At 47.1% G+C, this 67702-nt stretch overlaps 2 protein-coding genes and 1 pseudogene across 7 annotated transcripts; all 3 read left to right on the top strand.

Moving 5' to 3' along the window:
• The first annotated feature begins 11196 nt into the window (after positions 1-11196).
• LOC121677189 lies at positions 11197-11667 on the top strand (annotated as a pseudogene).
• A 13918-nt stretch (positions 11668-25585) lies between these two features.
• On the top strand, positions 25586-29172 carry Srsf6 (serine and arginine rich splicing factor 6). The gene is made up of 6 exons (XM_038331726.2): positions 25586-25844; positions 26046-26194; positions 27457-27581; positions 27687-27895; positions 28040-28123; positions 28224-29172. Exons 1-6 carry the CDS (start codon positions 25738-25740, stop codon positions 28567-28569), a joined length of 1020 nt encoding a protein of 339 aa, XP_038187654.1. The 5' UTR covers positions 25586-25737; the 3' UTR covers positions 28570-29172.
• A 9608-nt stretch (positions 29173-38780) lies between these two features.
• Positions 38781-67237, top strand: L3mbtl1 (L3MBTL histone methyl-lysine binding protein 1). 6 transcript variants are annotated; one of them, XM_038330762.1, is made up of 24 exons: positions 38781-38822; positions 39667-39816; positions 40824-41054; positions 42343-42488; positions 42844-43058; positions 43335-43467; positions 43673-43820; positions 44020-44137; positions 45012-45093; positions 50810-50898; positions 51378-51482; positions 52211-52346; positions 52659-52750; positions 55165-55316; positions 55745-55821; positions 56530-56615; positions 56780-56890; positions 57358-57472; positions 57834-57933; positions 58104-58301; positions 58409-58458; positions 60774-60931; positions 61360-61422; positions 64548-67237. In XM_038330762.1, exons 3-24 carry the CDS (start codon positions 40933-40935, stop codon positions 64644-64646), a joined length of 2595 nt encoding a protein of 864 aa, XP_038186690.1. In that variant the 5' UTR covers positions 38781-38822; positions 39667-39816; positions 40824-40932; the 3' UTR covers positions 64647-67237. The 6 variants fall into 6 exon arrangements, with proteins under 6 accessions (XP_038186690.1, XP_038186693.1, XP_038186691.1 ...); XM_038330763.1 differs by having other exon boundaries at positions 38785-38822; positions 39679-39816; XM_038330765.1 differs by lacking the exon at positions 40824-41054.
• Positions 67238-67702: the final 465 nt, after the last annotated feature.

The following is a 67702-nucleotide window of genomic DNA, read 5'->3' as shown; positions in this document are numbered from 1 at the left end:
TATGGAACTAAATTGAAAATCAATAGTGAATATTCACGAAAGAGGATAGTTGAATAATGTGTTAATTAACTGTTTCCCCTTGGGCTCTAGCATTGAACCAGCTTCCCCAGTTGGTGGTAATAACTTGAAAGGTTACTGGAGATTTTGGAAGTTTGGGCTTTAGCAGGAGGATGTAGGTCACTGGATGTGTGTCTTTCCAGCTGAATCTTCCCAGTCACTCCTGTATCCTCTCTCCCCTCTTGCTGGTGGCCATGATGTGAGCATGCTCAGTTCTCCACAGTACTGCTCCGCTCTCAGTGGCTCAGAAACAACAGCAAACGGAACCTGAACTGACCCTTCTGAAACCATGAGCCCAAACAAGCTTTTGAGTCGTTTATTCTCAGGTATTGACATATCCACAAAACATCTGAGCACAGATATTAAAAGACAAGCATAAAGAATCATTGGATCAATGAACATAAATCTCAAGGAAGAATTTAAGACAGTTTGTATGAACAGTAAAGACATAATGTATCAAGAGTCTATGGGACACAGCTAAAGCAGTGTTTAGAGACAACTTTAGTTTCAAGTGTTCAGACTAGGAAGTAAATAGGCATAAAATAAACTAGCTAATGTCCCACTATAAAAGAGTAAAGCAAATCTAAAGTCCAAGAGCTGAAACAAAATAGAACATGAGGCATACAGAAATGTTAAGAAAGGCAAAGTTGGGTTCTTTGAAGAGATGAATAAAACCAGTAGCTAGCCCTGGTGGTACAAACCTCCCCAGCTACTTTGGAGGCTGAGGCATGAGGATTTCAAGTTCAAGGCCTTGCTGGGCAACAGAGGGTAAGTGTAAAACTAACCTGTGAATCATAGTGAAACCCCACACACACCAGCTCAAAACAGAAGGCTGGGGTTGTTGCTTAGGGGTAGAGATCTTACAGCATGGAAGAGACCCTAGGTTCAATTCCCACTACTGTAATAAACCACCCTTATCTCAACTGACCAAAAGAAGAAAAGAACACAGATTACCAACATCAGGAAAGACAGAGAGGAGAGCCTATGTTGAGTGGAATGAGTTTTTGTGTGTCCTCCTTCTCCAAGATTCATGTGATTGAAATTCTGGTATGCAGGCACTGCTGGGAGCCCGAGAAACCTCTAAGAAGTAAGGCATACAACCGGAGAGCCTGCAAGGGACTGACCTAGGCCCTCTGCAACATATGTTACAGTGTGTAGCTTGGTCTTCTTGTGAGACTCATAACAGTGGAAGCAGGGGCCGTCTCTGACTCTGTTGCCTGCTTTTAGGTCCCTTTCTCATACTGGGTTGCCTCTTCCAGTCTTAATAGGAGAGGAAGGTTGTCTGGTCTTGCTGATCTTATTAGATCATGTCTGGCTTATATCCATGGGAAACCTGCCTTTTTCTAAAGAGAAAGGGAAGAAGAGTAGATGGGGGAGGGGTGGGAGAGGAACTGGGAAAAGAGGAGAAGGGGAAGCAGGAGTCAGGCAGAAAAAGAAAGAAAAAAAGAAAGAAGAAAGAAAGAAGGAAGGAAGGAAGGAAGGAAGGAAGGAAGGAAGGAAAGGAGAGAGGAAGGGAGGGAGGGAATATAGAGAGAGGTAGGTAGGTAGATAGACAGACAGACAGGTAGATGATAGATGGGTAGACAGATAGAGAGGTGAGGCATAGATTTTTTTTTTACAAAGCATAAGCCCAGGTATACCCAGGTCTCTCTGATTGCTGTATAGAAATCAGATCTGCTTTTGGTTCCTACCTTCGTTATCTGCCACAACACCATGCAGCCAAGGGCAACCTTCTCTGAGCCTGCAACTATGCCCTTTGATCTCCAAACTGTGAGCTAAGGAAACCTCTCTTCTGCAAAAGCAGCTTCTCTCAGGTGTTTTACTATAGCGATGGCAACGTGCCATCTACACAGCCTTACAAACAGCAGCGCTCTTAAAAGAGCAATGACAATAATGGAAAAACTTTACACACGCACAGCAAACCTCTCCCAAGGAGAACTCTATGTGGTTTCGACAGTGAGTTTCAACACAAGCTCACAAATGCAAAGAACATATCCCAACCCATCTCATGAGACGCAATGTGGTCTTAATGACAAGCCCAACGGTAAAGGTTTAAAAACAAATCTCTAAACCAATATTGTTTATAAACATCAGTGACAAAAAAAAATCCTACAGAATTTGTCAAATAGAAATCATTAATATAGCTGGGCGGCAGGGGCACACGCCTTTAAACCTAGCACTTGGGAGGTAGAGGCAGGCAGGTCTCTGTGAGTTCAAGGCCAGCCTGGTCTACAAAGCGAGTTTTAGGACAGGCAGAGCTACACAGAGAAACCTCGTCTTGAAAAAAACAATCCATAATATATAAAGCCAAAATGTGTCATGACCAAGTTGAATATATCGTGGGATCTAAGGTGGATTTAACTTATAAATAAGTCAAAGTGATGTCATTAGCCATACTAACAAATTGAAGATCAACTCAGTGACAGGGTCTGCCTACCACATGCAAGGACCTAACTTCAATCCCTAGCACCAGAGGAGAAAAGAAACCCTATATTAGCAGATATTCTTAAAATCATACACTCACTGGCATAGAACTAGGAAAATCGGGGGCTGGAGAGATGGCTCAGTGTCTAAGAGTTGGTGCTGCTTTTGCAGAGACCCAAGTTCCATTCCCAGCACCCATGTCAAGTGGCTCACCCATCACTCCAGCTCCAGGGGGTCTGATGCCCTCTTCTGGCTCCATAGGCACTCACATTTCACACACAGACTCATAATTTTACATTTCTTAAAATCTTTTTTTTTAAAGAAGGAAAATAATTTAGAAAGGAAATCAATAGTTATTCATTCATAAACCAAAGCTGGAAGAAGAAAAAAGATGTCTAGATGAAGTGACTGAGGTAACGCCATCTTGTCCTGATCTTTCCCTTGCACTACTTTCTGTCCGCTTGGGAGCTTTTCAGGCCCTAAGCACCCTGAACAGTCACATCTTAATTAATGCTTTTGGGACTTTCCATGACCCTCACCATACCACAGATGTATAACCAAAACAACAGCCAAATGTAAAACCAGAACACATGTTCCAAGGTTCCCCCGATGGACACCTGGCAGTGATGTCATTGAGGGTGCTGCACTTATAAAAACCGTACCCGAGATTCAGTACTGAGAGTTCTTTATGGCAGGAGCCTATTCTTAGTCACCACCTTAAATAATGGACTCTTGTTTGGCCTCATGTTTGTGGTGCCTGTAACTGTTTCTCACGGATTAGTTTACAGCAACCATTTTCCCAGCTAATGAGAAGGCTGCAGCAGGAGGGTGGCTAGAGCCCAGGAATTTGAAGCCAGCCTGAATATGATGATAAGGCCCTATTTCAAAAAGGAAAAACTTCTATCACGTCGAAATGAAAGGAGAACATGCTTGGTTTGATTAATGACATCATCAAAAGACAACACTTAACATTATACCTAGAAGTTAAATACCACATCTTCCTGCAAAGATTTAAAATGAAGCAAGGCTATCCATTTTCCCCAGTTCTGTCGGATGTTGCCTTGAGATCTTAGCCAGTGATGCAAGGGAAGTAAATGGCATGTGAATTAGAAGTCAAACGGTCTTTCTGCAGAGATGAAATGGTTGTTTATACAGAAAATCTTAAGGCGCCCATAAAACATCTTTGAAAACTCGTAAGTAAAAAAGAAAACTTATAACTACAATAACAATATACCAAAATCAATCATATTTTACATTCTAATGGTGAAAAAATTGGAAAGTGAAATAAGAAAAGCAATTTCATTTACTGTATTGTCAAAAGCCATGAGATACTTAGAAATAAATAAAACAAATGGCATCCCTCTATTGAAAATAAAAACCACATTAAAACCCACAAGATAATGCAGAGAATTAAAGATTTTCTAAATAAATAGAGAAATGTACCAAGCTCACTGACGGGAATATTCGGTGCTCTTGACGTCAACCACCGGCAGGTTTAAAGCCTTCCAGCCATACTTAGCCCAACCATTTCGTAGGATTTGTCAAATTGGTGCTAAAATGTATAAAGAAATGCAAATGTACAAAACGATCCTGGGAAAGGACACAGTTGTGGGCTATCCCAATCTGACAAATTCTCCGGGTTCCAAGCAGTGGAGTAAGGACAGAAGGCTCAACGGAGGACTAGAACAGAGGACCCTCGATGACAGCACCTGCTGCCTCATAGAGAGACTGGAATTTTAACAAAGCATTCAAAAAAAAGAAGGGGCTGATTCCAACAAACTGTTCTAGAACAACTAGAGGTTGATATGAAAAAAAAAAAAAAAAAAGAAGTGCTCCTCAACCCTCTCCCCCTCCTCACAACACTAAAACGTTTAATTAAGGGGCTGGTGGCATGGCTCAGCAGCTAAAGGTGCTTGTTACACAGGCCTAACAATACGAGTTCAACCCCCAGAGCGGACATGAAGGCGAAAGGAAAGAGAAAATCCCAGAAAAAGCTGACCTTCCACACACATGCTGTACGACATGCACTGATCCTTGAAAAACACACAGATACACACACACACACACACACACAAATGCACACATGCACATGTGCACACACATGGGGTGGGGTAGGTCTCTCAGCTTCCTGCTTCTGCTATCATACCTCTGGAACCATAAGCCAAAATATACTCTTTCTTCCTTAAGTGACCTTAAGTCATGTGTTTTATGAAAACAACCAAACAGTAGCTAATACAAGAACAAAACTCACTGAAGTTTAAACAAAAGGAACCTGTCTTCTGTCACCCTGAACCTGCTAGAAACTTCAGGAAGAAGAAAGGAAAATGAAGCTATGGCTTGTGCTAAGGGCTCCATCCTCTTGAGATGTCCCACAAAATGATCAAGGACAGGCATGGGGTCACCTATGGGTCCTGCACATTATTCATTGTGCTACCTCGGGCATCAGACTCTGTGATGGCTAATATTGTCAACTTGACAGGCCTAGAATGACCTAGGACACAAGCCTCCTGCACATCCATGAGGGACTATCTAGATGAGGTTAGCCCAGGGCATGCCTGTGAGGGATCATCCAGATGAGGTTAGCCCAGGGCATGCCTGTGAGGGATCATCCAGATGAGGTTAGCCCAGGGCATGCCTGTGAGGGATCATCCAGATGAGGTTAGCCCAGGGCATGACTGTAAGGGATCATCTAGATGAGGTTAGCCCAGGGCATGCCTGTGAGGGAATCATCCAGATGAGGTTAGCCCAGGGCATTCCTGTGAGGGATCGTCTAGATTAGGTTTAATTAAGGTAAAAAAACTCACCTTAACCACAAAGGAGTATTCTAGGGCTGGGGTCCTGGACTGAATAACAAGAAAGTGAGAGGACCAGCTGCATCCATCTCTCTGTTGCCTGACTGAGGAGACACAGACACCAGTTGCCTCAAACTCCTGCCAACATGCCCCCAATAGCTACCCCCAACTCCCGCCCATCCCTCCCCTACTCCTGCTATGACGGATGGCACATTGGAACTGTGAGGCAAAATTAATCCTTAAGTCCTTCTCACAGGATATTTAACAGCAATAACTAGAAGGCAGATGCAGTCTCCTTTCGAGTGAAGTCAAGGAGATACACCCTGAAGTTGGCTGAGGGGTCCCGCGATTTCCGGAGCCCCTGTATGAGCTGAAGACGCTGACTCGAACCTTCCAGAGGTCCCAGTTTGACTGTTTGCTAAAGAACAAGAGCCAAATCTTTCTTTGGCAACTTGCACATTTACATATAAATTGCTACCTAATGGCTCTGCCCTCCTTTATCTTAGCTCCTGATTCTAATGAGCTGGAAAAATGTCCTGTGCCAGGGAATAATGGCGCTTCCAGGCTAAGGAAGAGACAGAATGCGGTTCCTCACTTGCTGTGCCGTGGGGAAGGAAAGGGGAGGAGGACACAATGTCCCGTGCCCACTGGGACCCATGGCCTACTGTCTTGGAGGGAGGGAAAAAAACACAGATTTTGTCAGTTGAAAACAGGGTGGAAAATCAGGCACGGGAGCATATGGAATGCTTGACAGAATTTGTGGGAAATGAGTCATAACTCTATTTGTTCTGCCCCGTGTATGCATTACAAATATTTCCATCCAGACGAACTGAAAGCGAAGATGAGCCGGGGTGCCACCTGGTATCTGATCTGTCGCCAACCTTCAAAGATGATCTCTGCAGTCATTGAGAGACGCTGTAAGTAAAACAACCTTCACCCCCGAAGCATGTGCAAAAGTGGGGTGCCAAGCAGGTCTCACAGCTCTTTAAGCAATCCTTTGGGGTTTGCAGGAGAGGGGTAGTTCTTCAGTAGAGTGCAGTTCTGGAGTACACAAACAAGGCCCTGGGAATGATCGCCAGCACCTCGATAAATCAATACACCCTTTGTTTTCTTCCCACCACAATGGGTGAGAGTTTTAAGAGTTGAGAAAACTGCTGCTTGTCACTTACAACTTGCCACCCAAGCGGTGGCTGTCTTTACCACATCAAATGTGTCCACCAGCCCTGGGCCAAGCTCGGCAAGCTCTCTACCACTGAACTAGAGCACCCAGCCTCTTTTTTCTTTCCTCTCTCTCTCTCTCTCTCTCTCTCCTCTCTCCTCTCTCTCCTCTCTCTCTCTCTCTCTCTCTCTCTCTCTCTCTTAAATCAGGTCTTACTCTGTAGCCCTGGCTGGACTTGAACTTGCTCTGTAACCCAAGCAGTCTTTAAATTTACTATCCTCCTACCTTGTGACCTGCCAAGTTCTTGGAATTACAGGCCTTCATCACCAGGACCAGTTCAGAGAAGTTTTCTTCCTCCTCCTCCTCCTCCTCCTCCTCCTCCTCCTCCTTTTTTTACTTTCTTTTTTACTTTTTTGGGGGGGGGGGGGTTCAAGACAGGGTTTTTCTGTGTAACAGCCCCTAGTTGTCCTGGAACTAGCTTTTGTAGACCAGGCTTGCCTCAAACTCACAGAGATCCGCCTGCCTCTGCCTCCCGAGTGCTAGAATTAAAGGCATGTGCCACCATCACCTGGCTTCTTTTTTCCATAAGCTTACACTTATTTGTTTGTTTGTTTATTGGAGGGGGGCATAGGAGCACGTGTGTGCAACAGGGTATGTGTGGAGTCAGAGGACAACCTTTGGGATTTGGTTCTCTCTTTCCATCATGGAGATCCCAAGAATCAAATCTTTACCAACCGAACCATCTTGCTGATCCTCAGAAGAGGCCATCTTACCTGAGGTCTGTCGATAGAATTGGGAGGAGGGGGAGATCCATAAATTTTTTAAAATGTTTTTTGTTTCTTCAAAATGAAATTCAGCATTTCCATCAAATCTGAATGTGGGAAACAAACCAATCCTGTGATGTGTCTCCCAGTATAACTCACAGGTTTTGATACTATACCTCAGTTTGTTCTCTCTGGAGAGGACCTATGATAGCCACACTTGGGGATTTGAGTGAGCGAGTTTATTAATCATGTATCAAGCCAAAGTAAAAGAACAAAGAGCAAGCAGCCAAAAGACAGCAGACACCAAAACAGTCAGCATCTAGCAGACCCTGCTCGGGAGCCCTGCAGAAGCAGCCATGCTGGAGTCCCCAGTGGGGACATTGCCAGGCGGTGTGTTTCTCCCACAGATGAGCTTCCAGCTTCTCTTCCCCACTCTAGACACTTTTATATCATGGGATAAACAACAGTAACCTCTGTTGTAAATGGTCTGTCTTCTGACTGTTCTCAGGGGTGCAATGCTTTTACTACCCCGGGCTGTTTGCTGTTCTCCTTCCTCCCTGTCACAAGGTCAGAGGGCCAGCCTGCCCCAGGAAAAGGACTCTCTGAGGACACTTGAGGTGAATGTGCTTGAGTCTGAGATGAGGAGACCCCATCTTTGTCCTCAGCGTCAGCTCTCAACAAATGCAAGCCGCACCTAACAATTTACAGTTCCTATCGTATTTATCATTCTTTCCAGATGCCAACAGTCAAGAGACCAACTACTGCGGTTTCTCATTCCGTGCACATCAGTCCGGCATGGTGGTGCACATCTGTAATCCCAGGACTCAGGAGGCTGAGGCAGGAGGATCAGGAGCTCGCGATCAGTCTGAGTCTCATGAGACTCTGTCTCACAAAAGAAAAGGAAAGAGAAAGAGCACCGCACTAGCCAGGCAGCTTCTAAAGATACAGCTCTGCTCTGCAGCCTTCGCCAGCTCTCATAGTGTGACTACTCCTGCATTGCTATTGCCAAGTTCAAGGACAGCTGCGTTTAACCACCTGTTTGCGTATTTCCTGAAAACGGAACCATCGGTGCCATCTAGAATTGTGGGCAAGGTAACTGCTGCACATCGGTGGCACCACAGTGGCTTCTCCGGGACTCTCCTGCGTCTCTGTGGGAACCCCCACCACCCGATCCCTGCAGCCTTCAGTGTGATAATCCTAATAACAGTAACACATTTTACCCATGCATCGCAAATCCTTACTCTATCCCAGCTGTACTCATAAGCATTTTACATGGCCTGTCTCACACCACCAACAACGGTATAAGGCGGATATTATTGGAGTTCTTTCCCTGGAAGGGTGAGGGAAGATGTGGTTTTGCTACCTGGAAACATTTGGTGAAGTCTAAAGACCTTATGGTTGTTATAGCTGGGTTTGCTACTGGCATCTAGTGGGTAGATGTTGTTAAGCACCCTAGAGCACATAGGCCATTCACACTACCCAATGCAGAATTATCCAGCCCCAAACACCCAAAGCACAAGAGCGGAAAAACCCTGTGTTGCTGCTATTTCCACTACAGGTGAGAAAGCGTAACAAATGCAACTGCAGGGTTGACTCTACACCTGTTCGCTGGCCTTATTGAGGACACAGAATGACGTCCTTGATTACAGAGCCCTCCCCTTTCATATCAAGGGCAGAGCATGGAGGTGTGAACCGAAAGTTTCTTGTAAGCAGCCATAAGATGGAATTTAGCGAGATCAGGAATGTATCAAACCCACAATGAGATGGTGGAGCAAAGGAAAAAGGTAGTAAGAAAATGTGGCCAGGAAAAAAAGGCATTTGGTAACACCTTTGTCAGGCCTGGTGCCAATATAGAAAGGTAAGAAAATAGAAATACCACTACAGAAGGAATAAAGAAAGATCAGAGGGCACTTTACATGGCCGAAGCTCTAAGATTGTGTCACGGGGTGCCCCAAGATACCATGCAGAGAAATGGCTACAATGCAGAGTTTAATAAAAAATAATTGTCTGGTCTACAAGAGCTAGTTCCAGGACAGGCTCTAAAAAAGCTTCAGAGAAACCCTGTCTCGAAAAACCAAAAAAAAAAAATTGTCTTTCTACAAACACAATGAGATTGAACACTTCTGTGTTGATACAAGAATATATACAGGTGTCGGAGGACTTGGACACATGGAGGAAAGAGGGTCCCAAAGTAGCCACTGATAGCTCCTGGGAGCCCTAGTGTAAGTGGACACATCTGAGCTTGTGGAGAGAGGCAAAAGAATACTTATGACTGCCTAAGAGAAACCACAGGTACTAGAGACAAGTGGGCTAGTCACCACAAGAATCCATCAGAAGCTCCTGTTTAGCTGTCTCCAATGAGCTCCTTCGCCTTATGACGCCCTGTGCCACCTCATGACTCTGCAGGCAGTCACTGGCATGAAGGAAGACTCTTGCCAGAAAGGGGTACTCTGCCCTTGAACTCAACCTCCAGACCGATCAGCTAAATAATCCTCCAGTCTCTGCGATTTACCCTGTCTGTGGGATTCCTTTACAGAAGTAGAAAACAGAAAAAGACATGAGGGTGTGGGGGAAAGGTTAGTGATCAAGACTATGCTTTAATGCAATAACTTTTTAAACATTCGACCGAGTACAAAACAATCCATAGGGAACACAATCAGTAGCACTGATTTTTCCTTTTGCCTTAGGCTCCAATGTGGTTCAGCTCAGCAAGGTTACCGATCCTGTTGATTAAAAGTTCTAATAGTTTGTTCATCATGGATTTTTTTGTATCATTTCTCTTCTTTTTTCATATTGCATTAAAAACTGTTTGATTGCTAGGTTGTTGGTGGGGCTCATGGATTTGTTTGGATGCCCCGTAAATTTTGCCCTACGGTAAAATAATGAGTTAACCTACCCAACCTCATCGCTGAAGAATAGGTCTAGGGAGAGAGGAGCAACCAAGATTCGATCTTGGATACACATGTAAATAAAATAAGATCGCAGGGGCTCAGTGCCCAGACAAGGGTCGACCTTCAAACTATGGTACGACAGACTCTCCTGGCTCATCTCCCAGGCCTTGCTGTTCCCTGAATCCCCAGGTGAGATTTCAGTTGCCCGCAGTTTAAGTGGGTTGATAATACACCAGCATGCTGGGTCCCTTCCCCACCTTACTTTCCTACCTTCCTATGGGTTTCTTGGGATACCTCCCAGATCTTTGAATACACTTGGATTCTTGTCTCGGGACCTACTTCTAGAACAATCCAACCTGAAACATACACCTGACTTTACTTTCCTGACCCTCTTTTCTATGGGGAGGGGGAGAAAAGGAATATTCTGCTTCTTGCCAGGCATCCTAATTAACCTGATGTCATCTTTAACCCCTGCTTGGCAATCCCTAACACGTCATCATGACTTCCATGCAGGATTTATCAATGATGGGGGCAGGATTGGAGGCTGGACATACAACTACTTCCTTAAGATCATGGAGCTTGTGGATGATTACCCAAAATGCTTCGCTGCTGGGACAGACAGTGTGGGCTACTGACAGGTGCAGCAGATCTGAATGTCCCTGCAGGGAAAGATATGGTGCTCATGGAGCAAGAACATGGTTGGGCTAGTTATGTTTCTGCTGCTGTGATAAAATAATACAACAGGGAAAAGCAGCTCCAGGGAGAAGGGGTAACTTCCAGGCCAGCATGATGGGGAAGGCACAGCAGCAGGAACTCGAGGGAGCTGGACACATTGCATCTTAGCCAAAAGGCAGAGGGGAACAAATGGATGGATGTGCTCAGAGGCTCCAGTTCTCTTTTTTATACATTGCAGAACCCAAGCGGAGGGAATGGTTCCACCCACAGTGGGCATGTTTTCCCACATTAATCAATGTGATCAAGAATATCCTCACAGATATTCTCAGAAGCTAGCCTTAATTTAGATAACCAACAAGTGGTATGGCCAGAGAATTTGCTCATGGGGGATTCTGGATCCTGTCACGTTGGCAGTGGAGATTAGCCAGCACAGCATGGTGTGCAATGCCTGCACAGGGCATCTGGAGAACAATTCAGCTCTGGAGAAACTGTTGCCTTGTATCTGGGAGCAGGTGAACTTCTTGTCCACCAAGGAGGGCCTCACTGAAATCAGGGACATGCTGCTGACCAATACGGTGCCAACTGTTGCCCACACTAGTGTCATTGCCCCTTATGTACTCATTGTGCCAGCCCAAACATTGGTGTGGCGCCCCAGAAGACCTCCTTCCTCCAGCTTCTCAGCCTCGCCACTAACATCTCCATAGGCAACATTAAAATTCTGAGTGATACGCTGCTGATAAAGATAGAGACAGCGGGAACCAGTGAAGCCGAGCTGGTGAGGACCCCTTCTCCTCTGAGCTGATCATCCAGCAAGGTAGATCTTTGCCAGTGGCAATGTCTACAACAGGAAAATGCTTGCCGTCACAGAGGAAACTGGATGCTCACCTCCTGGAGGCTGCCCATGATGCTGACTGACAGTGCTTGCACATTGGCCGCCTGGCTACTCTCTCAGTGTCACAAGCCTGGCTTCTCACTCAGTGTCTCATGCTATCAGCGTACACCAGAGGGCTCTGGGAAGCCCGAGTACATCTTCCAAGCCGGTGGAAAAATCAAAGCCTTCTTAGCTGACCCATCTGCGTTGGTGACAGCCGTCCTGTAACCTCATTGCTGCTACTGATGCTCTTACTGCATTGCTCTGCAGCCCCGAATGATGCCGAAGCCAGGGAAGCCCCTGGAGGAGTCAGACAGAGCCTGAGGATCTGCTCTCTTTGACTGTCCACCAAAGAGCAACCAACTCAGCCAGCTTTATGTGAGAAACATGGAGGCCTGTACACACATGGGGTCTAAGCATCTCCTAACAGGTGAGACCCTGACTCCCAGCGCTCTCCAGAGATGAATGTCTTCCGGGTGATTGCCAGCCTGCACTGGGAGCCAGCCTGGATCTGAGATGGGCTCTACTGAGTGTAATCTCTGCATCTTGAATGTAAAAATAACTGGGGACCACCTTTTCTGGTCATTCATTCTTTACGGCCAACTCGGAGCCCTTGGAGCAATGGCTGATTGTGGTTACTGCCAGCCTGGCCCTGGATTTAGAACAGGGATCTTGGCTCTCCCCTTGCCTTCATTACACTTCTTCTCCTAGTGCGCTCCCCTACCTCTTCCCAGAGCCCCAGAGAGGCCAGAAAAAGCTGCTTGTGCAGAATGGAAGAGGTAAGAAATGGCCTTCTGTGGAGAAAAGCTAAGGTTTAAAGGCCATAGGTTAAATAATCACAGAAGAGAGTTGACTCGTGCTTCTCTTTAGAAAACATTTCTCAGCGTGCGTACTCTTTAACTGTGATTCCATCAATGCCTGCACCGCCTTACACAGTCTTATTATTAAGCCCAGAGGGCACACTGAGGACATAGTAAGTGGATTTGAACTCCAGAGCTATCCTCTTCCAATGTCATATGTTGCTATCTGTATCAGGGTTCTTCTTTTGGGCCACCAACCAGCTCCCAAGTCATGATACAGAAACTTACTGTTAGTAATGAATGCTTGGCCTTAGCTTATGCTTGTTTCTGAGTAACTTTTTTTCTTTAGCTTAAATTAACTGTTTCTTTTCATCCACATTGTGCCTTGAAGCTTTTTGCCTTTTCTTTCTATATGTTCTACTTTTCCTGTTTCTTCCATGTCTGTCTGGAGGCTTACTGGCTGGCTGGCCCCAGGCATCTCCCTCTCTCTCCACCTTGTTCTCCTAGATTTCACCTCCTATTTATTCTCTCTGCCCGCCAGCCCCTCTTATGCTTTCTGGTCTAGCTATTGGTTGACCAGCTCTTTATTAGACCAAATCAGGCATCTTAGGCAGGCACGGTAAAACAAATGCAGCACATGTTTACGTAAATGAAACAAATGCAACACATCCTTACATCATTAAACAAATGCAGCAGGAACAAATGCAGCACACCTTTACACAGTTAAAATAATATTCTTCAGTAAATATTTCCTACTGTTATCTCTATGCTGGCCCCAGAAGAGAATAAAAAGCAAGGGACATTTCCTCCCTACCACACCCCAACAAAGAACGAAACAAAACCGTCCCCAGCCCATCCATTCTTACTAAGCCGTCAGCACATGCTTTCACGATGTTGACTCATCACCTGCCATTGTGTGGTGTCTCGTGGGGAGACATTAACAAAGGTCCATTCCCCTAAATAGAGCACCAGAGGCCAGTCAACAAGACTAGTCCACCCAAATCTAGGTGAGTTTACTTGCACCAGCATGGGTGAAGGGTTATTTACAGGAATGTGTGTGACTCAATGGCAGCTCCATTACCCCACCCCCCAAATAAAAGACTGAACCCAAGATGGGAAACAATTCAAGAAAGTTTCATTCCTGGAGCTCCCTGCCAGACTTGTAGTTTCCTGGGACCAGCAATCGTTTACTGCTTATGTAACCTTGGGAAAGGCCTGTGGAAGAGAGTGCTAGGAAGACAGAACGGCGCAGACAGTCAGATGCAGCAACCACTGCCTCCTCTCCCAGTCAGCTTTAACTGTCAGCCTAGAGTCATCTGAGAAGGGATTCTCAGTTGAGGGATTGCGCAGCTCTGATTGGCCTGTGGATGACTGTCTTAATGGCTAATTGATGAAGACGGGCCCAGCCCACTGTGGGTAACACCATTCCCTAGGCAGGTGGTCCTGGACTGCATAAGAAGCTAGCCAGACATGACCCTGTAAGCCAGCTAGCATGCAGCATCCTCCATATTTCCCGCTGTCTTAGTCAGGGTTTCTATTGCTGCGAAGAGACACCATGAGCATGGCAACTCTTGTAAAGGAAAACAATTGGAGTGGCTCACTTACAGTTCAGATTTAGTCCATTATCATCATGGTGGGAAGCAAGGCAGCCGCATACAGCTAGACATGGTTCTGGGGAAGTAGCTAAGAGTGCTACATCTGACTCACCGGGTATGACTTGAGCGTAGATGAGACCTCAAAGCCTGGTTCTACAGGGACACACTTCCTCCAACAAGATCACACCTACTCCAACAAGGGCACACCTCCTAATAGTTCCGCTCCCTTTTGGGGACCATTTTCTTTCAAACCATCACACCTGCTGTACTTCCTGACTGTGAAGTGGGTTCCTTGATCAGACATACGCTGTACGGGAAGGCAAGCAAGCCTGCCTTTGAGCTTCTACCTTGATTTCCCTCAACGATGGAGTGTAATCTGTAAGGTGAAATTAACCCTTTCCTCCTCTAAGTCACTTGAGGTTAGAGTGTACTCATTTTTTCCTGCACCTACATGCTCCTCCCTGGATACGTGTCCAAGATTTTCTCCTTCAGCCTCTCTGTCAAACTACTCCCCCTGAACCTAAACAACGATCTGGAGCCTTCTACCCATTAACACCGGCTTCTAATCCTGCCACCTAACCAGCTACCACTCTAAAATAAAGCTTCTGGGCTACAGTCTACTACTCTGGAGGCATCTTGTTCGGGTCACTGAACAACTGTTTGGCCAAGTGAAGAGTCTGACACCAGCCACCACCTATGCCAGTTAGTGCCTCGGAGTAGTGGACAGGACAGCGACAGCAGCAACACCCACGTAAGTGTAGGAGAGTTGAAGACTGAGGGTCACATCAGAGATGCCATACATACGTGGTGACAGCAGCCAAGCTGACAAACAGACTTGAAAAACGATCAAAGGAGAAATAATTGGATGACAGTGGGCAACAAGAAAGGACATTTAAAAGAGGGTGCTGACCCCAAAACTTGGAAGGTTTATGTGTGGGAAACAGATGTGGTATTCCATTTGTACAGCTTTGGGCACACTGGGACCCACAGAGGTAACAACTGGAGACAGTGGGTTATTTATATAAAAAATAATTTATGCCGGGCAGTGGTGGCACACACCTTTAAATCCAGCACTTGGGAGGCAGGGAGATCTCTGTGAATTCAAGGCCAGCCTGGTCTACAGAGTGAGTTCCAGGAAAGCCAGGATTACAGAGAGAAACCCTGTCTCAACATAAAAAAAAATAAAGTAAAATAAATAAAAAAAAATTTAAAAAGGAGGAGGAGATACAGACAATAAAAGATGCCCAGAAATATCCTTTCAAGCAATTGGTATGAAATCCTCAAAGGAATAAGAGATCGGACAACTAGATTCCAATTTCTGAACTTCTAAACTTTTCTGAAATCTGAGTTTCACTGAAACCCACTAATACCTCTGTCATTGCAATCACGACTGCAGCCACTTGGTGGCAACAAAAGCACATTTTTCAGAGCCAGTCTTCACTTTTAACTGGAATACAAAAACAAAACAAATGATTGGTTCCAATAAATTGACATTAGTGGTCAGACACTATAAACAAAGCCCCTAGTAAGATCTAGTACCCAGAACAAGCCAAAGGGCTCCATTACAAGTAATGGTATTTTTTGTTATTTTTGGTTGGTTGGTTTGTGGTTTGTTAGGTTATTTGTTTGTTTTCTTGAAATCGTCTTCCTCTGTGTCCAAGCTGCCTGAAACTCACCGTGAGTCTAGTCTGCTCTCAAACTCCTGGGGACCCTGACTCAGCATCTCAAGATCTATGATCCTAAGCGTGAGATACCACACCCAGACTGCAATTCTTCTTGAGATTATATTTTTCCAAGTTTTCCATTAAAACACACATACACTCATGCAAAATACCCAAATCATAAGTAACCACGTCACAGATGCCCATGAGCAGAAGTTACGTGTGCAATCAACACCTAGCTCACTCTGCCAGGACCAGGACCCCAGGAGCCTCTTCTGGCCACACCCCCACCAGCAGCACCCTCAGTCCGTCTCGTGTGTGCACAGGTCGAATAGCAATGGGGGGGTTAACGCTGTTTACTCCCTGCCTTACTTGTAAGATCTGCATCGTTGTGGCTCAGTCTCACTGTTGTGTGGTGGCACGTAGTGTGACTACTCCACAGTTCAGCCATATGCATACATGTGGGAACTTACACAGAATGAATATTTCTGTGGGAATTTATTAGAATGACTTACAAGCTGCAACCCAACAATGGCTAGTTATGAATGGAAGGTCCACGAATCTAGTAGCTGCTCAGTCCCATGAGGCTGGGTGTCTCAGCTGGTCTGCTGGGCTCCCGAAGAAGGAATGGATGTGCTGATGAGGCAGTATTATTAGTCAGGGTTCGCTAGCAGGTAAAGAACAAACCCTTCCTTCTTACATGTGCTTCCAGCAGAAGGTGTGGCCCAGATTAAAGGTGTGCCTTCCAGCCTCAAGATCTGGATTAAAAGTGTGTTGGCTTCTTGCCTCAAGATCTGGATCACAACTGTGCCCTCCATTTCTGAAGCATAGTTCATTCCAGTTGTACTCAAGTTGACGACCAAGAACAGCCATCACAAGGGGTTTGCCCATAATGCTGTTCTGGATTTCCAGTACTTTCCCTGGCAAGCTGGGGAACTCATTTCTGTAGAGTGTGAGATGGCTCAGCCATGGAGTGGCCACTTTCAGATTTTAGTAGCAGAAGACTTTTGGTGCACTTTTTTCCAAAGCGACTGTAAAAACTTTAAACTCTCAGAAATGATGTCTGACTGCTCCATGGCTTGCTCACCAAACCTGAATTTTCTGTTCAGATGTGTTTCGGTGGAAAGGTGGAGAAAGGTCATTCCTGCAGATCCTTATCCCTCCCTCCTTGGATTCTAGTAGCACTAGCAGGCAACCACAAACAGAAGTTGGAAAATCTCCTCCCACTTGCATATCCCAATGAATCCTTGGACACGTGAAACGCTCCCACAGATTTCCACGTCCAGGGTTCTGAACAAGCCCAGAATGGCACCCCACTTGCTGAGACTTCACAGGCGGCCTCTGAGACTCTTCTAGGTGCTGGGAACAGAGAAAGAAACAGGACGGACGACACTGATGCTCCGACTGAGCTGCCGTAAATGTGACAAGGGGTGAAAAGCCATGCAAGGGAAAAAAAGCACAGAGAAGAAAATGTGAGTGCAGTGGGGGTGAGGAGCGAGGCTGGAAGAGAAGAAAGGAAAAAAGCAAACCATAAGAAAGTGTGTTGCAGAAATAGAGAGCTGTTTGATGAAAAGGGGCTGCAGTGGGTGAACATTTGACACATTCAAGAGAGAAGCTGGAGGAATAAGGGCAGGAGAGGCTGTGAGACTTGATGGGGCATGGTTGTTTACAGAACCTGCCCAGCTGCTGCTAAAAAGTAGCCAAGGACCAAAGTAGAGCATGTCTAACATGCTCAAAACCCTGGGGAGTTCCATGCCCAGAATTCACATGCAGTGCACAATACAGGAATTGAAGACAGTAGCATACTCATGCTAGGCACTCTCCTGTGAGAAGCTAGTGATACTGTATGCAGTCTTTGTGCTGGAGGTGTGGCTAACTTAGCAGTATACTCTCCTAGCATGTTCAAGGGAGATGGCTTGTGGTTAGGAGGGCTTACTGCTCTTCCAGAGGACCTGAGTTTGGTTTCCAGCACCCACAACAGACTGTTCATAACTACCTGTAACTCCAGCTCCAGAGGATATGATGCCCTCTTCTGGCCTCCATGGGCATCTACACACATGGCATGCATGTACACACATGCACATACACAATTAAAAGAGAGAAATTAAAAAAAAAAATAAACGAGACTTGGTGGTGCACACACCTTTATTCCCTGCAACTAGGAAGCAGAAGAAGGTAGATCTCTGTGAGTTTTAAGCCTGCCTGATGTGGGATTCCCCTCTGTATGCTGTGAATACAATTGATTAATTAATAAAAAAAAACTGGCTTAGGGGCTGGAGAGATGGCTCGGTGGTTAAGAGCACTGCCTGCTCTTCCAAAGGTCCTGAGTTCAAGTCCCTGGAGAGATGGCTCGGTGGTTAAGAGCACTGCTTGCTCTTCCAAAGGTCCTGAGTTCAAGTCCCAGCAACCACATGGTGGCTCACAACCATCTGTAATGAGATCTGGTGCCCTCTTCTGGCCTGCAGGCATACATTCAGACAGAATACTGTATACTTAATAAATTTAAAAAAAAATCTAAAAAAAAAAGAAAGAAAGAAACTGGCTTAGCCTAATAGGGTAGAGTAGCACTAGGCAGAGAAACTAAACTGAATGCTGGGAGAAGGGAGGCAGGGTCAGGGAGAAGCCATGGAGCTACCACTGGAGAGAGACATGCTGGAACCTTGCCAGTAGGCCACAAACCTTGTGGTAAAATATAAAATAATGGAAATGGGCTAAATTACAATACAAAAGCTAGCCAATAAGAAGTTAGAGCTAATAGGCTAAACAGTGATTTAATTAGTACAGTTTCTGTGTGGTTATTTCAGGAGTCTGGGTGGCCAGGAAATGAACAAGCAGCCTCCCTACAACAAATTGGCATTCCAACATGGTCGATTAAATCCACATAAAACCTGAGAAAGCTTAAAAAGGAATCGTCGTAGACACAAAAGAACAGAGTTAAGCATGGTTTGGTAGCGGCATTTTCTTGGGTGGGCTCTGTTTGCTAGAAGCAAGAAGAGGCATGGCTCCTTTAAGAGAGCTTTTCTTGATTCAGTAGTAGCAGAAAAAAAGCCATGCTGTTTTGAAGGTGCGACTTCCTGGGCCGTGCTGCCAGCGTGAACTCTGACTAGGTCTGGCTATGGAACATTTAGATGAGGTTTGTGAGCAGAGTGCCACAACTTGCTTAATGGCAACACAGACCCACTGTGTGCCTGAAAATGGGACTGTGAGCACGGCTTGCACTAAACAGATCTCCACTCTGCCGTGTCGGACTGGGGGGAGCCAAAAGGCAAAGCAGCCTTAAAAGCGCTTAGCATTTTAAGACACGCTCCTGGACAGAAAAGAATTACAGATACACAATAAAGACACGTTCAGACATAAAAGACCTCTAAATGAGACACAGTGTGTTTAAAAAATGTACGTAGGCTTGGGAGAGAAAAGATAAAGAGTATAGAGAATCATAAAAGAAAGTGGTTTAGACAGTCATAGATTAAAGGAGTAAAGATAATAAAACATTAAAAAGTAATAGAGTAGCCTTGTGGTAAAATACAAAATGATGGAAATTGGTTAAATTGAGATGTAAAGGCTAGCCAATAAGAAGTTAGAACTAATAGGCCAAGCAGTGATTTAATTAATACAGGTTCTGTGTGGTTATTTCGGGAATCTGGGTGCCTGGGAAATGAACAAGCAACCTCCTTACTACACTAGCCTGGTCTACACAGCAAGCTCCAGACTACCCAAGGCTACATAGGGAGATCCTGATCCCCAAACTGACTAATTTAATTAAATAATTTTTTAAGTTTTCCAGACCAGTCTACCACTACTCAACACAATAACTACGCAATACTTTTAAAGCTTGAGAGAAGTCATAAACCCTATGTAACTGAATAGATGTGTCCACATGCCAATAAAACTTTATTTATAAAACAGGTAGAGGGCCAGTTATGGCTAAGGCTCTAATTTGCAGAGACATGTGCATAGTTGAATCCTCAGTGTTGCAAATAGTTCTCTTTAACAGAGAGTTTTCCAGAGCATCGCTGTAGTGCAGATAATACAGGTTTCTAGGTGTGAGGTTCAAAGGCTTATGAACTTAGTGACCACTAGTTCCCTGAGATCCTTTCCATTTCTACCATCTGTGACACTCAGTCTTGATAGTTGTGTTTTCTACCTTCATAGCCACAATCCCCTAGTTGTCTTTCCACCTCCTCAACCACAATCCCTAGTTGTTTTTCCTGAATCTGACTCAATTTCAGAGTTCCCTTGTAAAGCAAAATGTTCCCTCCCTTAAAAATTTCCACATCCTGATCCCTAGAACCTGGGAAAGTCACCCTACACAGCAAAGGGAACTTTGCAAAGGCCTTTAGCTTAGGCACTTCAAGTGGGAGTTTGTCTTGATTTATGCAGATGAGCCCAGTATCATTACTAGGGTCCGCAAAGAGGCAGGAAGAAAATTGGCTCAGAGGGGGACATGTGGGAAACTGGGGTTGGGGCTCAAGTGACAAGTGTAATACATTCTATCAAGTTAATAGCTTTGAAAGTGGCAGAAGGAGCCACAAGCCAGAGAATGTAAACAACCTCTATACACTGGAGAAGGCAAAAGGGATAGATCAGTCCCCTGAGCCTCCAGAAGACAAGGTCTTACCAGGAAACCAGTGCAGACTTCTGATCTCCATAATGGAAAGTAACCAATTCGTAATGCTTTCAGCCACTGAATTGCAGGTACATTGTTACAGCAGCCTTAAGAAGTGTGCTTAGAAACTGATGCCTGGAGGTAGAGCTTGGTGGAAGAGCCCTTTCCTAGTATGCACAAAGCCCTGGGTTTGGTCCCCAGCAGCACACAAATTGTATACGAAAGTTACTCTCACCCTGAGAACGCGAGTCTGCTTGGTGGGAGTTTTCATCCACCTTACAACAACTCGCAGACTTATCAGGTCCCCCGTGCTGTCCCACGTGGCACTAACAGCTTGTTTGCAAGCTCGTGCTACAAGCATTTTGTGGTATGAGCTTGGGTGCTGCAGGTCCAGATTTGTATGACAAAAAGTATATGTTTACACTGGAGCCATTAAATGCCCTCAGCATACCCAGACAGCAGACCTTTAACTAGGTCAGCACACGCCCGCTCTTAGGCATGGCAACCTCAACGTCTAGGGACATCTTATTGAGAATTCTGGTTAATCCTTAACCACACAAGCACAGGGAGGCAGATCCACCTTAGCCACACAAACGCAAGGGACGCAGGGCCAGTCTCCCAGTCAGAAGCAGTTCTCTACAGGGGCAGTTCTGTCTCTCAGCCGCGCCTGTCACTGTTTGAGGTGTGAGACTTTTTATGTTTTCATCACACTGGATATGGGTGGAGCTCAGGGAGCCTGCTGAGTGTCCCACAGCACAAAAGACAACCCATGAAAAAAAAAAGGGGGGAGAGAGAGAGAGAGAGAGAGAGAGAGAGAGAGAGAGAGAGAGAAAGAAGGAAAGAAAGAAAGAAGAAAGAAAGAAAGAAAGAAAGAAAGAAAGAAAGAAAGAAAGAAAGAAAGATCTGCCTAAAGACCAGCAGTGTGGAGTCTGAGGAACCAAGCTCTAAATGGATCTTGCACAGATGAGTTTTTTATTTTATTGGAGACAGGATCTCAGTATGTAGCCCTGGATAACATGAACTCACTATATAGATCAGGTTGCCCTTGAACTCACAGAGATGCCCCTACCTCTGCTCCTGAGTGCTAGGGCATATTTAAATACTGTTTTTATAAACAAAATTCTGTTACTGTTGTTGAGTTTTACTCTTTAGTTTTTGACTTTGGGGGAGGCCGGACACCCAGCTTCCAAATAAATCTCACACAGAGTCTTAGTGGGTTTTTTCTTTTGTTGTTGTTGGTGTGTGTGTCAAGACAGGGTTTCTCTGTAGCTTTGAAGCCTGTCCTGGAACTCGCTCTGTAGACCAGGCTGGCCTGGAACTCACAGAGATCCCTCTGTCTCTGCCTCCTGAGTGCTGGGATTAAAGCACATGCCACCATTGACTGGCATCTTATTCTTTCTTATAAATGCCCAGCCTTAGCTTGGCTTGTTTCTTGCCAGCTTTTCTTAAATTACCCCATCTACCTTTCGCCTCTGGGCTTTTCTTTTTCTTACTTCTATAATCTTATTTTCACTCTTCCTCCATGGCTGACTGGGTGGCTGGCCCCTAGCGTCATCCTCTCCTTGTTCTCTTGCTCTTCCTTCTCTCCTTTTCTCCTTCTATTTATCCTCTCTGCCTGCCAGCCCAGCCTATCCTGTCTCCTGCCTCGCTATTGGCCATTCAAATCTTTATTAGACCATCAGGTGTTTTAGACAGGCATCTTCACAGTTAAACAAATGCAGCATAAACAAAAGCAACATCGCTAAGCAAATGTTCCAGAGCATAAACAAATGCAACGCACCTTAAAATAATATTCTACAACAGACTTTAGTTAATTTTTCTTTTTTTTAAGATTTATTTATTTATTATGCATACAATGTTCTGTTAACATATATACACCAGAAGAGGCCCCAGATCTCATTACAGATGGTTTGAGCCACCATGTGGTTGCTGGGAATTGAACTCAGGACCTCTGGAAGAGCAGCTAGTGCTCTTAACCTCTGAGCCATCTCTCCAGCCCCTAGTTAATGTTTCTTGTATAATTTTTCTACCACTTACGGAAGTGGTAGGTCACAGCTGGAGCCTGGGTCCTCTGAACCGAGACTCTGGCGCAGGTTTTCATAAAATGGCCAGTGAATACCCAATAAGGAGACTTGGTGACAGTCTCGTTCCAGAGGCTGGGGGTCAGGTAGCTGTAGATCTTAGAGATGGCATCAAAGATGGCCTTGGCAAAGTTGCCCAGGGTGGCAGTGCAGCCCCTGGCTCATGTGTAGCGGTCATCAATACCATCACCAGTAGCTTCTTGAAACAGGAGCACAGATGATTTTTAATATTGTTATCTAAAAGTGTGTGTGTGTGCGTGTGTGTGTGTGTGTGTGTGTGCTTGTGTGCAGAGGCCCACAGAGACCAGAGGCAATGGATCTGCCTGAAGCTAGAGTTACGGGCAGTTGTGAGTCACTTGCCTTTTGTGAAACGATCTCAGGTGCAAAAGTAATGTGCCCTCCTCACAACTGAACCACATCCTGGCACCTTGCTAAGTACACTGAGCCCGCCGGCATTATAGGCGTGCACCATGACACCTGGCTCAGATGTCTTTAAAAAAGGGTTTGGAGTGGCTTAGCAATGCTTACCCCTGTCTCCTGGTCAGACGAGAAGCCTACCTGACTAATATTTCATCCTAACTCTGTCACAGACACCTTCCAGTTCTGGACTGACACCCAGAGCAGCCCGTTACATTCACTGTGTTCCACACAAATACTCTTGGGTGACTGTGCTGGCTGCGATTCCACCCAGGAACAGAATCAGTAAGGGTGAGCATGGGGACTGGGGGCAACACCTATAGGAGCTGGCTCACATCATTGTGGAGGACCTGACATCCAAAACCTCACAAACAGAAAACACAGTAGGGTTTTCATCCAACTCTGTGTGTGCGTGCCAAAGTGTATATATGAGTGCATTTGTGAGCGTGTATATCAAGTGTGGTGGCCACGAGTCACTTCAGGAGTCCTTCCTCAGGAGAGGATCAAACTCCTTTCTCAAGCTCCCATGGCTAGCACTTTTACAACTGACCCCTCCCTTCCTGGTTGTTTTTAAGACAATGTCCCACTGTAACAAGGCTGATCTAAAAGGCACAACAATCCTCCCAGCTCTGCTCCTTTTCCCTCCCCCTAACCCACTAAAAGGGAAATAATAAATTCTCATGTTGCACACTTGCCATTTCACCTTTAAGCTGTTCTTCCAAAGTACCAGGATAGGTCAACAACAAGACTTCCCAAGGTGCTGCTGATCTAACTAGGTACTTTGGAAGAAAAATATCCTATGTTTTCTCTTATTCAGATGTGTGTGTGCGTGCACGTATGTGTGTGTGTGAGATGAAAGTAGGAAGGGTACTATGTGGAGGGAGCAAAGGCAGAAGAGAAGAACAAAATATGGTAATAGGATGAACTGACATTTTTTCTCTTCTCATGTGTAATCTAGATATCTATATATGTATATGTACACATATACATGCATGTGTGTATATATATTTGCTGTTACAAATAGTGAATTTAAATGTGTTGTGTTATTTATTGAGAACATGATACACATGTGGCGGTTAGAGGATAACGTGAAAGAGTTGGGTTTTTTCCTTCTATGGTTATGAGTCTCCAGAATCCCATGCGAGTCCTCAGGCTTGGAGCAAGCACCTTTGCCTGCTTCAGTCATCTCAGCAATCCACAAAGAATAAGTTTTAACACACTTTTAAAAATTGACAATTTGGCCAGGCTGTAGTGATGCACACCTTTAGTCCCAGCACTTGAAAGGCAGAGGCAGGAGGCTCTCTGTGAGTTCGAGGTCAGCCTGGTCTACAGAGCGAGTTCCGGGACAGCCAAGGTTAAACAGAGAAACCCTGTCTCAAAAAGCCAGATGATGATGATGATGATGATGATAAAAGAAATTGACTAGGACTGGAGAGATGGCTCAGTGGTTAAGAGCACTGACTGCTCTTCCAGAGGACCAAGGTTCAGTTCCCAGCACCGACATGATAGCTCACGGCTGTCTGTGATTCCAGTTCCATGGGTGTTCCAACACCCACGGCTTTTAAAACACCAATGCACATAAAATATACTTAAAAAAAGAAATTGACAATTTGATAAAGAGAAAAATGATATTTGTTGAATTCATCTTAACCGCGTTCCATGAATATTTTCTTTTTTAAAAGCTGTCTTCCTGTATCTTTTATATGTCTAACTTAAGGACTACCTCTCCATTCCAGACACTAGTATTAACTCATCTCCCCGATTCGCTACAATCAACCTTGCCTGTCCGCCCCTAGAGGACAGAATCGCTCCTTCCCACCTTCGCTGAAAAGACTGGGGCTGCCCCGTTTCGAGGGCAGAAAAACGAATTCCTAAAGAACAGGTAATAACTCAGCGACAGCCGGTTCTCCCCGTTTCCATCACACCACGCCATGCTTTCAGTTTCCTAACCTCTCTAGTCACTCCTTGCTGTACTTAAAATTCCTGAGTACCCCCAAGGCATGCTCCCTGATAATTAATTTCCTCGGGTTGGGGGGGGGGTGTCTATCTTGCTCTACAGCGTTACAGATGTCACCTCTATGCATATTCATACATACATATGTACCAAGTACGTATTCCTGCCACATAAATACCGTGCCTTCCAAGCCAACCAGGTTAAGGATAGTATGGGGAGGAAAGGTGCTCGGTGTTCTTGTGGGAACCACCAGGTCTGACAACCCTCGGGACACCCGTCTGTTGGTGAGTGGAGCCCTGCCACGCTCCCTTTGTGAGCAGCCGCGGTGATCGTGGAATTCAGAGCTGTCAGCGTTCGGAGCAGAGTGAAGGACGTCACCGAGACCCGCCACCTTTCCGTCCCCGCGGGTCACTAAGACCTCCCGGCCAAGAAACTGTGGAACTGACCAGATGCAGGAGCACGTTCCCACCGAAACCAGCGCGGGCCAACGCTGGAGGGAAAGCGCAACTTTTTTTTTTTTTAGTAGACCAATCAGAGACTAAAATGGGTCAGACTGACATCCCTGGGAACCAATAAAAAGCAGGGGCCGTCCTCCGCATGCTTGGGCACGAGAACAGTTTATTAAAAGGCAACAGTCAAAGGGCCTGGTCCTGGCTGTGGACGGAGATGGGTACCGAGCACCGGGGACCATTTCGGTGGCGAGATCGGCTCGCACCTAGCCAGGCACGCGCCGCCAGCAGCTCCGACCTCTCCAGAGCAGACCGCGGAGCGGGAGAAGACGTGCTGCGCGCCGACGTCACGCGCAGCGCCCCGCCCCCGGACGCTTATAGCGTAGGCCTGCGCGCGCGCTCACCATTGTGTGGCTGACTCGGCCGCAGCTGCGGTGTGAGGCGCGTGTTCGGGCTTTCGCCGTCCCCGCACCCGCACCGCAGCCCTGCCCCGCGGCCCGCCGCACCTCAGCTAGCCCCCGGGAACCCACCCGCCACGGCCATGCCTCGCGTCTACATAGGACGCCTGAGCTACAATGTCCGCGAGAAGGACATCCAGCGCTTTTTCAGCGGCTACGGCCGACTCCTCGAAATCGACCTCAAAAATGGGTGAGTCGCATCTGGGGGTCCGCGCCCCGTGGCGGAGGGAGCCCCCCCAAAGACCGAGTCGACCGAGGCCGCGACGCCGCGTGGCAGGGCCTCCAAAATGGCGGCGGCGCCTCGAGCGCGCGCAGGGGAGGTCGCGGGAGCGCGCGGCGCCGGCTAACGACCCGCCCGCCGGTGCGCGGCCCGCGCTCCGCCCCTCCTCAGGTACGGTTTCGTGGAGTTCGAGGACTCCCGCGACGCCGACGACGCCGTTTACGAGCTGAACAGCAAGGAGCTGTGCGGCGAGCGCGTGATCGTAGAGCACGCCCGGGGCCCGCGCCGCGACCGCGATGGCTACAGCTACGGAAGCCGCAGTGAGTCTTTCCCCCGCGCGCTCCGCGTCCTGGGTACCGGGAGGGGGCGGTGGGTGCAGTCACGGGGGCGGAGCAGGGCGGAACCTCCCCAACCCGGGCAGGCGCGGAGGCCGGGGGTCGTTGGCCCTGGGTGTTCCCGGGGCCCCTCTCCCTCCACGCATGCTCGGGTAGCCACGGGACACCGGAGCGCGGGGATTGGGTCGGGTGGCAGGTTGGCTAAGTTTGGAAGGGATGGCTTCAGTTGGCCCTCGTTGGCACTGACGCGGGCTCTCCGCACGTGGAAAGCGAGGGTTGCCTGTATTTGTACTATTCCCCCTTGCTTATCTGTCAGTGCCTTAGCTAGCTTTGAGGAAGTTTTAAGGAGAGCTGGGGCGGGGGTGGGGCAGGGGGCGGGGAAGGGGGGAGGAGCTTGAAGCATAAGTCTTAGGAGAGGGGAGACTGGACGAGGGCCAAAGAAAATGCCATTTTAAACTAAGTAATGTGGTAGAACACCACAAAGTAAATCTAAATAAGCTTTATGCTGTATTGGAACTAGTTGGGGCATGTTACTGGGTGGGGGTTGGGGGGTTTGGTTATGTGAAATGTTTAATGTTGAAATTGTTGCATGTTGAATTCAAACTTTTTAACAAGTCCTTGATGTTTCAATTTAAAAGTGACCAATGGGGCTGAGGCTGTGTCCACTGAGGCTAAGATGACTGCCTTTCCTGATTGGCCTTGGCTTTTCCATACATTGTGTGACCCTTGCCCTATGACCCTTTGGCTGACCTTACCGGAAGCCATGACGACAGCAGCCTTTTGCCATTAGACGCAGGGTGATGGTGAGGATTCCAAGGGTTAGACAAAACTGGTTAATCTGAACTAGGTGACTGTTACCTTGCGTGTTTTGTGGCCAAACCACCACCAAAAACCTCACACTGTGATGTAAGTACTTAGTGTAACTAGTAAACATTTTTGTAAAATGTAGAAATGCATGTAATCAGTTAAGTTTTATATTTTACAATGTTCTGTAAAATAAAACTTAGCGAGGTAAATTGAATAAAGGAGCAGTCACTCTCTAACAGATTGCAGGAGAGGGTTAGTTGGATTTAGTCTATTTGACTTGCCCATAATTTAATTTGTGGCAAATCACAAATGTATCGAGGGTTTAGCGGTATAATAGCAAAGTCCTACTCCAGTAATAAAAGTTGCTATGTTTGTACTAACTTTCAAAAACGTGTCCCTGTCATTGCGATGCATCTAATTACTCCCTCCGTGTGATAAAGGTGGTGGAGGTGGATACAGCAGTCGGAGAACTTCTGGCAGAGACAAATATGGACCACCTGTTCGTACAGAATTCAGGCTTATTGTAGAAAATTTGTCTAGTCGTTGCAGTTGGCAAGACTTAAAGGTATGTACCTGGGCTTTAAGTGACAGTGGGCGGTCATTTCCTTAAGAGTTAGTGCTATGTAGACGTGCTCTAGATTTCTGGGGCTTATCAGTCTTACTGTTTTAGGATTTCATGCGGCAAGCAGGAGAGGTGACTTATGCAGATGCTCACAAAGAACGCACAAATGAGGGTGTAATTGAATTTAGATCCTACTCTGACATGAAGCGTGCTTTGGATAAACTGGATGGCACAGAAATAAATGGCAGAAATATTAGGCTTATTGAAGATAAGCCACGAACAAGCCATAGGCGCTCTTATTCTGGAAGTAGATCCAGGTAACATGAGGGGCTGGGGGGGCTTGTAGTTTTCAGTTGTTGCTTAATTAAATTTATGGTGTTTATTGGTTATAGTAAACAGATGCTGAGTAGTACAAACACGTTCTTATAGAGATTAAAAATGTCTCTGTCTCTTGTGTATAGATCACGCTCTAGAAGAAGGTCACGGAGTAGGAGTCGCAGGAGCAGCCGCAGTAGATCTCGAAGTATCTCAAAAAGTCGCTCCCGGTAAATATTGTGATATTGGGTCTCTCTTAATTTTATCTGTTGGTGGCATACATGTGTTTTCTGACAAGATACTGAAAAATCTGACTTTTTTTTTACACAGATCTAGGTCGCGGAGCAAAGGTCGATCTCGATCCCGCTCAAAAGGCAGGAAATCCAGATCAAAGAGCAAATCTAAGCCCAAGTCTGATCGGGGTTCCCACTCACATTCAAGAAGCAGATCTAAGGATGAGTATGGGAAGTCCCGAAGTAGGTCACGTTCTCGGTCCCCCAAAGAAAATGGAAAAGGAGATATAAAGTCAAAATCCAGATCCCGGAGCCAGTCTCGATCCCATTCACCTCTGCCTGCTCCACCTTCAAAGGCCCGTTCTGTGTCCCCTCCACCAAAAAGAGCATCCAGGTCCCGTTCTAGATCTCGTTCAAGGTCCAGATCAAGTTCCAGAGATTAACCCTGAACTCTACGTTCTTTGCACACTATTAACAGAACACTTTCCTACTTGCTTAGACAGTTACTCTTCCGAGTTTGTACTTGGCCTCTTCAAGAGGATTTCCTGAAAAGGGAACACAGGAATTTAATTTGTGGCCAAATTTAATGAAAAAAGATGAGGTTTTAAAGTGGTAATATGAAGCCCTGTCCCTTCTTTGTAGAATTAAGATAATTTTGATTTTATAGCCTTTGAGCCTAAAATAACTTTTGTAAAGATTAAGCTCATTTAGATTTTTTTTTTTTTTAAATATTGCAGCAGGATCTGCTGCAGGGTTCTGTTGTTTTGTTTGCTTATTTTTAAATTAACTGTTTCAAGCTTTGGATATTGCAGGCTTTACAGGGAGAACCCAAATTTTCAATTATGTTGGCTTTTTATAAAGCTTGAGTTATGTAAGATTTAAATAAAAGTTTGCTACCAAGATGATTGCCTTATTGAATAGGTCACTGCTTAGGGCCCTGTAAGTGTTGATACCTGCCATTTATGGAGATAGTGTAAGTTTCATTGAAGTGTAAAAACAAGGCAAGCCTCAGACCAGCAATAAATTAATCAGTTTGGATAACCTTATTTTGTGCTGTTAATTAAATCTACCAAAGTCTTTTCTGCCCCTTTAATAAGTTGAGTTAAAAGTAAAAGGGACTTTGTAGTTAGTGTCACAAGATTTTGTCCAATTAATATGTTTTTAAAGAAACTAAAGGATTACAAATGAACTCTTCAAGAAGTAGGTCCTAGTACTTGGGATCTTGTTATCCTGTGTTCTGGAAGTGGTCAGTGTGATTAGTGTTAGTGTATGGTTTGATGGTCTCTAATGTTTTGAAAACAGAAGTAGCCTTTATTTGATTAGAAATTTAGTTACCTTACTCAAAGTGGGAAAAGCACATAATGCTGCATTTTCTGCTGAAAGTTGCTTATATGTAACAGGTGCGTAGCAGACTACTTGGTAAGATATTTGCTGGTTATAACTTCCCAACAATCAGTCCCATTGTGTTAGTGGGGCTTTTGTGGTTGGTTTGCCAAAACAGTGAAATGGATAAACTGAAATGCTTTATGCTTTATACGTAAAGCATTATGAACACTGTGGAAACCTAGTTAAAATAAGCAGTGCAAACTTGTAGGAATAACTGGACTTGCAGTTTCCATGCATCCAAAAGCCCAGTTCGTTGAGACTGCAATCAATAAGTGAATTACCTTACAACCCTTTTGTTGTTCAGACGTCTTAAAGTCATTTCATCCTAAATACTTCTTCGGTTTTTAGTCAAGGTGTAGATGAATTGGCTTCCTCGGCTGTTGGTACATAACCTAGCAAGGGTTGGATTATAGTGTTATAGGGTTGCTGTGTGGGACTGAATAATCAGAAGACATGCAATACAATGAGGCTGAGTGGGACATTGGGTATTCAAGGGCCTACATAGGTATCAGTAGCTGGGAATACTTGGAAACAGGGAAAGGAGAATGTTTTCAAGAAATTTCTGTTACAAAATCTAAAAGACTAACTTAATAGTGTCAGATAAAGCTGCTGCTTTAGTCATCTTTTCTTTGATGCTTTGTTTAGATGTTTATAAGAAATAGGTTTATTTTTCCAGTGTAAATTTCAGAAGTTAAAAGAAAATTGTTTCTGGTCGTAGTTTACTATTTTGCCTGTTCAAAGACAGAAGTGATGGCTCTTTAAGAATTGGGTTTGACCAAAGTTCTTTGTTTTCAGGGAAAAATATATAAAAGCTTTCTGAGCCACAGTCTTTTAAAGGGAAGAAAGGTTATCAGTAAAATTTGGCTTTCTGACTGCACGCATCTTCAACTGGGCTTGCCTTCTGTTAATGTAGTACATGATGGAGGCATTTGACTAACTTTAGCTGCCCCAATAAGCATATAATGTATAGGTAAATGCCAACACCCATAGGGGCAAAGGCCATTTTATTAAAAATCTAGGCCTATTTCGTACCTGTAGACCCTAGTTGTTAAATGCACTAAATAAACCACTGCATTTAAAGCGTTTGCCTTAGCAAATTTGACTTAAAATGTTTAGTTCCTTACTGACTAGTGAATTCAGTTCTACCAACTAATACGCAGAATCTAAGGATCCCATCTTGCACACATTGGAGATGCCCTGGGTGGAGTATCAACAGAACCAACCGATAAAAGAGCACAAGAGAAGTGGGGAACATCTTGAGTCCTGTTGGACGTGATAGCGTTTCTTGATATGCCACAGTGCCTTTATGGCCAGTTTGAGTCCTGCCTACTTCAGCCTTTATGTTCCCACTCCTCCTGTGTTAACATTGCTTTCATCTTGGATATTCTTTTTTTCTACTTTGTTAACCTATTTTATGCTTTATCTCAATAAAATGCTTACCAAGGGAAAGACGTGTTCTGAGTTTATTGTGTTGTCCCTTGGCACCAAGTACTTGGCCAGTGGTTTTTTTTTGAGCTGTAGCATTGAGCTAGCATTGGCTAGCAGTTGATATGTGCTCTTACTTTAGCTCTAGAAGGCAGAGTTCGGGGACAGTAGAGGGTTTGTCTTATTTTCCTGTATTTACTCTTGTCCATTTTTACCTTGTGATTGATATTTTCAACACAGTTTCTCAAATTAGGAAATTTTAAATACTTTGCAAATCCTTAACCTATGTCCTTAATCCTGGGTACTCTAGGCTTTGCAGGTTTAGCTTTCAATACCATTGCATTCCTATTGCTTAATGTTGTTCTCAAAAGCCTCACCTGTGGTCAATCTGATTTCATATACATGGTGGTAGAGTTCCTTGTTTTTCTAAGAATGAAGTTTAGATACTAAGGTAGACACTATTTAAGGTGTCTTTTTATTTCTTAGACTGGTCTCAAACTAACAATGACTTTGGACTTAAAATGTTAAGGCGGTATCAGTGGCATGTAGTATCACATTTGTACTTGTGCTTGTCCCTTTTTTCTTGACACTATTTAGGGGCTGACCTTCAGCTCAGCAATCCTACCACCTCAGACTCTTGATAATTTTAAATTTCTAACCACAAGTGTAGCCTTTGTTAAAAGGGTGGGTTAGTACAGTTGTCTTCAGATCCTAAATAAATAGCCTTTGTGGGTAGACCTGACTCTCAGTAGTTATTCACAGGCTTCTACTGTAGCAGTTACTAAAGGAATGGGCACTAGTTTGACCAGAAAGGAATTTCAGTTCCAAAATAAAATGTAAACAAAGGGTGATGCCGTGAAGTCCACCTGATTCCTTAAGGAAGTAGGACATGCAGGTATTGCACTCTTCTTTGGAGATGCTTCTTGACAGCATGAGTAATAGATAGACATGTAGTAGTCTGAATATCCCAGGGCACTGGTTCCAGTACACTAGCTCTCAGTTAACAAAATCCCCAAACATTTTGGGTTAAGAAGTGACAAACTACAGAAGGATGTTTTGGGGGCTTCTGTGTACAAAATAGGTATCATTCATGTTTTGAGACAGTCACTCTGATCTAGGTGACCTCAAACTCATAGCAGTTTAAGATGCCTCAGCCTGAGAGCTGGGATTATAGACATGTGCCATGACACTTGACCATTGCTGTTAACTTTTATAGTGAATTTAAAACACCAGTAAGAATAGTGGGATAAACCACCACCCACTTAAGCTTTAACAGTATATACCTGTGTGCTTTCAATTTTGAAGGTAACCCTAGGCATTTAATAATGTTAATGATACAGTACATAGTTCTAGAGGGCATCTAAAATCTCTTTAAGCCCTGTCAAATGTGGCCAAAGCCTGTAATCCAACACAAGATGATTTTTGAAATCAGGGCTGCATAAGTAAGTTTGCTCCCAATGGGTTTATAAACATTTTTCCATTGCCCCATAAAGATTGAAGAAGCTAGGTCATTGTGTATTCTCCCAATCTTGGTTTTGCTCAAATGAAAGTATATCCAATGCCATGCATTTGCTGTAAATGGATAGGTTTTATTTTTCACAGATGTTTACCTAAATCAACAGCTGGGAACTTGTTTGAAATGGAGCTTCTCAGGTCCCACCCTGGACACACTGATCCAGAAATACTGGGTGGAATCCAGCCTTACATGTCCTAATAAGCTCTCATGAAATTGTCAGGGGAGTATTGGTGTGGGACTTCCCTGCACCAGGCCCAACAGAGCAGAGGGAATCACTTCATGCTCAGGTTTGAAGTCATACAGAAAACAGTTGTTTATTTGGCCTCTCAAGAAATGAGAGGCAATAGGTACTCAGGCCAATTCTAGCTGACCTGATAAGGAAGCCCTTCTGCTTTGGCCTTTATTGAGAAAAGGAACACTTTGAAATGAAGGACCCCATCTTACTCTAGTCCTTTGTGAAGCCAATTCTCAGTTCATCAGAGCACTTGATTTCTAAAGTAGATGGTGCCTGTTTCTAGAATTAGAAAAGAAAATTTTATCTATTATTTATTATGCTAGTTTCCTTTTAGTTGTGACTGCACTCAGTTGAGTTCCCCTAACAGAACGTTACCTGCATACAAAGGTATGGACCTGGGGTGTGCTTGAGTTAGCACTTTTCTAGCTATGGGTTTGAGACCTTGCAGTCCTAACATGACTACCATCACAGACCACCACCACGTTTCAGTCATCAAGTTCCATTTGGCCCTGCTACCCCAGATCCTGCCCTGGAGCTAAGTGGTGGCACCTGCCTATAATTTCAGTACAGTTGAGTCACAGGCCAGGAGTGTTAATGGTTATAGTGCTGGCAGCACATTCTGTACCTGACACTGCAAAAAGATTGAGAAAATAGCGCCACACCCAAATTTTCAGGAAACTGCTATGTAACTGAACAATCTCTTGGTCTGTGTTGACCACATTCCAAACCTCTACTTGAGAACCCAGTGTTTCATGACATTCTGTAGTGTTGGGCAGCAAAGTTGCTGGGACTTTATGCATTCCAGATAGGTGTTCTACCACAGCTATATTCCTGATATATGGTATTTTTTTTTTTTACGTTATTATGTATGTGGGTGCCAGAAGACTGCTTTCAGCAGTTTCCTCCTACCATGTGGGTTCTGGAAATTGACCTCAAATGACCAGAACTGGCAGCAAGTGCTTTTAGCCCCTGAGCCATCACCTGGCCTCCTCAGTGGTATTCTGATGAGGACTAGGATTCCCTCAGCAATACATCGTTTCCTCTCTCCACCCTAAGATACCATTTGATGATTACTATACTTCAACTTTTTGAAGGCACAAAGAGCAAGTAAACAGTATAGATGGTCATTTGGACCTTTTTTTAAGGCTTAAGTGGTTGCAGTGCCCAGCTCAGGGAGCTGGAGATGCATCAGCTAACCAGTCTTCTCAATGAGTGTTAAAACCCTAGAGTTCCTAAACTAGGCTTTTATGTAAGGGTCTGTCCCTTCCTTTGGACTATTTAGGCAGCTAGTCCAAATATTTATGCTAGTCTGCAAACAAGATGGCCACAGGAAGAAGGAATGTCTTCATTCTTCCCCTCAATGGTGTATCTTACTGGTGTCACTGTGATCTTAACAATGGGGCTTGAGATTGCAGGGCTGGATGGACTTAAGCATCTACTCTCACCTTGTCCTGTGTCTGCTTGAGTCTGCTCAGCTGAATTAACCTACCTATCCAGAGTATCTGGAACCTTGTGATACATTTCTGAAGGGCTACGTACTGAGTCAGGCTGTCCCATCGCTTTTTATTTCTCTGGTCCTCTGTTCTTTCTGGGATCCTGTACTACTCAGACCCCAGGCTTCCACAGCCTGTGTATTCAAAAGAAATGGTGCAGCATCTGCAGTCTGAGGTTGCGCTCACAAGCCAAAATTGTGAGCTTCCTTTCCCCTGTGAAAGCTTCAGGGGGTCATTGTTTTGGATTGAGCTCCAGCAGTAAACCCTAAGAGAATAGACTAAAATGGGGGTACAGGAGATGGCTCAACAGATAAAAGCACTTTCTACCAAGCTTGACACAACCTGAGTTCAGTCCTTGGAACACAACACGGTCAAAAGAACTGCATGTTGTCCTCTAGACATGTAAGCATGTGCATGCAGACACAAAACATAGCATGTGTAAACATGACAATAGACCAAAGTGGAGGAGTTATTCCTGGTAAAAGTTCTGTTACCAACCCAAATTAAGCTATTTGGCTGACTTTCCAAGAAATCGGGTGAAAGCAAAATTTCCAAAACAAACCAGCCCCAGCAGCCTTAATAGATAAAGCAGTCTAGGGCTAGAGAGATGAGTCAGTGGTTAAGAGCACTGGCTGTCCTTCCAGGGGACCCAGGGTATTCAGGCACACATGAGGAACAAACATAACATGCAGTCAGAGCACCCTTACATACAAAAAGTCTGAGGGTAACCTGTTTACAGTATGGTACCTTGTTATTTTGCCCAGGCAAGCCCAGAACTGGGCTCAAGAAATCTTGCCTCAGTTACCAGGACTACATGAATGTGCCTTTGAGTCCTATACTCTTCAAACTGTACTGGTACCTCAAGTTGGTATAGATGGGCCTGCTGATGGTTAAATGGGCAGGTTTCCATGACTGATTTTTTTGTTTCTTTGGAGTAGTACATTTATTGTACAAGTAAATCACTTACCCAGAGCCAATTTTTGCTTTGCCTTTCTTGCTTCAATATGACTGCCCAGCAAGATGGCTCAGCAAGTAAAAGCTTTGCCATGCATGCTTGCAAGCTTGGCATCAGGAGCTCGGTCCATGGACATCATGATTTAAGAAAAGAACTGACTCCCAAAAGTTGTACTCTGACCTCCATTCATGAGCACATGTATACCTTCACTCACATCATATACACACAATACTTTCTACAGGGTAGTGTGTGTGTGATTCCTAGTGCATGTGGTATGAGTTTAGGGATTCGATCCTCAGATGATATGTCTCCACTAAGCACTAAGCATCCAAATAAAAACGCTTCCTGAGCCCACCCCAAATGGCCTATGTATTTTCCTAGACCTGTAGTCTAATGAGGTAGTTGCCTAATTCTTGGTCCCCAAAGCCAAATTTGGCTGTACCTTAAGAGCCTGAATAGTGGCTAAATTGAGCTTGTTACTCTTACCTGTAATCCCACCTACTTGGGAGGCTGACATAGGATTACATTAGCGAAACTGTCTCAATAGGACCTTTTATCTAAAAGAAGGTGATGGAGGAGGGTCTTCTATCTGTTGATTTCATTGGTTAATTAATAAACTGCTTGGCCTGATAGGTTAGAACATAGGTGGGTGGAGTAGACAGAACAGGATGCTGGGAGTGAGGCAGATGCCTCGGGCAATCGCCATGCCTCTCTTCTCTGGGTCAGATGCGATGGAGCCAGCCGCCAGGTCAGACATGCTGAGTCTTTCCTGGTAAGACACCACTAGTAGTGTTACACAGATTATTAAATATGGGTTAAAGAAAGATGTGAGAATTATCCAATAAGAGGCTAAAACTAATGGGCCAGGCAGTGTTTAAAAGAATACAGTTTGTGTGTTGTTATTTCGCGTGTAAAGCTAGCCGTGTGGGATCCAGGCGGGAGGAAAAACAGACCTGCTCGCCTCCTCACTACAAGAAGGGGCTTGAGGATGTAGGGTTTGGTCTAGTATGCATGGATTCTGTTCCCAGTAAAGAATTTAGTATGGCCATCTAGAAAGAATGGGACCGGCCTCCTAGACTCCATGATACTAACAGGAGCTTGAGGGCTACTCCAGAAAGACAGAACTTGGGGTAAAAAAAAAACACACAGCCAAGCAGCTTTGGTCATACAGGGCTAGTTCTGTGGGGTTATTGCTGTCACCTGGGGAATCATTGAGTGGGCAGCTGAGTTCTGACATAAGATTACCAGCCTGTGGCGATGGTGGCACATTCTTTTAATCCCAGCACTTGGGAGCCAGAGGCAGGCAGATCTCTGAGTTCAAGGCCAGCCTGGTCTACAAAGTTCCAGGACAGCCAGGACTGTTACACAGAGAAACCTTGTCTCGAACCCCTCCCCCCCCCAAAAAATTAACAGTCTGCAGAGCTTTCTGGAAGTCAAGGTGAGCTGAGGAGAAATGATTTAGAACAAGCCAAAGGAAAAAAAATGGAGTCAGTTAATAATAACTATTTCCTCCAGCAAGGGAAGCAAGGGACAGTTTGAAAGGCACCCCCACTCATTCAGAAAATGAGTGATCTTTGGACAGGGAATTTTAGTTCCAAGTCCACAATACCACAAAGACTTAATGCCTCATCTGCTGTCACTGTGAGTGATAAAATCGAAGATTCCAGTCACTTGGGCCTCGCCCTACCCCTCCATGACAAGAGATGCCAGGACAGAGTTGCTGCTTCCCTGTGTCCTGCTCCTAATGATTCCCCGTTACAAGTTCAGTGAATTAACAAGCCTGGCTATCCTGGAACTCCCTGTAGACCAGGCTAGCCTTGAGCTCAAGAGATCTGCCTGCCTCTGTGTCCTGAGTACTGTGCCACCACCACCGGGCTCCCTTGTGATATTTTAACCTTTTTAGGTATCTTTAGAGAGGGAATTTCTGTGTTAAAAGGATTCCCAATTTGCACAGTCTGACGTGTTTGGGGAAGCAGAGATGTTTTCACATGAAGAGCAAAACCCTGCTATTCTGAGATCCTTGGACTACTGCAACAGTGACTTCAACTCCTAGTGAAACAGGAAGAATGGGCTGCCTCCAAACAAGTTTCCTCCATGCTTCTCTGTGTCAACACCATCTGGGCCCAGTCTTGGGAAGGGGGTGGGATATGAAGGAAGCATTGGACTTGCTCACTCTCTTCTTAAAGCAAGCTGGGGCCAGCAGAGTAAAACTGAGCATAGGGGCAGAGCTGCCCATATCACATCAGCTTGGAAGGGACTCTTCATCCCTGGAGGTGTTGGAATGAACAACAGGTATTAAGACCAATGAGAATGTAAATAGGCAGAAAATAGCAACTGAAGTCTATATGAGCTGTTTTTGAATCCCACCTGCTCAAATTTCATGCATCAGTTTGAATCACTAAAAGATGGATTTGTTATTGAGAAACCATGTGTTCTAATAGGTTTAACCACTTTAATACTTAACCATTTTGAAATCTTAGATAAGCATATTCTGAACAGAGATAAACAAAAAGAGCAGTGGTTGTGTGTTGGTGTGTTTAAAGAGGCTTCTATGATCATGGCAGTCCCCATCCTTTTTCTGACTAATCTTGTCCCTGAGAATACAAAATGTGTTCAGAACTGTTGAGACCAGACAACACATGTAAAAAATAGTTTAAACTGTTGGTCACAACAATTGGGAGAGTTTACCATTTAAGTAAGAACCATTTTTCATCTGGACTAGGAATCTAAAGATTTGGCTGATGGCTATCACCTAAGAGCAAATTAGACCACTTTCCTTCTGGGCAAAATAAGGGGGTAAAATTAAAAACCTGTGTGTAAGAAAGAAGTGGGGCACTGAAGAGTCAACCAGAAGACATTTTTTCATTAGTACCACTGTGCTAGGAACTAGGAATACTAAGACCTGGTAGATTTCCTTCATTCTAGAGCGCAGGGTCTCCTAAACTCTTGAACTACTCGTTTCTATGATGTTACAGCCGTGGTACCCGAATAAGAACCAATAAAGTAGAGATCTGGTAGAGAGATGAGCTCAGGAAATGGAAGACACAAGAGGAGCCAGTGACCTGCTTGAATCAACACTAAAGGAACCATTATAGAACTCTAGAACATGGCTTGACAGTCTTCCAATGTTGAACGGAAGCACAGGAGTGCAGTGATGTTCCCAGGTCACGTCATCAGCCAGTGGCAGTAGGTCACCCAAAGGGCCAAAGGGTGGCACAGCTAGAGTCCTTCATGCCAGGCAAGCCCAAGGCCAGACGCCGCGTGGTGCCAAGCTTCCTTGATCTGGATGTGCGTGCTCTTCACCCATCCTAGGAGAATTTTCTGAAAATCGTGAAATCCCCTTCTCCAAATGGGAGACCCAAGTGTATACAGGGGTGCACCTTGCCTGGTATAGATCACTCAGCCGCTCCCAGCTCCGTGGTTCCCAGAATACTCTAAGAATCTCCACCCACTTCTCCCGAGAAGCTACCGGGTCCTGTGGGGAAGAGGCAATTAAGCCTGCGCCCCCAGCGCTCCGACAAAAAGCAAAAGCTGCAACCAGGGTCCATGGCCGCTCAGATCAGGCGGCTTAAGCAGCTCCGCGCCGCGCTCTGCAGGGAACGGACCCGCCCCCCTGTGTGCGCAGGCGCGCGCCACACCGGGTGCCCACGGTCACTTGGCGCGGGCTACACCCGCTAGCCTTGCAGGTAAGCACGGGTCGGTGGACTCGGGCTGGGGCTCCCAGGACGTCACACCCCGGTCCCGGCCGGCGTGGCGAGTGCAGGTGTCCTGAGGGCCCCGCCCCAGGTTCTTTCCCAGTTCCTGCCGCACTGGCCGCGGGTTGGGGAGGTGGCTCTGCAGTACCAGGGCTGGGCACTCCCTTTGGGGGCTGCGGGATGCCGGTCGAGCGAGCCCACCGGCACTGCTATCGGCATCCAGAGCCGCGGGGAGGGCAGAGACTCGGCCTTGCAGAGAGATGCAATCAATTAAGAGTTTCCATTAATGAGAGGGTGTGGAGGGCGAGTTCGGGTTTCCATAGGCCGTTTGGCAAACTTTTCTCTGTCACTGATTTTCAATATTTTTTTAAACAGAAAATAGGATTTTTTAAAAAATTGGCTATAAGCGGGGGAAAAAAAAAAACTAAAGAATTCCGCCATTTTGGCGTTTAAAAAAAGTAACCCTTCTGCAGAGCAAATGGATCAGTGACCGCCCCGCCTGCAACTGTCTGCATTAGTCGAGGGAGGCGGGTGGTGGGTTTGGACACTCCAACAGCGCATTCCACTCGCTAGCGTCTACGTTGCAGCTTCAGCAGGGACGAGCTGGGGGAACCCCCTCCAAGTTTTCTGTGTGCCTCCAGAACTATCTCCTGTCTTTCCAACACCTACCACCAGGGCATTTATTGGGTGTCTGCTGTATACAAGGCCTCAAAGGGCTCTGGGTGGAGTGTGTGTGGAAAGCCTGACAGACAGTATGGATACATTCACAAATTGTTTATTGAGCAATGTTATGTGCAACCACTCTCGTTTTAAGTAGGATTTCCTGGAAACACAGATTTATGTGTAGGTTTATGGGCATAGCCCTGTGAAGCCAGCAAGATGGAACAGAGAAGGTGAAACGCTCATATAGTCTCAACAGAGCTTCAGTCTGTGGAGCAGGAATCCCTAAACTTGAGATGGCCCTGCAGAGATGCCTCAAATGAAGGTAAAGGGGTGGAGCTTTGATAGGCATCTATAGCTGTCTCAGGGAGAGAACTTTTGAACGAGAGTTCTCTGGAGGATTCCGGAGAATCTGAGGCTGATAGCTGACAGTTGTCTCCATTAGTCTCCAGAAGGGGCCCTTTTGACTCCCTCCCACCTTGCTGCAAGCTGTTCTCACTGGCACTGGATCTCCTCTGCCCTCCCAATCTGCAATTGTTTTGGTGCTCCAAGGCTTCCCTCTTTTCTCTGCATTCCGTTCTATGTCTTAAACACCATCTGTGTGCAACAACTTTCGAATGTGTCTCCAGCTCCAGCCTCATCCCTTAAAGTATAAGGCTCATGAGAACCCTGTGTCTCAGTAGCACCATTGTCCCCAAAGCATAGAGCAGTGTTGGCACTTCACCGGCTCTCCAGGATGTGCTGAGACCAGACAGCAAAGTCCTGTCAGAAAGACCGTCTTCAGCTGCTTCTCTGAGACACCTGCCAGAGGGAACTGGTTTGTTTTTTTTAAAGAGTTCTTTGATAAGCAGCCTCTCTTCATACTTGTCAGTATTTTAAATAAACGATTTATTCTGTTTAAAATAACTAAAAGTGGCACAGAGGCAGAGAGAGATGGCTCAGGGTTAAGAGCACCTGTTGCTCTTGCAGAGGACCCAGGTTCAATTCCCAGCAACCACATGGTCTCTGACAACCATGGGGAGCTCCAGCTTCAGGAGGATCAGAAGCCCTCTTCTGGCCTCAGCAGGTACTACATGCACACGGTGCACAGAGGCTCCAGCAAAAGCAACTGTACACATAAAACTAACATTTTTAAGTGATAGAAACACTTAAGCTGTAAAAAGCAAAATGAATTGGAATTGAAATGGCGGGATACTGGATTTTTATAAACTCAAGTTTTAAAAACTCATCTTGTTTGGTTTGAATACTTCTTTAGTTAAGCAGGTCACATATCTGTTTATACCATGGCTTTATACTTCTAATGATAGACATCTGTAATATATTCCATTTTAGGGAGGAAACTCTTGGAGACAAATGAATACACGAGAACAGCAAGAGAGAAAGGGAGGGTGGGCACAAGACAGCGGCCATTGCAACTTGACTTTGCAAGTAGGCAGTGCCCATGGTATTGGCTAGAAGTTGCCCAACTCCCTGGAGTTTCTGTCTAAAGGGGGAGGATTGCTATCTGTCGAAGGCCTGCTGGTATCAGTACTTCACAGCCAGCATTCACCAAAGCCCCTTCAGGTAGGTGCCATTGTCACCTTTATTTTACTTTACTGTTAAGAAGACTAAGGCTTGCCAGGCAGTGGTGGCACATACCTTTAATCCCAACACTTGGAAGGCAGAGGCAGGCAGATCTCTGTGAGTTCGAGGCCAACCTGGTCTACAGAGTGAGTTCCAGGACAGTCAGGGCTTTTATACAGAGAAACCTTGTCTTGAAAAACAGACAAACAACAACAAAAAACAAAAAACAACAACAAAAACAAAAGAAAAGAAAACCGAGGCTCAGAGTGGAAAAGCTACTTATCTGGAGTCACGGGTACTAAGTGAATGTGGAGAAGCTGAGAGTCTAACTCAAGACTCCGTCCTGGGCTCAGCCTCAAAATTCTTCCTTACCATCTATGCCTGAAGCCACGGCTACTAAGGAGCAGCTGAGTGGTAACCATGCTGTGGAATACCATTCTTCTCTTCTCTTCTCCCCTTCCCTCCTGTCCCCTCCCCTTCCTTTCTCTTCTCCCCTCTCCTCCCCTACCCCTCTGCTGGATTTGAACTCAGGATTCATGTATGTTAATCCAGTGCTTTGCAATAATCTAAACCCCCAGCTTCTGGACCTTGTACTGACTGGGTTTTCATATGCTACTCTTTTGCTACTCAGGTACATGCATTTGTTCAACAGAGGCTGCAGCCTAGGTGTTATGGCCCTCTTTAATTAATCTATGGCTAACCATACATGGCTGTGTCTGGGGTTGGAGGGAGTGGTGCACAGGGAAACACAAAAGAACAAGATCAGGAAAGATGTCTCCTTCCACAAGGACTGAGCCTTTTGGATAGAGTAGAGTGTAGTCCTGAAGACTCTGAGTTCTCAAAGACAGGGAATGGAAGTGGGAGATCAAGAAGATGTGGCTTGGACTTAGCCTGGGCTGTGCCACTGACCAAACAGAACCTTGGCCTGAATCATGCTTTCTCTAAGCCATTTCTGTACACACAGTGTGCGTGGTACCCTCACGCATGCCATTATGCCTATCCTCACAAATAATGGGCAGGGGAGGATGCAGGGCTTGGACAGAGTTCTGTCAATAACCTGGTAAAGGCCAGGAGTCAGACCTGATGCTGGTATCCTAAAACACTTCAGTTCTGGCTGTTACACAGAGAAACCCTGTCTCAAAAACAAACAATCAGAAAGACCACTCTATTCCTCTTGGAGATGAGACCTTTCTCAGCAAGTTGCTGACTTGAAGGTGACTGGTTTCTCCTCCAAAAATTCCCTTCCCTCCCCATCCTCATCATCCTGGTGACTGTGTTTGATTTGTAGACTCATCTGGATGGAGGGACACACGGAAATGGAGGTGCTGAGGACACTGAAGGGGTCTTCCACAGGGGAGGTCAGTGTGCGCCTGATGGCCAGAGACAGCGCAGGTCCCCGTCCTCACCTACCTGCAACTGCCTTTATTATTCCTAGTAAGTCAAGATCAGTGGTCTGGAGGTCCCGTATTTGCTCAAGAAGATGTGGACAGGGGCAAGGATGACACTCTCCACTCTTTTTGTTACTGTGTTTTGTTTTGATTTGATTTGAAACAAGGTTTCTCTGTGTAGCCCTGGCTGTCCTGGAACTTGCCTTGTAGATCAGGCTGGCCTTAAACTCAGAGATCCACCTGCCTCTGACTCCTGAGTGCAGGGATTAAAGGTGTGCGCCACCTCACCTGGCCACTTGTCACTCTTCTATACCTGCTTTTCACCTGTATAAACATGCGTGAGAGGAGACAGGGTCACCAGACTCATCTGTGCTCTGTCTTATCTGCTTATCTGTTTCCAGCCAATGCAACTACCCTTAGTCTGCCCAGCCCGGCTTCAGCGGTGTCCTATCCCCGAGAGCCAGCCCATGTGGGTGCCCTGGAGCGAGTGACTAGCAGCGAACCAGTTACTGCCACCATTCTGCCACAGCTGAGCACCGGGCCAGGGACCAATAGCACAGTCAGGCTCCTGGATTGGACAGGGGTTTGCACACCTTCAGCTGGGAGTGGCCTACAGGTCAGTGCCCAGGAGGATTGGCAGCTGTGGGGCGGGGCCTGTGGGCTTGAAGGCGGGGCTTGAGGCGGAAAAGCTGAGGCTGGTGGGCGTGGCTTAGAGTGAGTAATCTCCAGGAATGAACCGTATGTGGGGGCGTGGTCGGGGCGGAGTGGGCGGAGTCTATAAACCCCCCAGAAGTGTTAGCTGGCAGAACAAAATAAAGTGTGGGTAACCCAAGGTAGGTGGAGAGCTGATGTAGTAGTTAGTCACGGTCCTCAAATTTTTCTGTATCCCCAGTTCCGAATAAGCGAATATGCGCCATTGAAAATGATGGGAGTACAGCGACCGCCAAGCCCGGAACGGCAGCGAGAAAGCCTGGTCGGACATGAAGGTGGCCCTACAGGAGGCGATACGGGCACCCAGTACCCTGGTAGGATCCTGCTTCCCGGGGCAGTGTGTGGATGGGTGACACTTGAGCTACCTGAAGATTCTTGGATGGGAATGTGAAGGAAGGCAGTCCTAAGTGGAGAAGGCTGAAGGATGCTGTCCTGTAGAAGATGGGCTGTAGGGATGTGGGCGGAGCCTACATGTAGCTGTCCAGGGTGAGAAGACTAAGGACTAGGGGGTTTCCACAGATGTCCGCCAGGACCCTCAAGAAGACACCTCTCAGGAACCCCCAGAAGATGCGAGCTCCTGTGAGTGCCACACTTGTGGGCCTCAACAAAGCACTGCCCCAGACCTTGGCTCTTCGGGTGACCGCTGCCCTCCGCCTTTCCAGAAGCGGTAAGAACGAGGAGTTACAGTCTTTCTTGCCCCGTTTTTTAGCCCTTGAGGTATCTTTCCGACTCCAGGCTTAGGAGAATGTAAATGCTGTGAAATCTACTGAATTTATAGTGTTTTAGTTATTATTATTATTATTATTATTATTTATTGTTGTTGTTTTGCTTTGTTTTTTTCTCTAATGAGAACATTCCTTTTGTAGGTCAGTCATAGTAGAGAACTCGGGCTGTACTGTCGCTTCTGAGCTCCTAAAGCCCATGAAGAAGAGGAAACACAGGGAGTACCAGAGCCCATCAGAGGAGTCAGGAACAGAGGCCATGGTAAAAAGAGGGTCGCGGGGAGAGAAATGCGAAACTGGAACGTCAGCTTTGTAATCTTGCCAATCCAAGATGGGGGAGGGGATGGAAATCCTGTTGTGCCTGTTCCTATATCTTCTGGTACCATTTTGATTCAGATATTAAACCTAATTAAAGGGAGGGAGGGAAAGAAGGAGGGAGGAAAGGAGGGAGAGAGGGAGAAAAGGAGGGAGAGAGGGAGGAAGGCAGGCAGGCAGGAAAGGAAGGAAGGAAGGAAGGAAGGAAGGAAGGAAGGAAGGAAGGAAGGAAGGAAGGACTTAGTATATAATCCAGGCTGAATTTAGACTTACCCTGTAGATGTGACTGGCCTTGAACCCCTATCTTTCTGCCTCTACCTCCTTACTGCTCCCAACCCACAGATCACTCTCCTAATTTTCTGTGGCTCCCATCATGGACTGGTGTCAGGGTTACAACACACATAAGGGCATTGGCACCTAAGGTGGATGTGTGGCAGTGGAAAATGAAATCTTTAGAGTCTAGTACCTAAATGAGAGGTCGGGAAACACAGGACTGAAGCTGTAGATGCAGAAAGAGTCTCTTGAGCAGGTAAAATCAGCACAAAGCAGATATTCATGTACTCAGTTTCCCCATCTGGGATGAGAATTGTAGTCAGGCTGTGTGACAAGGGTACTCATACGAATCTATACCTCCCAGTAGTTCAGACCCAAGCAATGAATTGACTTCAGGAGCAGAGTTCCCGCATATACTCTGAAGGAAACTCTTCCAATTTTGGGCATAACATTGGACCAGAGAGTCAGGCAGGGGCCAGGGACTAGAGGCTGAACTTACATCCTGACCCATGAGGACAGGAAGCTGGAATTAGCCTTTCTTTCTACAGAAGCAAGGAGAAGGAAAAGATCCAGAGAGTCAGCCTACCACCAGCACCCCAGAGAGTGAAGAGTGGAACCAAGGCCACCTGGGTATGGCAGCCTGTGTGCAGTTATTTATGTGAAGTATTTATATACTTCCGGAGGTGTGAGACTGAAAGTGTGGGTCATGGTTGTGGTTACATATGGTACATGTGAGCACAAGTTAGTGTATATGAAAGTGACCGAGTGACCATTTGTGGTTTGTGCATGGCTATATGTTTATTCTTGGGGCTGTTTATCTTGCATCGTTCAGCTGTAAGGAGGCCCTCCTGGGAAGTCTGGGCTCGGCATCTGAAAACCTGAGGAGTTGTGTAGTATTACTTCCCTTTGGTGGTATTGGCAAGCCCATACTGGTATTAGCCTGACCTTCCTGTTTGGGGCCCTTTCTGATCTTCTGGTTCTAAGAAAGAGGTCCTTCATAGTTAGCTTCAGCCCTCAGGCCTGTTGTTAGTATTTCTGTAGTCCCAAGTGACAGCTGTCAACTGGATTTAAGCAGAGCTTACCATACTGGTAATCATCTATGTAGCCATTTTATATCTTCCTTCCCCAACACTTAAATTATATCAACCCAGCGTCTGAATTTATTTGTTTATTTATAGTCTTATTGCATTTACCTATTTGGAGGAGGCACAGGTGCCTCAGAGTCTGTTGGCGGTCAGATGGCAATTTTCTGGACTCAGGTCTCTCCTTCCACCGCATGGTTCCTGGGGGTCAATGATTGGTCATCAGACTTGGCAGCAAGTGCCTTTACATGCTGAGTCATCCTGCCCGCCTGGGGCTGAGGTTATTAATCACTCTGTCTTGGATGTTTAGCCTGGTATGGAGTGGGTTCTCAAGAAATGCTTGTTCAGTGGGTGATTTGTGCCCATCAGTGGTCATCCCCACAAACCACCTTTATCCCCCAAATTACCAGCAGTTTGCCTTCTGCATATATAGATTTGCCTGTTTGGACCATTTTATTCAAATGGCATCATGCACGTTGAACTTTGTAGTTCTCTTCTTTCTCCTTAGCACGGTGGTATCAAGGTCTAGCAATATTTTAATATCCATGGGGACTGTATTCCCTTTTCCTGAATAACATCCATGCTGTGATTTGTTGGAGGGAGCCACTTGTTAAGTTTCCGGCCACCTCACTAGCTTAGCCCAAAAATAATCACACAGAAACTGTATTAATTAAATCACTGTTTGGCCCATTAGCTCTAGCTTCTTATTGGTTAACTCTTACATATGAATTTAACCCATTTCTATTAATCTGTGTATCACCATGTGGCTGTGGCTTACCAGCTAAAGTTTCTAGTGTCTTTGTAGATAATGTTTACCTTTTCCGTAACAAACAACAAATTTTCCTTCAGTAATCATTTTGGGGGAGATGATGGTCTCTGGCTTTCATTAGTTTCTCAGAATAATTCCTACTTCTCAGGAATGTGGACATCATGTTCTTAAAATTACTTTCTGCTTCCTGGGGGTGATGGCATCTTTAGGGAACCCTGAGAAAATTGGGATAATGGTCAAGTCCCAGGAGATCTAGCTGTATCATTTGTTGTTCAGTCTCTGTTAGTGGAAAAGTGCAGGGTTTGCTTGAAATCCTAGCTTGAGTATTCTGTGTGGCTGGAACCTCTTGGCTGGCCACTTTGAAGTTGTTCTGGGTACAGATTGTTGAGGAAACTGCATCAGAGGCATTCTGAGAGGCTGGGTCACCTGAGATACTTGTTTTCATTGATGTCTAATCCTTTTTCTTCCGAAAACACACAGACTTTCAAAGTAATGTACACATCTACATTAACTCATGGAATATGCAGTGTGCATAAATCAGCTAACAATAATTCACTATGTTTGAGCATGTAAGGCATCTGCCATTTATAAGTCCATTTGAACTGCGTAACCAAACTAATATAATATAAATCTCCATCTATGCCATATGAAAGGATGTCATGTAATAATAAGTCATGAGGACTCTGTAGCTAACATGGTTTGTCACGTCTCACCCAGTCTCCGAGCTGCTCCCACTTCAAGTCACCAGCTTGTACGTCACTTGTCTTGTAGTTTTTCTTGCTTTCTTCCTTCATGTCTGTAGTCAAGATTTTTCAGGAGGTCTCCCTCAATCAAATCTTGTTTTATTTATTTTGAAGGAATCTAGTTTTTTGTCTCCTGTAGAAACAGCCATAACCTCTCCCCCAATGCAGCATTTTTTTTTAATTCTATTCTAAAAGTAAGGCATTCTTAGAATATATAGACTGGTTTAATTCAGTAGGTTTTTTTTCTCACAACTCAATATCTCTCAGCAGTTGCCATTTTTGTTCATTAGTATTTTTAAAAATTTAAAGTTAACAAAGCGCTCTATAGGATCCAGATGTCCTATGTTATATTTCCCATCCTTACATGACTCATTTATTTTATATTACTTTACTCACTCTTTAAAGATTTTACTTTGTTATTTTTAACTATTTTTCGATAACTGTCTATAACCATTTTCTTTTTTTTTCTTCAGCATCTAAGCACATTTTAAAGCACATTGTACCCGTTCAGAGGTTTTCTTGGCCTGGACCTGACTTTTTGCATGTCTTCAGCCTTCTCTGACCATGGGAGACAAACATTAAATGACCATGCCCTCCACTGCATGGCTGTCTTAACACATGGTGCTGGGGGTTGGCTCCACCCCCTTTGGACAGACAGTGGTGGGAGCCAAACCCAACTGTGCCTATCCATCCCAGCTCTGGGAAGCTGTCGTATCTGCACTGTGGTTTGTACGTGGTGCTGAGTAGTGTGCTGGCTGCTCAAGTCCTCAGCTGCACAGCGGGGCCTCTTAAAAGAACTGCATCTCTGTACACTGCTGGCTCTGGGTTTGCTTGAGAGATGGTGGTTGCTAAGAAGTAACTGCTTACTTCTTACTTCTGCCTCTGTGTTTGGAACTTTATTTTTTTCCAGCTTTCTCTGGCCCTATGTGGATATATGTGCCCACATTGGGCACCAATGTTGATGGACTTTCTTGTCAGACATTTTTTGGACCACCAGCCCCCAAATAATGATACAGAGACTTATTTATTATGAAAGCTTAGTCTTGGCTTAGACTTGTTTCCAACTAGCTCTAGCTAGTGGATGATACACAGTATAAGATTTCTTTTCTCATCCATGAAAGGAGTACCTACCAGTTCCTCCTATCACCTCAAGACGTTGGGAGATTTTTGTTTGTTTGTTTGTTTGTTTGGTGGTTGGTTGGTTTTTTGAGACAGGATTTTTCTGTGTAACAGCCCTGGCTGTCCTGGAACTGGTTCTTGTAGACCTAGGCTGGCCTCAAACTCACAGAGATCTTCCCGCCTCTGCCTCCTGAGTGCTGGGATTAAAGGTGTGTGCCACCACCGCTCAGCTGCATTGGGAGTTCTAAAAGGATATATATGAAATCCTTGAGACAGTTTCTGGCAGCAGACATGGCATACAGGTGGCTCCACTAAATGGCAAAAAGAATAAAGGTAAAACAAGGAGGTGTGTAATAGGAGACAGAAAGCTGAAGACCTGCTGCATGTTATGTCTATTGAGAGCATCATAACAGCATAGGTGGGGGGTATATAGAAGGCTCAATGGTTAAGATCACCGACTGCTTTTCAAAGGACCTGGGTTCCGTTCCCAGCATCCACATGGTGGCTCACAACCATCTGTAACTCTAATTCCAGAGGGATCTGATACCCTCTTCTGGCCTCCATGGGCACTACATATACATGATGCATAGACAGACATGCAGGTAAGACACCATATACATTTAGATAAAAAGTTAAGCACTCGTGCAGGGAAGGAAGTGATATGAGGGAGGGCTAGTGGCATAAGAGCTAACAAATCAGAAGAGTGACTGTGAGAAGTGTCTGCTGCAGTGTGTGTGTGGGGGGGGGCATCTTATAGCTTGGCTGTATTAGAGGATGGGTAAAAGGAAGTGAACCCAGGGCGGAAGTGCCTGGGTACATTAGAGGTGCCTGGGATGAGAATGCTGGCAAGTACTCAGCCACTGACTGAGCCTATGCCATAGTCTGGGGAGGGTAAAGCAAACAGAATGTTACCTAGGAAGAAAGACCTGGGTATTGTGAAGGACTTGGTCATAGCAGTGGTGTTCTGGAAAATAATCAGACAGGATGAGGTGGCATCCCAGTAGCTCAAGAAAAAAAAAAGCACCAACATGATACATGATTAGCCTGGCATTCTGAGCTCCGATTTTGTTTCTTCATGCCCCTGCTCAGTGAGTATAGATGAAGCTGTGTAGAGAGCTAAGAGAGTCCAGGAGGGCTGTAGCAGGAGTCTTACTTAGGACAAAGGATGCCCTGAAGAGATGTGTGCTAGATTTGGCATTGACATCAATCTCCAAGAGAGAGAGTTTAATAGCTTGGTTGATCAGTTGATGAACAAAATATTCGTCTTAGCTCAGCTGGGTCAGGTCATCAGGAGCTCAAGGTTTGGTGCAGTGACTACGGAATTTAGGCAGCTGTAGAATAAACGAGTTCCACTGAGGAACGAACCATCTTCCTGAGCAACAAACCACCACAAGCTGGAATGACCCAAGGCTGAGTGAGCCAGAGCAAGGAAGAGTTGAATAAGAGCAGGAAGACTCAGTAACCTGACTCTAGTCTTGGTGTTTCATAAGGACCTCTCCTGGACCACGTGTTTCAGAATCTTCACATGCGCCCTCTGCTAGATGACATCACAAAGCTGAGTCCATTGCCAAAATGCAAGCTGATGTTTATGTGTTGTTGGGTCTCTGGTTGCCTGTGGCCTTCAATGGAAGGCACCTCAGCTGAGCTGGTCAGCCTACTGGTGATAACTGGTTGTCACAGCCTTTAAAGAGCCCTGTGCGGGGCTGGAGAGATGGCTCAGAGGTTAAGTACACTGGCTGTTTTTCCAGAGGTCCCGAGTTCAATTCCCAGTAACCATATGATGGCTCACAACCATCTATTATGAGATCTGGAGCCCTCCTCTGTCATACATGCAGAACATTGTATACATAATAAATAAAAATTTTTAAAAAAAGAGTCCTGTGCTTGGAGGCCAGGAGTTTACCAGCAGGAACATGTCCCATCCTTCTTGTCCAGGTACTCAGAGTTATGAACAAGACCCGAACTGTAGACTCTCGAAGTACTTCATTCATATCTGTGTGTGTCCCCCACCTCTGTGTGTGTGTGTGTGTGTGTGTGTGTGTGTGTGTGTTTGCACACACTCATGTCCATGAATTCCATGTACCCATCACATACACATGTGCCCACCCTCGGCATGTACATGTCTGGGAAGACTGTGGAATTGGTCTCTGTGCTGGAGCACACTAGGCTCACACCCGTATCCGTATGTCTATGCCTGTAAGTAATTAAGAAAACACTCTTTAGAAAGGTTTCTTACTTCTTTGTGTTCTGTCCTTCACTTTTTCCTCCCTTTTCTCCCTCCTACTTCTCTACCTCCTCTTCTTCCCTTTGTGAGCTTAGGTAGCAGTGCGATTAAGTCCTCACCCTGTACAAGTCCAAGGACAGTGTGGCTGATACTTTGTGATCTTAGTTGTTGTGTAATCCAAAGGGCATCTGCTGACAGTGGCTTGGGGGTGAAGGAGAAACAGACAGAATCTGTGACCTCGCCTCAGGTCTGAGCCCCCTGTGCCTGCCTCTGGCATAGCTGAGCGTGGCAAGAGGTCCATGTGGACAGACAAAGGTTTTCTTGTAGAGCTCAGGCAGGGGAAACCGAGGAAGATTGTCCATGCCTCGGCAGCAACCGAGGAACCAGCCTGCCTGTTTTGTCTTTGCAGTGTCGGAGGAGAAGAAGGAAGGCTGGTCCTGGGAGTCCTACCTGGAGGAGCAGAAGGCTGTCACTGCCCCAGTCAGCCTCTTCCAGGATGTGAGTTGGACAATTTCAGTCTAAGATTTTATCTTCTCAATTTAGGGACTCACCACCAAGTGCAGGGCTTCTAGTGTTTTCTTCTGGACAATCCTTGACGTACTGGCAAGATGAAGATGTCTAGAGTTGCAAAGAATATCCTGAAAGGGACTTCCTGGGTGGGAAGAAGTAGGGAGGTGCCCTCCAGACTCCCCCCTCATCTGCTGACTTGTGGGTTCTGGTATCTTTTCTGCAGTTTAACATTGACCTCACCAAGAGGTAGGTGGGAGAACCCTTACCTCTAGCCCTGATCCAGCCCTTCAGAATAGTCCTGCAGCTCTCTTGCCCTCTGGGGACCCCTTGCAGGACAGATCCCAAATAAGTCACCCCTTTGAGACCAGCAGGCAGATGGGGCCTAAGGGAGCTCCTTCACCCCAAGCCCATGAGGCAAAGATAAGGCTGGATGGAAGCCGGGTCCTCTCCACTCTGTGCATTGACAGTCCCAGGCAGTCACCCATAACAAGAATGGCTTCAAACTGGGCATGAAGCTGGAAGGCATTGACCCTCAACACCCGTCCATGTACTTCATCCTCACCGTGGCAGAGGTGAGCTGGAAATACCCTCCCAGCGTCTCTGTGTAGAGTGATGGAGCCGTTGTGGGTAGCGGTGAGAGGCACTGCTTTGCCTCAGAGAGCCCAGACATACAAGAGGATCCATTGGAATATAGGGAAGGCTAAAGGCAAAGACTGGGAAGCAGACAGGGAGCAGCGGGACACTGGTATCACTAAATAGTATAAATTGTCTTTGCTGGGGGGTGGGGTAGATATGAAAGATCCAAAAGGCGGGGATGCTGTCTCAAATCAAAAAGGGCTCTGTCCTCCAGGAAGGGAGTGGGTGAGATGAGCACACAGCAGCACAGGCCATGGGCTTGCAGGTCAAGGAATATTCCATTTGGCCTGAGTGGGCAGGGAAAGTGTAGGAAGGCCTATCTGCTGCCACCTGTGTTTGAGCAGGAACTTGCAAGCAGATGCAGCAAAATGGTCCCTGGGGCATGAGATGGTGTGAGCATAGCAGGGTATACCAAGAGTACCGTGAGAGAATGTGGCTGGAGGAAAGAGTCCAAGGGAACAGGACGATCTGTAGTACTTTCTGCTTCCTGTCTGGGGCTTAGGAGGGCAACAGGCTGCCACAGAGTCCACCCATTATGCACTCAGCACCCAGGGTACCTGCTAGCATTGGATCCTTGAGACTGCAGGCTGGACCAGAAAAGGTGGAGGAGTGGGAAGGTGGCATCTGCTGGCACTGACTTGCCTCTGACTCTTGTTGCGGCCAGGTGTGCGGCTACCGCCTGCGCCTGCACTTTGATGGGTATTCTGAGTGCCATGATTTCTGGGTCAATGCCAACTCCCCTGACATTCATCCTGCTGGTTGGTTTGAGAAGACTGGGCACAAGCTGCAGCCTCCCAAGGGTAAGACCTCCCTGGGTTGATCCCTGGAAGACAGTGAGTCCCCAGACCCATCCCTTACTCCCTTCAGGTCACCCTGCATCCCACATTTTTTTTAAGCCCAAAACTTTGGCCACTTTCTCTGTCCCATTGTGATACAACTCCACCCTGAGGCTTCTAAACTCTTTGAGTGTTCACCAGGTCCCATCTTCCTTTAGCAGAGGGGCCCTGAGGGTTTGGGGGACCTCAGACCTGCCTGTTTCTACTTCATTCCTGGGGTCCTCACCATGGCCCAGCCTCTGCACAGCATTCTCTTCATTCCCCCGAGGGGCCCAGGTTACAAGGCAGAAGAGTTCAGCTGGAGCCAGTACCTGCGCAGTACAAGAGCTCAGGCAGCCCCCAAGCACCTGTTTATAAGCCAGAGCCAGGTGAGTATCTGGACACAGGTGAATACCACCCTCAGGCCAGAGTCGCTGCAGCCAGGGCAGGGATCTGACTCGGCAGAATGGAGCATGGAACACAGGGGTTGCTCTTTGCTCTCTCTCTCTTCTGCTCTCTTCTGGCTCAAGAGGCATGTCTGGGGAAACGTCAAAGCCAAAATGGGAGATGATCATTACACATTCCCGTCTCCTCCTTCCATCCATTTTCTTTCAAATTCCTTTTTCTTACATTTATTTTGTGTGTATGTGTGTGTGTTGCACATGCCTTGTAGCACATCTAGAGGAGGTCAAAGGACAACTTGTGGGAGTGGGTTTTCCACTCCCACCATGTGGACCCAGGGGTTCAAACCCAGAGAGTGCATCTTGATGGCAGGTGCCTCTGCCCCCCTGAACCATTTCACCAGCCCTCGTCCGTTTTGTTGCTATCACGAAGTATTTAACCTGACCAATGCAGAAAGAACAGAGCCTTATTTTACCTTGTAGCTTCAGAAGCAGAAAGGCCGTGACTAGATAGCCCTTTCTGTTGAGCCTCTGAGGTGGCTTCATGGCACATGGCCCCACATTGCTGAAGGCTTGCGTGGAGGAGATCACAGGAAGCCAGAGGGATTTCAGCACAATAAGCACAAGCTTGCTTGCTTCTCTCTCTCTCTCTCTCTGTGTGTCTCTGTCTCTCTCTCTCTCTCTCTCTCTCTCTCTCTCTCTTTGCTTTTTTTGAGATAAGGTTTTTCTGCCTAGCCCTGACTGTTCTGCAACTCACTCCATAGTTCAGGCTGGCCTTGAACTCAGAGATCCATCTGCCTCTGCCTTGCAAGTGCTGGGATTAAAGGTGTGCATCACCTCTGCCTGGCTCAAGCTTTACTTCTTTTTACAGTTTATTTTACAGGTGTGTGTGTGTGTGTGTGTGTGTGTGTGTGTGGCATCTGTGCATATGCCAGTGCCTGTGTGCTGCAGAGCCCAGAAGAGGGCATCGGAACCTAGAGAGGAAGTTACAAACACTTGCAGGCCTTGGGCGCTGGGATCTGAACTCCAGTCCTTGTGATTGAGCAGCAAGCACTCTTAAATCACCGAGCCATCTCTCCAGTCTGCTTTCTATTCTTTTAATAAGGATTCAATCTCTCTGTGACTAGCCAGGGGCCTCCAGTCCCCTGCTAGCAAAGGACCCTTTGGGGAAGTGCAAACCATAGCATTCTGAGCTGCAGAATCCTCCCTCATACATGCCCCAGAGGCCGAGCTGACTGCTGCAGCCTGGACACTAACTCATCAGGGCTCAGATGTTTTTCCTCTGGCCTGCTCTGCAACTCAGTGGAATGAGGTCAAAGTCTGTTCTGGCAGCCTTCCCCTTTGCTCACCTCCCCACCAGCTCACCTCTTGGTGTTAATCTGCTCAGAGGCAGGTGGTATGAGCAGTTAAGTATCACATAACCCCAAGCAAAGGGTCTGAGAGATAGGGAGCTCCCGTTGAAAGTACTTCCATACTGGGGGGCTGGACATGCATCTTAGTAGTAGAGTGTCCCTTGCCACCATGACCATATTGAAGGGTCATGCTGTTAACAGGGACAATTACTCTCCCATTCCAGTCTGGCCCCAAAGACTTTATTTGGGGTCAAGAGGTGATTAATAGGGGCCCACCTTCTAGTCATGGGAAATGCAGATTTTTTTTACAATACTTTTTTTGCGGGGTGGTTGAGACAGGGTTTCTCTGTGTAGCTTTGGAGTCTGTCCTGGAACTCGCTCTGTAGACCAGGCTGGCCTCAAACTCACAGATATCTGCCTGCCTCTGCCTCCCAAGTGCTGGGATTAAAGGCATGCGCCACCATTGTCCATCCAGGAAATACAGATTTTTAAGTCAACTATTTTACCTTTGGCCCTGCCATTAACTGGCATTGTGTTCTGGGTCACAGATGTCACTTCTAGGAGGAGAATGACTATCTTGACAAGTGCTTAGAAATAAGGAAGTGCTGTCTTTGAAGCTTCTGCATGCTCTGCAACCACCCAGTCAATACTAGTTCCCTGGCCACTCCCTGTTCCCTTCAGGGGTGGAACACAGCAGTGCTCCCTTCGCCACCACCCAATTACTGCCCCAGCTGCCTCAGGCAAGCCCTGGCAAGGCTCCTTTGTGTAGGGGAGACTTGTCCTCAGCCTGCTGGGGCTTTTGGATAAGTACATGGCCTCCTGACAGTCACTGACCTTCTCCCACAAGTCAAGCTAGTGACAGTCATTGCACTTGGAGGACAGAAGTCCCTGAGTGGCCCAGAGCAACCCTCATTCCCTGCCTATTTCTCCCTCGTGCCCACTTCCCACTCCCAGGCAATCCATGCAGAGAACCTGCTCCTGCATTGGCTAGCAGCTCCGGGCTAGTTGGAGCCACCCTGGTCCCAGCTGTGACAGCCCTCTTATTCCTAGAGTTCTCCACCAGTGGGCTTCCAGGTGGGCATGAAGCTGGAGGCTGTGGACCGCATGAACCCGTCCCTCGTCTGTGTGGCCAGTGTGACCGATGTGGTGGACGGCCGCTTCCTGGTGCACTTTGACAACTGGGATGATACTTATGACTACTGGTACTGGGACCAGGGGAGGAGGCATCCCCTGTAGGGCCTCAGACACACCTGTAGGGCCTCAGACACCATGTGGCCCTACCCAGTTATTTAGATATTGCTCCAGATTTGGGGGGAGGGATAGTGAGCTGTCCTGTGGATTTGAGCAGAGTCATGGGTTACAAAGTCAGTGTTCCTATTTCATCAGAAAATACCTTGATTAAGATGTGCGTGAACGTGCACACATGTGCATGCACACACAACATAAATCTTTATTAGCTCTTATGGTATGATAGAGTTTTCAGTCAATGTGGCAGTTTTCTGACCCAATGTAAACCCATGTCCCCCTCACCAAGAAGGAGGCTGAGGAAGTCCCTGGTGCCATGCTGTGGGGACAGCAGGCTCAGCCCTCCCCCATTCTCCTAGGACAATGACGTACCCTTGGGTTTCAGGTGTGATCCCAGCAGTCCCTACATCCACCCAGTGGGCTGGTGCCAGAAGCATGGAAAGCCGCTCACCCCTCCACAAGGTGAGTCTGCTGCCCGAGCACGCATCCTTCCCAGGCCGGGTCCTCGCTCCCTCCTTGTCTCTTAGCATGTGAGACTTGGTCCCTGCACCTCCTTAGCAGTCCCTTTAGGACAGAGTAGGGGGCAGATTGGGCCTGGAGCCTTGACATTTGGGGTTTAGGAAAGGAAAGTTAAATGGCTCCCTCAAGCATGCAGGGGTCTAAAACAAAGGACATACGTCCTTCACTTGGGACCACCGCTGGCCCAAGTGTAGCAGAGGTTTGGATAGGACTAAGAGCAATGGGGTCATAAGTGATGAGAGCTAGGATTCCAACAACCCTGAGCTCTTGTGGTCCCGTGGGCTTAGTTCTCACCAGGACCCATCTGCCCCAGGAGCCCTATGCAAGCATCTAATTGTGGTTGCGGTCACATGGGGGAAGTTTCTTCTCCAAGTGTTTCTGCCCCTTCCATGTTCTTTTGTTTGTTTTGTTTTGTTTTGTTTTGTTTTTTGAAACAGGGTTTTTCTGTGTAGCCCTAGCTAACTTGGAACTAGCTTTCGCAACCACGTTGGCCTCAGATTCCTAGAGATGCGGCTGCCTCTGCCTCCCGTGTGCTGTATTAAAGGCTGGCGCCACCACCCCTGGCTTCTTTCCATGTTCTTGATCCCAACTGGGGACAGAGTTTCCTGAGCCACCCAGCTGGCTCCGCTATTGCTCTCACCTCCTTTCCAGACTATCCAGACCCTGATAGCTTCTGCTGGGAGAAATATCTAGAAGAAACTGGGATGTCAGCTGTGCCCACTTGGGCCTTCAAAGTGGTAAGTGGACTCTCGCCTTCCCTTGAGCTGGGCTTAGGAAGACGTGGTCCTGTCAGTCAGCCAGTGGAGGGCCTCGGCCAAGACAGTCCTCCCTGTGGCTCTCTTCCTGGAGCTTCAGCTCCTCAGAGCTGGGCCTTAGCCTCAAAGTACCTGTCTCCCCACAGAGACCCCCTCACAGCTTCCTAGTCAACATGAAGCTGGAGGCCGTGGACCGCCGGAACCCAGCACTGATTCGGGTAGCCAGCGTGGAAGATGTGGAGGACCATCGGATAAAGGTGGCTCTGGGACCCTAGGCCTGGGGGAGTGGACAGGTCAGTGGGACAGGAATTCTCTAGAATGCCTAGAGGTCAAGGGCATGAACTAGGAAACTGAATGCTTAGAGGTCAAGGGCATGAACTAGGAAACTGAATGCCTAGAGGTCAAGGGCATGAACTAGGAAACTGAAGACCCCAGACCTTTCTTCCCTTATCTGTGATTCACTGTTATAGGCCTGGAAGGGTCCCTTTTCCTCTGCAAGCCTTAATCTTATCATCTGTAAAATGGGTCTAATAACCCTTGTCCTACACAAGGACTTAATGGAGATGAAAACACGTGGCTGAGAGCATTTACTGTGTAGATGGCCCCTGTATTCATCTCCAAGATCTCGGCCTAAGCATAGAGAGCACCTCGGAGCCCAGAGGATCTCCTGACTGAGCTGGGCTCCACGAACAACACTTGACCCCCAAGGGCCTCTCTTTCCCAGCTCCACTTTGATGGCTGGAGTCACAACTATGACTTCTGGATCGATGCCGACCACCCAGACATCCACCCTGCAGGCTGGTGCTCCAAGACAGGACATCCCCTGGAGCCTCCTCTCCGTGTGTACTCTCAGGACACGCTGCTAACTTTCCCTTTCCACCAACCTCTGACAGCCCTCCCCAGGCTCAGTGCCCGCAACGAGCCTGGGATACCTAGTCCCCTACCCCCAGGACTTCCTGCCTCACTAAACCAAGGCATGCCCACAGGTCCCAGCAAAGTATAAAAAGGTCAAACCTTCCTTCCCCAATGATAGCTGATACCCTATGGCAGGAATGGGCACAGCTTGGCTCAGGGCCTGGTCTCCAAGGAACTAGTTCTGGGTACTGACCCCTCCCCGCCCCACCACATGCACACTATCCCTTCTTTGTCCCTTTCTCCTGTCTCCAGGACTCCATGCTGACTTCTCTTTTGCCCCTGTAGGGCCCAGAGAATCCAGCTCTGCCTCACCTGGGAGCTGCCCCATGCTCAACCATAGGAGCCCACCCCACACAAAGCCCTCCAAATACAGCTTTCACCAGCGGTAAGTAAAGCAACAGCTGAGGCCCAGAGTGAAGCAGGTATCGTTCAGGGAAGAGTCTTTTCCAGCTGTGGAGTGAGACCCATCAGCATTCCCCAGGATCCAGGGCCAAGGTTAGGAGGGACTCAGTAGAGACAAGTGGGTCCACCCAACTAAAGCCTTCATCTCCCCAGGAAGTGCCCCACTCCTGGCTGTGATGGCTCTGGCCACGTTACAGGCAAGTTCACGGCTCACCACTGCCTCTCTGGCTGCCCGCTGGCCGAGAGGAACCAGAGTCGGCTGAAAGCAGAGCTGTCCGACTCGGAGACGGCAGCCAGGAAGAAGAACCTGTCTAATTTGTCCCCAAGGAAGAAGCCCCGCCATCATGGCCGGTGCGGAGGCCAGGGAGTCAGGTCCTGGGCTTCACGGGTGTGGGGCCTCGTGTCTTCTTGGGCCAGCCTCTGATCCTCTGCTGCGGCCCCGGTCCCTCTCTCTCCAGGATTGGACGGCCTCCAAAGTATCGCAAGAGTCCGCAAGAAGATTTCCAAGGTGAGTGACAGAGGATGCTGAGCAGGGGGCCTGTGACTGAAGGAACCAGACACCAGGGCAGTCTATGGAAAAGAGGGTGGGGGCTGGATTTCCACAAGGTGGAGCAATGGCCCTGCTCCGTTTGTCTGTGATTCTATGCTTCCTCAGGAGACCATGGCTGTCAGTCGTATGACCTTGAGCAAGCCACTTTCCTCACTTGAGAGCATTGGGAGTCACTGGCTGAACTGACGATGGTGGCTACTATTACCGTTCACTGAGCCAGACACTGCAATGAGCACTTTGTAGCTGCCTTCTCCCGCTTTCCAGCCTCCCGCACTGTGTCTAACTAGGGAGGAATGGGAGGTTCAGAGCCAAAATCATTTGCTCAGGGTCATTTACCTTCTGAGGGGCTGAGCTGGAATTCAAACTTGGACCTGATGTCTGCCACATGGCATTAGGCTTAAAGCCCTGTTGCCCTAATGTCATGTCAGCGCCCACTCCCCTTGGGTTCATTTGCGTGGATTTACGTAACAAAATACCACAGACTGGGCAGCCTGAAGAGTGGGCATTTATTCACCTCACAGTTCTGGAGCTGCAGGTGTCTGGATTGCTATCGTCTCGGACCTTTCTCCCGCTACACAGACCACTGGCTGCTTGCACCCTTGCTGCTCTGTCTTGTTTGAGCATCCCTGGTGTCTCATGCCAGATTCCCTGAGCCTGGCATCCTCAGTCAGATGCTGAGAATAATAAGAGCTCACGGCACGGTGCAAACCAGTCAGAAGCTTGTGCCTAGAAGACCCCACCACCACCCCAGCTTCTCTCTTTACTGTTTCCTCCTGATGGAAACAGAAGATAGTTTTTGTAGCCTCAGGTCTGAATGCCAAGCATCTTGGCTGACGTCTGGGTCCTCCTATCCCAGCCAGTGTCAAGCTATAGTAGGCCTCTTTCCTGCCTGCCATGGTACTTTGGTCAGCTCCCATGTGCAGGACTATGTTCTAACCACCAGAGGGCACCTCCTGACTGAATGTGGAGGGTTTGGGGGATTGGGGGAGTGAGTGATGTCATGGTGTGCGTGCGGAGGTCAGAGGACAACTTCGTCGTGTCTGTTCTCCCTTTCTACCTTTATATGGGCTTAGGGAGTCTAGTTCAAGTTCTCAGACTTGCACAGCCTATACCTTACGTACCTTTACCTGCTAAGCCCTCTCTCCAGTCCAGAAGCCAGTCTTTCCAGCGGTTACAGCTATGGCCAAAGGAAAAGGGAGGGACTCAGGCCTCACCCTGGCCCCTAAGGCATCTCAGGGACAGAGCCCAGGTCTCTCATCTCCACAGAGGGCTGTCTGCTGTACCAGCAGACCTTTAACCAGGAAAGGACACTGGCCACAGCTACCCCTTCTAGAGGAGACTCCTCACACATCTATGGTAGACCTGGATGCAGGGTCCAGATGTGCATGTGACAGTCCCGTCATGGAACACTACCTGGCCCTTGACTGTGCTCATTGCCCAGATCCCACAAAGCTCACCTCTTTGGAAGAACCTTCTAGCTGTGTGGCTAGATGACCCCACCACCACCCCACCACCACAATGCTGCGGCTGCTCACTAGAGTCAGGCTCTGCTCTGGGGAGTAAGATAGGACCCAGGGTACCATCTTTACCTATGGTCCTAAAACATGATCAGGCAGGGGAGGCACAGCCACTGGGTCACAGCTGGAACTGTGGACTGAGATGCAGAGGCTGCAGGAGAGTGACAGTGGGGCCGTGGTAGGATCCCAGAGGCCCAGGGTGAGTGAGATGGGGCAGGGTAGTCTGTACCAGGCCGAGGCTGCCATAGAGAGGACCGGTGCCAGAAGTGCTGCATTCTGCATCCAGAATTATCAGCAAGCACTACATTAGAGCAATTAGCCAGAACTGTGGACCAGGGCAGAGTAGGCCTCCAGGAGAGTGGCCAAGCTGCCTGAGGCCCCTGGGCCTAGAGCAGAGGATGGGGTCAGGTTGTCAGCAGTTAAACTGAGTAAAGTCAAAGGGGTGAGTGCCAGACCTGCTAAAGAGGAAGTCAAACAGTGGCATCAGTCACCTGACCCATTGAGCCAGGGATTCCTGAGTGGATGAGGAAGCAAGCTATGGAAGCCTGTGGCTGGACAGCTGATAAGAACTCATTCCCTGGGGCCAGAATCACCCTGCTCAGAGTCCAAAAGGGCTTCAGAAAGGACACAGAACTCAGCACTGATGTCGGAGATGAACTTGTTTGAATGTAAGGGTTGTGCCAGCCAGTGTCCCCTGTGTCGTAAGTGTGAGCTCTCCCCAGTGCTAGCCTACTATGTTCTGCTTCTGCCTTCTAGCCCTTCCTCCCAGTGTGGTGCACCAGTCCCTCTTCATGTCCACCTTGGCCACCCACCCCGATCGCTCATTCTCTCTGTGCTGGGAGCAGCACTGCAAGCTCTTGCCAGGAGTGGCAGGTATCTCAGCCTCCACGGTCTCCAAGTGGACCATTGAAGAGGTATGGAGTCTTTCCTTAGCCTCTTCCCCTCTCCCCCTCTTCTTCCTGCCCGCTAAACCACACCCTAGGAGGGGGCTCAGGCTAGGGCTGGCTCAGATGGAGCCTCATGCCACGCCCCACAGCCTCCGCCTTGGGCTCATCCTTCCTGTGCACAGCCACTTTAGCTGTACTACAAGGCTGACCAAATCAGGCCTCTTATGGTGGATAGAGAGGGTGGGTCCTGTCAGTCAAGCTGGGACTCTAGCAGGACAGACAGACTTTAAGGAACAAGAGACCTTCCCTCATGTACCACCACACAAAGACAGGAGGACTTCCTAAGGCTAATAAGAAAGAAACCGCTGGTGCAGTCCAAGGGGCCCCAAGACCATGCAGACTTACCCTCCCCTGGATCCCATTCCCTGGTTAATGCGTCTCCTTTGATTTCCAAGGTCTTCGGCTTCGTTCTGACCTTGACGGGCTCTGAGGACCAAGCACGCCTCTTCAAAGATGAGGTAAGGTACAAGTGCAAGGGGCAGAGACAAAGTTACTGCCATTAAGATGGCGGAAATCCATTACCCTCACCAGCATTACCCGAGCCTGAGAGGGACCTCTGATGCCCTCCAAGGCAAGACCAGTCGTAGTCTCCCATGTCTGAGAAATTGTGCAGGGACTGTGGCCTGGCTTGGAGACACTGTGTTCAGATCCCCTTTGGGAAGGAAGATGTGACCTGAAGAAGGAATCCATTTGCTCTTATGCTGTCTTCCATGGAGCCATTTGAATTGAAGCGTTTTACAGTTTGGGGTGCAGGGAAGCAAACACAGCTTCAGCCAGGCCGAGCAGATACTCCACTACTGAGCTGCATCCCTGCATACCACTGAGCCCAAAGCAGATACTGGGCGGCATAGGTGTAGATATTTGTTGCAGAGATCCCAACACACGAAAGTTAACACCCAAGAGCTTAGGAAAGATATGAAGCAATGGGTTATGGGAAAATGAATGTCAGCTTGAAGGCAGCCTGGGCCGGAATCCTAGCTCTCCCAGTTTGAACCGCTTGTCTCTGAGCCTACATCCTCCCATTTTTTAAGATGGAGGTAGAGCAAGTGCACTGAGGGCTGCCTGGCAGGTCACTGTGAACTTTAGAAACCAGGAGTGAGTCTTCACTGCAGTATAGCTACATGATCATATCATTGGCTTGTGTGTACATCTAACTAGCAATATTATAGAGTCATATAGAAATCCAACCACTATACCAAAAGCCCAGTATGGGTGAGACCTCTAGAAATGGTTGGTAGTCTGACTTTGTGTGCACAGTTTCCCCTAAATAAAGAACTTTCTTCATGACTCTCTTAATCTGTAGAGTTTGACAGTAGAAGGAGCCCTTGAGTGTGTTTGAGTCTTCCTTCCAAATCAACAGAAGCAGTCCCTTTCCCCAGCACAGTGTGGGCTCAGCTGCCTAAATCTGTGCCCTGTAAGAAAGATGGATGTCTGTAGACCCAGCACGGTCTGCCTCTTCCTGACTGGATGCTGGTCTTGCCCCCTGTGTTGCTGATCTTATTTGTGCTTGTCTGGGTGTCTAGCTAGACTCCTGTTTCTAGAACCTTCTGACCAACATGGAGCGAATGCCTGCTCCATGGGTGGCTTGTTGGTTTCACTTTCATTTGTTTGGGGTTTGGTTTGGCTTTGGTTTTGGTGCCGAGGATTGAGCTCAGAGCTTCCTGCAAGCCAAGGCGTTCTTTGCCACTGTTCAGTAGCTAGGCCCTCCACCCTACCATCCCCAGACGAACTGACTGAGGCAAGCACCCAACACCACAAGTTTTATGAATGTGTACTTGAATCCACCTCCATCAAGACAGACCATTCCCATCACACCAGAAAGTTCTGCCTCAGCCCCCGCTGGCCAGTCCCCACCCCAAAACATAAGCACTATGGATCATCAAACCTTTTTTTGCACTGTGGATTATAGCACTATAGACTGGGTTTGCCTATTCTTAAATTATGCAGTGGGATCAGACAGTAGGGACGACGCTGCGGGTCTCTCTCTTCATTCCCTGTAGTGTTGGGGGACCTGTTGTGTAGTGCTGTGTACACTCTCAGTTTCTCTCCATCCAATGAACGGGCTGTAGGCCTCCTGTTCATGGACATTTAGATGATTTCCTCTCCTGAGTCCCATTCAGCCCCCTTCCTCTGTTCTCTCCATCTCCCCCCTCCCTCCTCACGACTTTTCTCCTCCCTGACTCAGCAGCCTTCCACACACTTGCTTTGTCTGCCCTGACATGAGGTTGGATGAGGCACCATCATGATTCGCCCTCTCACCCGAGGGCTGTGACTCGTGACTTTATACAGTGTTGTTATTGCGCCAGCAATTAGTGGTTGCTCCTCAGGTCATCCACACCCTGCCCATATCTGCATTTCCTGTTACCTCAGAGCATTTTAAACAATAGTTCTTGAGCTAACAATTGTTTCAGGTTTTATATAGCCCTTAAATATCTTCCATTCTAGGAAGGTAACCTTTTTTCTTCTTTTTCTCGTTTTATTTTTTTTCTCATGACATTTTTGAAAGTCTAGAAGTGAGGATAGCAGATTAGCTAAGCGGATGGAGGTGCTTGACACCAAGCCTAAAGACCTGAGTTCAATCCTCAGGATTCACATGATGGAGGGAGAGAGCGGACTCCCAAAAATTGTCCTCTGGCCCCCACATGCATGTCGGGACATGCTCACATCCACATTCATACCCACACCCATATATACACAAAATAAATGATTGTAATAGGAAAGATTTAAACTAGAGATCAGATCCAAAGGCTTCGTTAGGTCCAAGTGTTCTCTGTCTCTCTGATTTGGGGGCGGGAAAAGGTCAGAGGTAACAGTACCCCCCATGCCGCAGCCCTCAGAATGCAGCGTCTGCCCAGCTCACCGTCAGTGGCCCTGAGACTGACCAGTGTGCTCCCATGGCACTGCGATGGGCTTTCTCTTGTCTTTGTTTTGTTTTGGCTGCGGGCATTTCACAAATGCTAGATCACATGTATAGATATGGAGGCTGTTACCCCGGTTACAGAAGGAGCCCAGGTAGCCTTTTTGAAGGACGATTAATGAATGAAACTACTTAGACCACAAGCCTGCCTGCCTTCCTGGGCAGCCTCCCTGCGCCCTGTGCTTAGACAAACCTGGCATTTGGCTCTGTGCTCAGCTGTCACTATTTTGAAATTCTTAATGACTTTCAAACAAGGAGCTTCACATTTGCATTAAGTATGACATCCCACAACTGTACAGCAGCTGGTTTCTCAAAGCTACTGTCTGTAAGGGCTCCAGGGAGAGTTTTCCAGTATAGATGCTGTCACTGACCTGTTAGCAGAAAGGGAAAGAGAAGCTCTGTGTGTACAGCGGGAACTAGGCTGTCCTGCTTTCCTTCTCCATCCCCATTGCCGTCTTTCTTTCTTCTTTTTCCCTCCCATGTCTTCCTCTTTACCCCTCTTCTTTTCCCACCTGTCACATGCCCCTTCTCCCCTCCCCATACCTACTTCACATATCCACCCCCTTCCTTTCACCTCTCCTCCCACCCTCTCCTTCTCCGATTTCCTCCTCCCTTCTCCCGCCCCCTCAGATGATTGACGGCGAGGCCTTCCTTTTGCTGACACAGGCGGACATTGTGAAGATCATGAGTGTCAAGCTGGGCCCAGCCTTGAAGATCTATAACGCCATTCTCACGTTCAAAAACACTGATGACACCTTTAAGTGACTGGCCAGGTGGGACCTCCTCCCACCCTTGCCAGGCTCTCTCTCCTCAGACGGTGCTCCTTGCTCCTTTCCGCACCCCTGTCCTCACGGTCTGACTAGGGCTGGCCCTTCCCTGGTGTATGGGAGCAGACGAACTTGGGCAAGGGAGTCTTGGCCCTCGGTCCTGGAGTCCATTTGTTTCCAGGTTGCCCCAGTGATGGCGTGACTAAACTGAGGCCTGACTGATAGAAAGGAATGCAGGTATCCTGGCTAGGGCAGCCTGCATCTTCAGTCACCTTGTAATTGTCTTAGGAGTTAGGAGGACCTGGGTCCAGCAGGCATCCTCTACTCAGACCTGTATCCTTTTTTGGAATCTCTGTGATTTTTTTCTCCTTTGCCCCTCTCCTCCTTCTAAGAAGTGACCATAACTTCGGCATTCATATTTATACATAAAAGGTGCCTCCTCCCTTTCTACTGCTGGCTGTGTACCCTTCCTCTGCTGCCTGGTTCATGGTCCAGCCAGACCCCATAGCTCTTCTCCTGTAGATGAGTAAGTCTCAAAAATACGGGAGTTTCCCATTGGGAGCTCCTGGCTGTCTTTCCCCTTTGCCTCTAGGCAGAGATCCAGAGCCAAGGCATCTTCCTGGACATGTTCCGATGAGGACCACTCATCCTTTGAGTGGCCACTTCCAGGGCTTGGTTCCAGCAGAGTGAGCAGATGGATGGAGCCCATGTTAAAACAAATGGGGCTCAGGTTCCCTGACGCTGCCTAGATACCAGCAGGTGCAGTCTGCTGGCTGTGGGGAAGATGCAGTCTGGGCTGGTAGGCAGTGAAGGCTGGGATGCCAGACACGTTGGAGTCATTGGCCTGAAGGGTATCTCTAGACAGCAAGGTGGCAGCAACATCCTGTCTGTGTCTGTGGATCTCAGCCAAGACATTACACAAGAGTGAGAGGCCTGCCAGTCCAGCCTCCTGCCCAGAGAGTACAGCACTGCCTAGCACACAACCCCTGTGACATCACATTCACTCTGTCCCTTAAACATTTCTCATTTTGCTCTTGAGTCTAACAAAGGCCACTTACAGTAGAGAGTTAGAAAGGTTCCCTCTCCAGTCTGAACTCTCTGGTCGTTTATGCCCTTCTTGCCACTCTCTAACTGCCTCTCACTGCCAGTTGGGTTCCTGCTGGGACTCGGGGACTTGGACCTTTCTGTCCAAGTGGAAATTCAGTCTCCACTCAATTACTGCCAAACTCGCCTCCCAGCCTATGTGGGGAACACCAGAGCCCAGCAGGAGTCACCCTAACCATAGGTGGAAGCCAGTGCCAAGCTTCATCTGGTGCTGAGGTGGGCCTGCAGGCTGAAGAGCAGGGTCATCCCCCAGTGCAGTACACTTGTAAGTTGTGTGTGTGTGTGTGTGTGTACACATACATGTTGGTCACACAACAGTCTGTCAGGTATAGGTGTTGGGTGTGGTGTTGGGATATTAAGGGCTATTTTAAAGCTATGAAGCTTTATTATTTCATCAGAAGTGAGAAAACAAAGGGTCTGTTGATTTCCTGGTTTAGCCCTTTGGAGACCTCCCCTCCCTAGGCCTTCTAGGGGGGAGAGCCATTTAAGGCAGGTGGTCTCAACAGAGCCTCGGATTGCCTTTCCCTTTTAGCCCTCAAGGGTAACTGAGCACAATCTTTCTGGGAGAACACTGCACAAGACTGGCCAAGGGGAGGGAGGGTTAGGTTGACAGATGTGACATCATTGCCCCTTTGTTGGGAGTAAAGAGGAGTCAGTCTCTGCTATCTCAACTGTCCTGGCTGCTGTGGAACCTGTCATCTTCTTGTCTTTAGTCAGCCTGGTCACTTGCTGACTATTCTGAGAAGGCAGCAAATGTTCTGTGTTCTTGACTGGTGCTGTAAGACCACACAGCTCCCAGGGAGAGGGACAACAGCCTTTGCCATGCATCTTGGCCCGTAACAGTTACCTGTGGGAAAAGGCCAGGTGGACCAAAGGCCTTGGAGAAGAGGGCTCGCAGGACTCCCAACTCTGAGACCTCAGCTATTCTGCATTAATATCAGACTCTGTGGAAAGAAATCAAATCATAAAAAAGTCAAAAGACATCTGCCTTCTGAACATTCCACCACCCACTGTGTCCCCAGATGAGACCATTGCACCTTGACCTGGGAGCACAGGAGGAGAGGGAGTGGGTGGCTATTTCTGGCACCCTGCATTCTGGTCTCTAGCAACGCCAATCACTTACACTTTGTCCCCAACAGGCTTCTCCAGCCTCTGCCCAGCCCTGGCCTAGGACAGGGATGAACTTTCTGTTTAATTTCTAAGGCAGAGAGAATGGCCCCAGAGTTTGAAAATGAAGCCTGTTTCTACCCTTATTCACACGTGCTAATGATGGAGTTACATGTTTATTCTTGCTGTGTCTGTGTGTGTGTGTGTGTGTGTGTGTGTGTGCGTGTGTGTGTGTGCACGCGCACGCATTCTTAAAGAAAATCCTCTGGTTTAAACTAAAGTGACTCTTGAGAGAGGAAACATAACAAAGAAAATACAACATGATTTGTCTGTGTATTGTAACAACATAAATAAATTCACATCATTGACCAGTCTGCAGCCAGAGTCTGTTTCTCTTTTTGTGGTGAAATGCCTAGAATACACAGGCGCACATCAGTGCTACCATGTCTGAGGAGATTAGTTCTTTCCCCCTGCTGCTTGGTAGAGGTCCTAGAGAAGTGTGTCTCAACCTGTGGGCTGCAACCCTTTAGGGATTCAAATGACTGTTTCACAGGGTTTGCCTAAGACCACTAGAAAACACAGATATTTACATTATGATTCATAATGGTAGCAAAATTATAGTAATGAAGTACCAATGAAAATAATTTTATGGTTGAAGGTTACCACAGTATTAGGAATTGTATTAAAGGGTCACAGCCTTAGGAAGGTTAAATTTAAAAGATCCAGCTTATAAAAATTAAAAAAAAATGCATTCAAAGGAGAAAGCCAAATTGAGAACACAGTGGAAGAGGTTCCTTGCTAAGAAACACTTGCCTCGGAAAATGTCTCATATTCAGCCACCAA

Source organism: Arvicola amphibius, chromosome 5, assembly GCF_903992535.2.
Source record: "Arvicola amphibius chromosome 5, mArvAmp1.2, whole genome shotgun sequence".
NCBI classification, from domain to species: Eukaryota; Metazoa; Chordata; class Mammalia; order Rodentia; family Cricetidae; genus Arvicola; species Arvicola amphibius.
Note: the sequence above shows the minus strand (reverse complement) of the source record. Positions and strands in the feature narration are given on the sequence as shown.

Coding starts and splice junctions, on each gene's coding strand:
- L3mbtl1 (XM_038330767.1), top strand. CDS start 40,933: ATGGTATTGGCTAGAAGTTGCCCAACTCCCTGGAGTTTCTGTCTAAAG. Junction 41,055..42,342: donor ATTCACCAAAGCCCCTTCAG/GTAGGTGCCATT, acceptor TTTGATTTGTAG/ACTCATCTGGATGGAGGGAC. Junction 50,899..51,377: donor CAGTCAGCCTCTTCCAGGAT/GTGAGTTGGACA, acceptor GTGCATTGACAG/TCCCAGGCAGTCACCCATAA.
- Srsf6 (XM_038331726.2), top strand. CDS start 25,738: ATGCCTCGCGTCTACATAGGACGCCTGAGCTACAATGTCCGCGAGAAG. Junction 25,845..26,045: donor GAAATCGACCTCAAAAATGG/GTGAGTCGCATC, acceptor GCCCCTCCTCAG/GTACGGTTTCGTGGAGTTCG. Junction 26,195..27,456: donor CTACAGCTACGGAAGCCGCA/GTGAGTCTTTCC, acceptor CGTGTGATAAAG/GTGGTGGAGGTGGATACAGC.